We start from the raw sequence: 66,469 nt of genomic DNA, 5'->3' as shown, positions 1-66,469 counted from the left end.
GTGAACTGTCCCTTAAAGAGCAGTGGACCTCCTCAGTAACTGAAATAAGAACTTTTTATCTCTCTCTCTTTTCTCTCGGTCCCTCACTCGCAGCCCTCTTATAAACACTATTATGGACATAAAAACTCTACTGCTGTTGGTATTCATCACCTACTTCCACTATTACTTAGTCTACTATTTACACTGACCTTCCCCTTGCCTGTAAAGGTATAATAACATTTGGTCTAGCTTTATACTGATTTTATACCCCTTACTCAAATATCGAACAAATATCCTGACATTTCCATTCAACTTGTTTTCTCTTTACCATTGTGATGTTCTCAGTTGTGAATTCTAACATTTCCACTTTTTATCCCTTTACAAACTTGCATCCATCCATTATCTGAACCACTTATCCTGCTCTCAGGGTCGCGGGGATGCTGGAACCTATCCCAGCAGTCATTGGGCGGCAGGCGGGGAGACACCCTGGACAGGCCGCCAGGCCATCACACAGGGCCCACACACACACACACACACACACACACATATTCACATTTAGGGACAATTTAGTACGGCCGATTCACCTGACCTACATGTCTTTGGACTGTGGTAGAAAACCGGAGCGCCTGGAGGAAACCCACGCAGACACGGGGAGAACATGCAAACTCCATACAGAGGACGACCCGGGACGACCCCCAAGGTTGGACTACCCCGGGGCTCAAACCCAGGACCTTCTTGCTGTGAGGTGACCACGCTAACCCCTGCACCACCGTGCTGCCCTTTTAATGTCATTTGACATGTTCATGTGGAAAAGTAGGAAACCCAACACGTCCATCTCGTGGTGTCATGTATAAATGTCTCGGCTAATAGAACAGAGCGCTACCACATTTCTGATGCTTTGAATGAACCGGTCGACCGCCGCTGAAAAATCACGCACTCTAGCTGTTATGTTGATTTTTCAGCACAAATCACCCACTTCCATACTGAGATGATTTACATGACTCGTGCACTTTAAGAAGAATTTTGAGGCTTAAGTCAAGTCAATTTTATTTGTGTAGCCCAATATCACAAATTACAAATGTGCCTCAAGGGGCTTTACAGCAACACAACGTCCATCAGTATGCTATTTTATGTTAGAGATTCTTTGAAAGGTGGAAATAAAGTCTAAAATAAGGCAACTTGTCAGTTTACCATTAACAGCAGCAGCTGACTGGGTTACTGCATTAGCACAACAGCAGCTCCTCAGCTGTCATTAAGACTCTGTGCACTTCTGCTGACCTTTCGCTTAAAGGTCGGCGTCTCCAGATAGACTGTCCCGGAGCTTGAATGTACACCATGTGCCCCGATACTCTAAATCATGCTTATATTGTTCATACTCATAATGCATTGTATGTTATCTTGCCCCAAGTGTGGAGAAGACATAAACGCGAACCTAAAGTCATGCAAGCTGAGCTAGTTGAAAGTATTGTATGTTATTTTCTTACATTACACAGCATAGCCACTCTCACTGTTACCTTGTAATCAGACATCAACACATTTTAGACTTGTATGCATTTAACTACTGACAGTTTTCACCTCGACTGTATTCTGTTGATCAGAAAACCAATTCAGTAGGTAATATTTTTGTAACACTTTATAATTACTACACAAAAGAAGCATTAGTTAAGTATTAGTAACTACTGAATGCATCATTTGTAAAGCAAGACATGCACCAATGGTTAGTGAGTGTGTTAATAGATGTTTTATAAATACTTATTAATGCCACAATTTAAGATTAATTCATGCACAAATGTACATGTAAACAGTTTGTTAATCATGTACTTCACTTTCTAAAGGATCTTATGTTCTTTTAGGCTTTTGTGAGTCTCAAGGTGCTGCTGGCCTTTCAGTCTCGTGTGTAAATGCTTTGTAGGGCACAGATAGTCCTCACTTTAGATGAGCTCATACAAAATACTTACCCAACAACTAGTAACTACCTGACTTAATTATGAATTGCAGTATTAGTAAGTATTTATAAAACATTATTAACACACTTACAAACCATTGGTGCCTGTCTTGCTTTACAAATAATGAATTCAGTAGTTAACTAATGCTTCATTTGTGTAGTTATTATAAAGTGTTACCATTTTTGCCATATCAAGGTTCTTCGAAAAAACAATTGGTGCTACAAAAACATTTTCTGTAATTCAGGAAATCATTAACAATGGTATGAGTTCATTTTCAAAATGTTTCAAATTTTTTCGAAATACATGTTACATAAAATGTATCCATTTTTATAATACGTTACCCCCAGTTTAAATTTGATTATTTAGCTGACGTGAAACAAATTGTTATATTCTACCAAGGATTTAAAGTTGCACTTTGTCCTTCAGGAAGCTACTTGACATGGTTTTACTTTAGTGTTATGAGTTGTAATGTTGAGTAGGTGTCGCTTTTCTCCCAAACGGCATCTCAAACTGGAGGCGGCAGATGTTTCATGCATAGTGTCCCAGATGAGGAGCGGGCTGAAGGATCTCATTGTTCCAACAAGCGTTATAACATTAACGGATTCCTGCTAATACTTTGCAGGTGTTACAGAAATTTACATCAAGATGTGTGTGGAAGTGTGTCTTCCGGTGTGGAATCTTCCATTTCACACATCTTCCGGCGTGGGAAGATGGCGGCACGAACTTACCTTTGCGGCAGCCTCACCCAGCACCGTCCATGCAGTGTCTTTGTCCACGTCTGCGTCTAAGTGTGTCTTCGTTTGATGGCTGGGAGAGCTGGCGCTGGATTGGCTGGGAGAGCTTGGTCTGCTGCGTCTTGTGGGCCCAGGGACCACGGCCCTGCCCGGAGCTGCGCCCGAAGAGGAAACACCGAGGACGGTCTGACAGGATGTGAAAGCGGGGCAGCCTAAGCTAGCTGCTAGACCATGCAGACCGGCGGTTCTGATAACACCAAGGGAAGTCTGGCGGCGGACCTGCCTAGCGTTGACTGTGTTTTTGTTGTCGTTGTGTGGAGTGCAGCGAGGTGTGTCGAAGGTGTCTGGCTGGGAGAGCTGGCGTTGGATCAGCTGGGGGAACTTGGTCTGCTGCATCCCGGGGGCCCAGGGACTACGGCTGTGCCCAAGGAGCTGCGCCCAAGGAGAGAACACCGAGGGCGGTCTGACAGGACACGGAAGTGGGGCAGGCTAAGCTAACTGCTAGCCCATGGAGACTGGCAGTTCCCACAGTCATCCTGGCTGGTGTTCGTTCTCTTGGCCAGTAAAAAGTGAAACATTATTTTTGGATATTTTGGATATATGTGTTTTTGTAGTTTTTTTGTAGTTTGGATATGTGTGTTCTTGTAGTGTGGATATGTGTGTTGTAGTTTGGATATGTGTGTTGTAGTTTGGATATGTGTGTTCTTGTAGTTTGGATGTGTGTGTTTTTGTAGTTTGGATATGTGTGTTGTAGTTTGGATATGTGTGATCTTGTAGTTTGGATGTGTGTGTTTTTGTAGTTTGGATATGTGTGCTGTAGTTTGGATATGTGTGATCTTGTAGTTTGGATGTGTGTGATCTTGTAGTTTGGATGTGTGTGTTCCTGTAGTTTTGATATGTGTGTTTCTGTAGTTTGGATGTGTGTGATCTTGTAGTTTGGATGTGTGTGTTCCTGTAGTTTGGATATGTGTGTTCCTGTAGTTTGGATGTGTGTGATCTTGTAGTTTTGATGTGTGTGATCTTGTAGTTTGGATGTGTGTGTTGTAGTTTGGATATGTGTGTGTTCCTGTAGTTTTGATGTGTGTGTTCCTGTAGTTTGGATATGGGTGTGATCTTGTAGTTTGGGTATGTGTGTTGTAGTTTGGATGTGTGTGATCTTGTAGTTTGGATGTGTGTGATCTTGTAGTTTGGATGTGTGTGTTGTAGTTTGGATATGTGTGTGTTCCTGTAGTTTTGATGTATGTGTTCCTGTAGTTTGGATATGTGTGTGATCTTGTAGTTTGGATGTGTGTGTTGTAGTTTGGATATGTGTGTGTTCCTGTAGTTTTGATGTGTGTGTTCCTGTAGTTTGGATATGTGTGTGATCTTGTAGTTTGGATATGTGTGTTCCTGTAGTTTGGATATGTGTGTGATCTTGTAGTTTGGATATGTGTGTGATCTTGTAGTTTGGATGTGTGTGTTGTAGTTTGGATGTGTGTGTTCCTGTAGTTTGGATGTGTGTGATCTTGTAGTTTTGGTGTGTGTGATGTAGTTTGGATATGTGTGTTCCTGTAGTTTGGATGTGTGTGATCTTGTAGTTTGGATGTGTGTGTTGTAGTTTGGATATGTGTGTGTTCCTGTAGTTTTGATGTGTGTGTTCCTGTAGTTTTGATGTATGTGTTCCTGTAGTTTGGATATGTGTGTGATCTTGTAGTTTGGATATGTGTGTTCTTGTAGTGTGGATATGTGTGTTGTAGTTTGGATATGTGTGTTGTAGTTTGGATATGTGTGTTCTTGTAGTTTGGATGTGTGTGTTTTTGTAGTTTGGATATGTGTGTTGTAGTTTGGATATGTGTGATCTTGTAGTTTGGATGTGTGTGTTTTTGTAGTTTGGATATGTGTGCTGTAGTTTGGATATGTGTGATCTTGTAGTTTGGATGTGTGTGATCTTGTAGTTTGGATGTGTGTGTTCCTGTAGTTTTGATATGTGTGTTCCTGTAGTTTGGATGTGTGTGATCTTGTAGTTTGGATGTGTGTGTTCCTGTAGTTTGGATATGTGTGTTCCTGTAGTTTGGATGTGTGTGATCTTGTAGTTTTGATGTGTGTGATCTTGTAGTTTGGATGTGTGTGTTGTAGTTTGGATATGTGTGTGTTCCTGTAGTTTTGATGTGTGTGTTCCTGTAGTTTGGATATGGGTGTGATCTTGTAGTTTGGGTATGTGTGTTGTAGTTTGGATGTGTGTGATCTTGTAGTTTGGATGTGTGTGATCTTGTAGTTTGGATGTGTGTGTTGTAGTTTGGATATGTGTGTGTTCCTGTAGTTTTGATGTATGTGTTCCTGTAGTTTGGATATGTGTGTGATCTTGTAGTTTGGATGTGTGTGTTGTAGTTTGGATATGTGTGTGTTCCTGTAGTTTTGATGTGTGTGTTCCTGTAGTTTGGATATGTGTGTGATCTTGTAGTTTGGATATGTGTGTTCCTGTAGTTTGGATATGTGTGTGTTCCTGTAGTTTTGATGTATGTGTTCCTGTAGTTTGGATATGTGTGTGATCTTGTAGTTTGGATATGTGTGTGATCTTGTAGTTTGGATGTGTGTGTTGTAGTTTGGATGTGTGTGTTCCTGTAGTTTGGATGTGTGTGATCTTGTAGTTTTGGTGTGTGTGATGTAGTTTGGATATGTGTGTTCCTGTAGTTTGGATGTGTGTGATCTTGTAGTTTGGATGTGTGTGTTGTAGTTTGGATATGTGTGTGTTCCTGTAGTTTTGATGTGTGTGTTCCTGTAGTTTGGATATGTGTGTGATCTTGTAGTTTGGATATGTGTGTTGTAGTTTGGATGTGTGTGATCTTGTAGTTTGGATGTGTGTGATCTTGTAGTTTGGATGTGTGTGTTGTAGTTTGGATATGTGTGTGTTCCTGTAGTTTTGATGTATGTGTTCCTGTAGTTTGGATATGTGTGTGATCTTGTAGTTTGGATATGTGTGTTCCTGTAGTTTGGATATGTGTGTGATCTTGTAGTTTGGATATGTGTGTTGTAGTTTGGATGTGTGTGATCTTGTAGTTTGGATGTGTGTGATCTTGTAGTTTGGATGTGTGTGTTGTAGTTTGGATATGTGTGTGATCCTGTAGTTTGGATGTGTGTGTTCCTGTAGTTTGGATATGTGTGTTCCTGTAGTTTGGATGTGTGTGATCTTGTAGTCTGGATGTGTGTGATCTTGTAGTTTGGATGTGTGTGATCCTGTAGTTTGGATGTGTGTGATCCTGTAGTTTGGATGTGTGTGATGTTGTAGTTTGGATGTGTGTGATCTTGTAGTTTGGCTGTGTGTGATCCTGTAGTTTGGATATGTGTGTGATCTTGTAGTTTGGATGTGTGTGTTCCTGTAGTTTGGATGTGTGTGTGATCTTGTAGTTTGGATGTGTGTGATCTTGTAGTTTGGATGTGTGTGATCTTGTAGTTTGGATGTGTGTGATCTTGTAGTTTGGATATGTGTGTGATCTTGTAGTTTGGATGTGTGTGATCTTGTAGTTTGGATGTGTGTGTGATCTTGTAGTTTGGATGTGTGTGATCTTGTAGTTTGGATGTGTGTGATCTTGTAGTTTGGATGTGTGTGATCTTGTAGTTTGGATGTGTGTGATCTTGTAGTTTGGATATGTGTGTTCCTGTAGTTTGGATATGTGTGTGTTCCTGTAGTTTTGATGTATGTGTTCCTGTAGTTTGGATATGTGTGTGATCTTGTAGTTTGGATGTGTGTGATCTTGTAGTTTGGATATGTGTGTTCCTGTAGTTTGGATGTGTGTGATCTTGTAGTCTGGATGTGTGTGTTCTTGTAGTTTGGATATGTGTGTGTTCTTGTAGTTTGGATGTGTGTGATCTTGTAGTTTGGATATGTGTGTTCTTGTAGTTTGGATGTGTGTGTGATCTTGTAGTTTGGATGTGTGTGTTCTTGTAGTTTGGATATGTGTGATCCTGTAGTTTGGATGTGTGTGTTCTTGTAGTTTGGATATGTGTGATCTTGTAGTCTGGATGTGTGTGTTCTTGTAGTTTGGATATGTGTGTGTTCTTGTAGTTTGGATATGTGTGATCCTGTAGTTTGGATGTGTGTGTTCTTGTAGTTTGGATGTGTGTGTTCCTGTAGTTTGGCTGTGTGTTGTTGTCTTTGTGTTGCAGTGGGCTGGGGGAAACGATATTCCGTTTCATGTCATGTGTGCAGGTGTGTGGAATGAGCCCTGAAGTTATTGCATCTCTGCCTTAAACAATAACGCCACCATCTCTCAGATGCACATGTTTCTGTCCGTGCCCGGCTGACACGCAGTGTATTTTGCAAACCAAACGCTAAATAAGAAAGCAAAACAAAGACACGGTGTTCTTCGGTTCGTTTGGGTTTATTCGGGATCTTCCCAAACAACATCTGTTCACATATTGAAGGCACAAAGGTGTCGTTGCATAGAGAGGTTGCGTTCTGGTCTCCACACATCTGGAATGGCTAGACGTGTGGGCATAGCAAACTGTCTTGGTGGAATCAAGTGGTCATCTTTGGTCATTGTTTGACATATCTTTGGTCTTAAAGACAATGTGTGTGTGTGTGTGTGTGTGTGTGTGTGTGTGGTTTAGCTTATGGGTCACAGTAGTTTTTCCTCATTGTAACGGACGGTGTAAACTTGTGATTTTACATCATGGAATGTGCGTTATAGACTACACAGGTCAGCGTGGTCTCATTTCTTATTGGCGTGCTTCTTGTAAATGGCGAGGAACTCCTGGACGTCGTCTGGCGAGCCCATCACCACGGGAACCCTCTGGTGGATGCTGACGGGCTGGATGTCCAGGATGTTCTGGGAGCCCGTGGTGGCCATGCCTCCAGCCTGCTCCATGATGAAGGCCATGGGGTTGCTTTCGTACAGCAGACGCAGCTATGGAGGAGGAGGAGGAGGAAGAGGACAAGTTCAGTGAATGATGCCCCCCCCCCATGATTCTACACTAGACTTCCGGTGGCGAGAGGAATGGCGTAGACACATTTGCCGCACTCTCCCAGGACTTTACAACCCATAACTGTTTTATAACCCGAACCTTTGTTTAATCTTTTTAGTAAGGGCAGACACCGTCTACAAACGGCCCTATGGCATCCAAACCAAAAGAAGACGGCAAAAAAGACCAACACTCCACCGACGGGAGAGGGATCATTAGCGTGCAGGCCCTCGCTAACTTGCTGGAAGAACACGGCGAGTCTGTATCGTCAGCCCTTTCTACCGAACGTAGGCCGGCATCTGCAGCTCTTGAAACCAGTTTAGATGATTCTGCACTAAGCAACAGGGTCCGGATGACGGGGGCGCCAAGGGGACCTCGGCTCCCCTGAAAAGGACATGCGCTGCCCTGAAAGTCCACTTTGAGAAATTTAGGAGGAGTTCTGAAACATCGTCCATTTTTGTGTCACAAGTTATGGATTTCTGTTTTTCCGTACATTAAGGTTCCTGAAATGAGTAATAGCAAAAATCTGCCAATGTCGTTTCTTCCCTCATCACATTCCACGTTCCGAACATCGGTCTGTGCTGTGTCTGCTGCTGCTGTGGCCGTCCATGTGTAGTCATCATCATCATCATCATCATCATCATCAGTTCTGTAACCTATGGAGGTCGTAGGAGCACAGCTGATGCCTCGGCAAGTCCCTTCCACCGTTCCCTATCCATCGCAGCTCTCCCCGCTTTCGGCTCCACCCCAAGGAAGGTTGGGGAAGGACGCGGCCGTTGTTAACCTGGGCCTGGACCGATCCGGTATGGTGACTGAGTCTGGTTGGGTCGTCATTGTGTTTCAGAAGGGGGAGCACCTGGCGGTCCCTGTCTCCTCTCCAGGTATGGGTGGCCGTTGGGTCGCAGAGTAACTCCTCCGCCCTTTGACAGGTTTTGTTTTTAGTCCTGCCGGGTGTCCACACCCCTCCTGACTACTTTGTTCTAACCCGATTTACTGTTCATATACCGCAAGTAATCTGATGTGGTACACGAGTCGTTAGAAAACAGTGGTTTCACTCGGTACTTCTGAACGGTCTGTGGATGAGTGGTCAGAATGTCAAAACAAGACCCCGGGCCCCTGTGGTGGTTTCTGGTTTCAGGGGAGAATCAGGGAATTACTTGAGCTGTGTGTTTGTGAGGACTGGCCCTCGTCCTGTTTACTGCTGATGTGTTTCGTTATGTGGTTGTGTTCCCTAACTGCGATGCGACTGGTCTGTTCTGTTTTTCCCTCGGCGTCACCAGCTGCGGCCACGGGCTGTGTCGCAAATTGCGGTTCCTCACTCACTCATGGACGACCTGGGAGGGATGTTCAGAACTCCTCGGAATAATAATATTCATTCATCCATTATCCAAACCGCTTATCCTTACTCAGGCTCACGGGGATGTTGGAGCCTATCCCAGCAGTCATTGGGCGGCAGGTGGGGAGACACCCTGGACAGGCCACCAGGCCATCACAGCCCCCCCCCCCCCACACACACACACACACATTCACACCTAATAATAATACTGGGAATAATACTGGGAATAATAATAATACTGGGATAATAATACAGGCCATCACAGGGCCGACATACACACACACACACACACACTCACACCTAATAATAATAATACTGGGAATAATACTGGGAATAATAATAATACTGGGATAATAATACAGGCCGTCACAGGGCCGACATACACACACACACACACACACACACACACACACACACACACACACACACACACACACATTCACACCTAATAATAATAATACTGGGAATAATACTGGAAATAATAATAATACTGGGATAATAATACAGGCCATCACAGGGCCGACATACACACACACACACACAAACACACATTCACACCTAATAATAATAATACTGGGAATAATACTGGGAATAATAATAATACTGGGATAATAATACAGGCCGTCACAGGGCCGACATACACACACACACACACACACACACACACACACACACACACATTCACACCTAATAATAATAATACTGGGAATAATACTGGAAATAATAATAATACTGGGACAATAATAATACTGGGAATAATACTGGAAATAATAATAATACTGGGAATAATACTGGATACTGGAAATAATAATAATACTGGGAATAATACTGGGATAATAATACCGGGAATAATAATCATACTGGGAATAATACTGGAAATAATAATAATACTGGGATAATAATCTGGATGGCGTCGTGCTGGTTATCAGATTGTCTTGCATGATGTAGGACAGTCTAGCCTATCATATAAGCAATGTGTGGCATGTGTGCTATGCACCTGCATCCTGTATCTTGTGTAGTATTGATTGTCACTTTATTTAGGCCTGTGGTGTTTCAGTTGTATTTTTGCAAGGTGTTGAACAAGTGTGATGGCTAATGTATTATGGTGTAGTATAATAGTGATGTTGTATTATGGTGTAGTATCATAGTGATGTTGTATTATCATAGTGATGTTGTATTATGGTGTATTATCATAGTGATGTTGTATTATGGTGTAGTATAGTGACATTGTATTATGGTGTAGTATCATAGTGACATTGTATTATGGTGTATTATAGTGATGGTGTATTATCATAGTGATGTTGTATTATGGTGTAGTATCATAGTGATGTTGTATTATGGTGTAGTATCATAGTGATGTTGTATTATGGTGTAGTATAGTGACATTGTATTATGGTGTAGTATCATAGTGACATTGTATTATGGTGTAGTATCATAGTAACGTTGTATTATGGTGTAGTATCATAGTGACGTTGTATTATGGTGTAGTATCATAGTGACGTTGTATTATGGTGTAGTATCATAGTGATGTTGTATTATGGTGTAGTATCATAGTGACGTTGTATTATGGTGTAGTATAGTGACGTTGTATTATGGTGTGGTATCATAGTGATGTTGTATTATGGTGTAGTATCATAGTGACGTTGTATTATGGTGTAGTATCATAGTGATGTTGTATTATGGTGTAGTATCATAGTGACGTTGTATTATGGTGTAGTATCATAGTGACGTGGTATTATGGTGTGGTATCATAGTGACGTATTATGGTGTGGTATCATAGTGACGTTGTATTATGGTGTGGTATCATAGTGATGTTGTATTATGGTGTAGTATCATAGTGACGTTGTATTATGGTGTAGTATCATAGTGATGTTGTATTATGGTGTGGTATCATAGTGACGTTGTATTATGGTGTGGTATCATAGTGACGTTGCCTCCAGGATGTTTTACTGTGCAGTAGGCGTTTGCATGTTGTGAGTGTGGCTGTTGTCTTGCTAGTCTATGTTCTGTGCAAGACCAACAGTCGAGGGTGCTGGCATGTTCCGATGTTGTCATGTCATGTAAGCTAGGTTTTGTTTTTTTCTGGATTCCCCCCCATTTTCTCCCCAATTGTACCTGGCCAATTACCCCACTCTTCCGAGCCTTCCCGGTCGCTGCTCCACCCCCTCCGCTGATCCAGGGAGGGCTGCAGGATTAGCTGGATTAGCTTCTTTTGTTTCTACCTTTTTGAGTTTTGAGCGTTTTGAGTTTTAATATCTCAGGATTTGACCTCATGTAGTTGTAATTTGGAAATTGCGTTTAAGTGAAATACCCCTTTAGTGCTGCAGGTCAACCTCATGTTTCTGTTAACGTGTTTTTAAAAAAAAAAAATGTATCCCTTTTTCTCCCCAATTGTGTCCGGCCAATTACCCCACTCTTCCAAGCCGTCCCGGTCTCTGCTCCCCCCCCTCTGCTGATCCGGGGAGGGCTGCAGACTACCACATGCCTCCTCCCATACATGTGGAGTCACCAGCCGCTTCTTTTCACCTGACAGTGAGGAGTTTCACCAGGCGGATGTAGCGCGTGGGAGGATCACGCTATTCCCCCCAGTTCCCCTCCCCCCTGAACAGGTGCCCTGACCAACCAGAGGAGGCGCTAGTGCAGCGACCCGGACACATACCCACACTTGGCTTCCCACCCACAGACATGGCCAATTATGTCTGTAGGGATGCCAGACCCAGCCGGAGGTAACATGGGGATTCAAACCGCTGATCCCCGTGTTGGTGGGCAACGGAATAGACCACTACCCCAACCGGACGCCCTACTTACACACTCCTGTCATGAAGATGAGAAAGTTCTGGTGACGTTAGATGTTTAACTCATTTCAATATAATTCCTCTGCCACGGTCAAGTGCTGACTGCTGTGATGCAAGACAACCACAGATGACTAGTCCACACATTTGTTAACACGGAGAAAAAACCCAGACAAACCAAAAAAACATCTGATCTCATGCTGACCCTCACCTGGTACTTCTGCATTCTTAAATTGTGACATTCACACTATTTGCTCAGTTTTGCAAATATTTAAGTAATGAAGGATGTGGACAGTTAAGTAACAGAATTGTGACACTGCCTGCAGTCTGTTCTGGTGTAAACCGGGTTCAAACAGAAGAGTCAGGTCTTCCAATATGTTCCTAAGCTACATCGTGTTAAGAAAATGCAAATATAAACACTACGTACAACTGTATGAGAAAACGCAAACCACAGCGATCCATCCTGCAGCTTTATGTAGCATTGTTGTGCTGTTTCAGTACACAATGCAGCCTATCATCAAACCAAGAAGTCGTTCATAACCTTCACAGATTCCCCATCAGTGGACACAATTTTGGCGGCATTTCGGAGACACGCAGAACATGACACCAAGCAGTCATTCCTCTGTGTCATGGCTGCTGATGGAGTGTTATCCCTACAACACAGTCGGTGTAGAACTCATGATCACTTTCCTTTCCTTTCAAAACAGAAACGAGAGCAAGGCCTGATGTGAATCCTTACCTTTCCTTTGGGGCTTTTAGTGTTGGCTGGATATAAGAAGATACCTCCATATACTAGGGTTCTGTGGACATCTGACACCATGGAACCGACGTACCGGGCATTGTAGGGGGCGCTGCCATCCTAAAAAAACGGTTTAAGGGGCAGTATTAGAGGGGTGCATCATTTCCAAACAGTTTGTCTGCCAAGAACTTGGTAGCACAGAGGGGGGCTGAACTACCGTGTTTGACTTAGAATAATAGAAATTAAAAAATGAATGAAATAAACTGACACTGTTTCAGTTTCGCTACAAAAAGGGAATTGGTAGCATGCTCCTCCATTCATAACTAATTTTTCAAAGTGCATATAAAAGATGTGTATTGGTACAAATGTGAAGCACCACTTTGCTGAGTGGTGCCGTCATTAACAACATTCAATATACTAGGGTTGTGTATTGGCAGGAATCTGGCGATACGATGCGTATCACGATATGGGTTACGATTCAATATATTGTGATACTGTAAGAAAGGTGATATATTGTGATTTCATAGGCCTGTGTTCTTTGTGCTTATGCTACTTCCTGTCTCAGTGTACGTTGTTGGGTTGGAGTGGAAGATAGATTACAACATTGTTGTCTAGCGGTCATGGGGTTACACAACACAACATGTTTGTCACGAACCTTTCCATGTAAACAATTAAAAACTGATACAGTGGTTTTGAGAATCGATACAGTATCACAAAAGATAATGTCGCCATACTCCAGTGTATCGATACTTTCTTACACCCCTACAATATACTGTATGTACCTGAGGGAACTTCTTCTTCTGCAGGTACTCTGTGACCGCTGGGTCAAAGTACATGGAATAGCCCTCATTCACACTGTAGATATTTCCTCGCTTCTTGATCCTCACGTCTCGATCCACCAGGATGAACTCGCCAATCGCCTGATGGTCAGGAAAAAAACCCAATCCAAAATAATAAACGGTGAACACCGTCAATATGTTTGCAACCTGGGAGTCACATGCAGCAGGTTATCTTTGTATTGGTCACACGATGGGTAAGGGCCAGAGATGATGTCAGGTTAGTTTATGGTTTAAAGAGTAAGTAAGCACTCGTTTTTAGCCTCAATTATAGAAAGAATAAAAAAGGGGTGTAGATGTAGAGGACAGTGATGGTGATGTCCATGTGTAAAAGTGCATCTTAGACCCGTTATCATGGGGGCAATCAGTTCTACCATCCTAGATCCACACCAACACGTTTTTACCTCAAAATATACATTAAAAAAAATGTTTACAACCCCTTCAAGTTAGATCTTCCTCCTATTGGTGGAAAAGGATACTACAGCTGCAGAGTGCATTTACACCGAGAAGCTATGTGTAGCAGTAAAACTTAATCTAAAAAAATAAAAAATAAATACTACAGCTTTGTCAATGTGCACTCATCTCAAACCTAGTCATCCTTAAAAACAATTTTAGGTCAAAGTGCATTCTGTCTGATGTGGAATATAAAGGCAGGACTCACCGGGTCGAGCATGAAGCAGTTGACTCCCTGGCCAGTGGAGAGAACCATCATGGTGGCGCTGCCATAAAGAGAATAACCAGCTGCTACCAGGTCTCTACCAGGCTGCAGGGCATCTTTCTCAGTAGGCTCACCCTCTGAGGTCTGAGAGGAACAAAAAAGGGTGAAGTGATATTTATTTTAGGACAGGTAATCATATCTACATTGTGTTTGTGACATCCTTGCCGTTTCTCATTTGAGCAATTCAGAGAAATGTGAAGTAATTCAAAGTCTCACTTATGTGGAACTACAGTACATGGAGTTCCTTGTTAATCTATCACAGCTTTAGGACTCTGATCACTGTCTGGCTCATCTTCTCCCAACCTACAGGCAGAAACTAAACTCTGCAAAGCCTGTGGTTAAAACTGTGAGGAGATGGACCAATGAGTCAAAACTGGAGCTCCACGCCTGCCTTGACCGCACTGATTGCAAAGTTTTTGAGGCTGCATCTACAGACCTGGACAAACTTACTGACACTGTGACATCTTACATTAGTTTTGTGAGGACGTGTGTGCCCACCAAAACTTTCTGCACCTTCAACAGCAAGCCCTGGTTCACAGCAAAAGTCAGGCAGCTTCATCAGGCAAAGGAGGAGGCCTACAGGAGTGGAGATAGGATCCTGTACAACCAAGTCAGAAACACACTGACAAAAGAGATCGGAGTAGCCAAAAGGGGGGACACCGAAAATCTGAAAAACCGGTTTTCAGTTAACGATCCTGCGTCTGTGTGGAGAGGCCTGCAGGACATCACCAACTACAGGAAACCCTCCCCCCACTTTAGAGAACCTTCAACTAGCTGATGACTTGAATGCGTTTACTGCTGCTTTGATCAGCCCACTTTTCACACCCCTCACCTGCTCCAACTCAGACATCACACAACCAATTGCAACCCCTGCCATCACCCCTCCTCTCCCCCCTGACTCCCCACCGGCACTGATGGTCTGTGAAGAGGATGTGTGTCAGCTCTTCCAGCGACAGATGATCAGGAAGGCAACAGGCCCAGATGGCATGTCACCCTCCTGTCTCAAAGTCTACACAGACCAGCTGGCCCCCATCTTCACACAGATCTTAAATAGATCAATGGAGCTTTGCAAAGTCCCCTCCTGCTTCAAATGCTCCACTATAATCTCGGTCCCCAAGAAACCCTCCATCACTGGGCTGAACGACTATAGGCCCATCGCCCTGATGTCTGTGGTCATGAGGTCATTCAAGAGACTGGCATTGAATCACCTGAACAACATCACAGGTGCCGTGCTGGGCCCACTGCAGTTTGCCTACCAGGCAAACAGGTCAGTCAGTGCATGATGCAGTTAACATGGGACTGTACTACATCCTGCAACACCTCAACTCCCAAGGATGTATGCAAGGATCCTGTTCGTGGACTTCAGCTTGGTGTTCAACACCATCATCCCAGAAGTACCACTCACCAAACTCACCCAGCTCACTGTGCCCACCCCCACCTGTCAGTGGATAACAAATTTCCTGACAGACAGGAGGCAGGAGGTGAGGCCGGGCAAAATCCCATCCAGCACCCGGACAAACAGCACTGGTGCTCCCAGGGATGTATGCTCTCCCCTCTGCTCTCCTCCCTCTACACAAATGACTGCACCTAAGGTGACCCATCCTGAAGTTTGCAGATGACACAACGATCATCGGCCTCATCCAGGACAGTGACGAGTCTCTGTAAAGACGGGAGGTGGAACAGCTGGCCCTCTGGTGCAGCCATAACAACCTGGAGCTTAACATGCTCAGAACTGTGGAGATGACAGTGGACTTCAGAAGGAGCCCCCCAACACTGCTCCCCCTCACTATACTAACAGCACAGTGTCTGCTGTGGAAACCTTCTGGTTTCTGGGCTCCACAATCTCCCAGGGCCTAAAGTGGGCATACAACACATTCACAATCACCAAAAGGCCCAGCAGAGGATGTACTTTCTTCGCCAGCTCAGGAAGTTCAACCTGCCTCAGGAACTGCTGATTCAGTTCTACTCTGCAATAATCCAGTTTGTCCTCTGCACATCCATCACTGTCTGGTTTGGATCAGCCACCAAACAGGACAGGGACCGACTACAACGGACAGTCAGGACTGCAGAGAAGATCACTGGTGCCAACCTGCCCTCCATTAAGGACTTATACACCTCCAGAGTCAGGAAACGGGCAGGCAACATCACTGCAGACCCATCACACCCTGATCACAACCTGTTCCATCTCATCCCCTCTGGTAGGCGCTACAGAGCACTGTACCCCAGAACAAAGAGACACAAGAACAGTTTCTTTCCACAGGCCATCACTCTGATAAACACTTAAGAGTTATACAGTGTCAGAAACAATCCCTGTACAATATACCTGTAGCCTGAACATCCACTATACCTACAAATACTAAATTATATATCCTGTAGTTTAAACACCCTTTTAACTTATCATCGTTGTCAAACACAAATCTAAGCATACTGTATATACTGTGTATTGTATACATGCATATTCTGTCATGTCCACCTACCTCATGTATGTATATAAAGTAACCTGAAAATATTTATTCCAGCATCTTTGCACTCTGCACCATTGTCTTCCTGTAATAATGTATTTTTATGATATACTTTTTATTATATGCATCTATATATGTGTACATAGTAGTTAGATGTTAACGTTTACCTTGTTGTCTTTGTTTTAGCTGTATGTCTATTCTGTGTAAGTACATGGACAGCAATGGAGGAACCAGAGTCAAATTCCTTCTTTGTGTAGGCCTACACATACTTGTCCAAATAAACTGACTTTATTCTGATACTGACAAACTGATTTAAAACAAGTCCGGAAACCTGGGAAGAAATTCACATGTGCAAAGATTCACCCTTTTAAAACCAAGATTTCAAAACTATTATTTTAAGTGACACACAGTGATTTTAATTGAGAACACATTTTATAATATTTGGAACTGTCTAGGGCGGCACGGCGGCGCAGTGGTTAGCGCGGTCGCCTCACAGCAAGAAGATCCTGGGTTCGAGCCCCAGGGTAGGCCAACCTTGGGGGTCATCCTCTGTGTGGGGTTTGCATGTTCGCCCCGTGTCTGTGTGGGTTTCCTCCGGGTGCTCCGGTTTCCTCCCACAGTCCAAAGACATGTAGGTCAGGTGAATCAGCCATACTAACTTGTCCCTGTGGATGTGTGTGTGTGTGTGTGTGTCTGTGTGTGTATGTCAGTCCTGTGGCGTGTCCAGGGTGTCTCCCCGCCTGCCACCCAATGACTGCTGGGATAGGCTCCAGCATCCCCACAGTTCGGATAATGGATGGATGGATGGAACTGTCTACATCCTGACAGCTATCAAGTAAGTAGATGCACTGAGAAATAAATCCGGTCTCTGTGGCCCTAGACGCCGTAATTAAACAGAGAGAACACTTTCTCTGTACCCGCCCCTTATCAGGAGAGCCATCAGGAGAGTTCTCTGCAAGCTGGTGTCTCCCATTGCTCCCTACTTGCTGTCAATCAGTTTGTGTAGTCACAAGGCTGTTAAGCAGAAGAGGGGGCGGATTCTTTTGCAGTAGGTTTTCAAAATATAGCTAGCCCCTTACTAACTTCCCCCCAGGATCACTTCACCCCTACTTGAACTTCAGTCCATCTTTTTTTTCAGACAGTCATTCACAAGCGTTCAAAACTGGAGATCAGACTTAGCAAGTGAAAGTTGCAGTGAAAGTTCTGTAACTGTGCGAATGTATTGGATAATCCCTGTCAAATGGCTGTTGTAGAATTGCATACTTTTATTTCGCGGAGGGCAACACTTTTGTATGAATGGGGAATTTAAAATACACGCACGAATTCATGCTTGCAAAGATTCAAAACCAAGTTCTTCCCTTCTAAAATGTGTATTTTTTGTCCCAACACATGCATATTGTGGCGTAAGAGCTCCATACTTTTAAATCTTAAAAGTGATCCATGATAACTGACCCCCCCCCCCCCCCAATTGTGTCCGGCCAATTACCCCACTCTTCCGAGCCGTCCCGGTCTCTGCTCCACCCCCTCTGCTGATCCGGGGAGGGCTGCAGACTACCACATGCCTCCTCCCATACATGTGGAGTCACCAGCCGCTTCTTTTCACCTGACAGTGAGGAGTTTCACCAGGGAGATGTAAATAAAGACTTGGAGGGAGGTTTCTCATTCAGGGCCTGACCACACGAGCCTCATCAACTCAATGTAGTGTCATCTGGACACACCTCATCCTCATTACGGCTCGTTTTTATTATCTAGTACTGCACTTGGTCACTACATAAGGTGATACTGAGATACAAAGGTTATTCTGTTATACTGGGGGACAAACAGACATGTCGCTCTCCCTTTACTAAAAAAACAGTTCATAACAGAAATGGCATGAAAACAAAAATACTGGCGTTACCTTTTTGTAGATGGCGAAGATGGAGCCGATGGAAACGAGGCAGTCGATGTTGGATGACCCGTCCAGAGGATCGAAGCACACAATGTATTTACCCTGGAAAAGAAAATAACACACGTTTGGCAAGTCAAAACAGATCCCAGAAAACTGGATTACGTTGTCTCTGTGGTTGATGATAGCCATTTAACAGAGGCGATGCAAAATGCATTCAGTATTTACATGACTAGAGGGCAACCCTTCAGCCATAATGGAATAAAGATCTGGATTCTTGAAGAAAAGGTCAAAGTTCACCACGGACGTCACAGGACCTTGTTGGAGAGCAGCGATCCATTCCCCATCAAAGAGGTCCAGCGAGACCTGGGGATCCTCGGTACTTATCAACTACTACTACTACTACTTTCGGCTGCTCCCGTTAGGGGGCGCCACAGCAGATCATCCATTTCCATCTCTTCCTGTCCTCTGCATCTTCCTCTGCCACACCAGCCACCTGCATGTCCTCCCTCACCACATCCATAAACCTCCTCTTTGGCCTTCCTCTTCTCCTCTTCCCTGGCAGCTCCATATTCAGCATCCTTCTCCCAATATACTCAGCATCTCTCCTCCACACATGTCCAAACCATCTCCATCTTGTCTCTCTTGCTTTGTCTCCAAACCGTCCAACCTGAACTGTCCCTGTAATATACTCGTTCCCAATCCTGTCCGTCTTCATCACTCCCAATCCTCGGTACTTATATAAACCGGAAATTAAATAAATGGCGTTCCACCCCACTTACCCTTGTGTCCGGCTCTATAATGATGGCATCTTCATCTTCTTCAGATACCAAGATACAGGAGGTGAAGGACGACTTGATCATGTTGATGACCAAGTCATTGGACAGGATGTCCAGCTTCTTCACCTGGTCACCCGTCACATTGGTGCTGCCAGCGATGCCATAACTGAGAAGACAAAAGGGAAACCACAGTTATCGGTGGAGAACGCTGAGGCGACAGATGGTTTTCTTGTTGGGCAGTTGTAACCGAGACACGGACGTCCAATACTCGGCAAGTTTTCCTAATCTGTTTTGGACAGAGTTCAAGCACTTTATCATCTGTGACTTTTAATGGCTTTTCCATGACTCCTCCATAACTTTTAGATTGATTTCCATGAGCGAAACAAACTTTTATTAGAGATGCCACAGAAAAGGTGCCTTTTAACACTTGGTGGTGGAACTTCAGTTTGAACTTCAAATACTGCAAACACATTTTTAAACTTACTGACTTTTCCAGATTTTTCGTGGCTGTATAAACCTGTTTGGGTCTTTTAAATCTGTCTGAAGAGAAACCTCCGTCTGTTGTGCTGTAACAGTAATAAGTTTGTGATGTGTGTGTGTGTGTGGGGGGGGGGTCATGGCACCGGAAGATCTCGCTTGTCAGGAGGAAACTTTGGGGCGTGCGGCCTCAGACCTGTCCTCCTCCCGTTCGCATAGGAGACAGCTGTTGTGTTCGGTCAGATGTCTAGTTGTCGTGGTTTAGCGCCACCTTGCTTGCTGGTTAACATACCGACAGACACATGCACATACAGAACAGGTAGAATGTGTCTTTCTGCTTGTTCTGGTTTTTTGGGGTCCCCTCCAACATTTTTTCACCCCTCAGAGTTCATCAAGGATTAAGTGGGCTCAGTAGAAATCATATTTACAGCCGACCGTTAGTCCTTCGACTACCTTAATCAAACTGCGTAAGGGTGCAGTGGGACGACGGGACGGTGCAGACACAGAGAGAAGGAGTCAGACTTCAGCCTGATGTGTCGTCTTTACTCCTTGTTCTACGTATTTATTGTAACAGTAAGTCAAGTGTGTAGTAGGCCTGCTGTCTGTGTTTTAATGTACCGCAGCCTGTTTGTAGTGCGTGTGTTTTTCGTACTTGCCCAGGGACTACGGATAAGATTTGCCATGCTGGCCAAACTGCCACATTTACATGAATGTTCATCAGTTGCACACGGTCCCTGTGCAGCCGACCTGGACAACGTGGAGCTACCGGAGTCAGAGGGAGGTTTTCCACCACATGTCCACCTGCAGCACAGCCGAGGGACAGCTAAACCCGAGCAGGACACTCTTCCCTGGACAACGTGGAGTTACCGGAGTCAGAGGGGGGTTTTCCACCACATGTCCACCTGCAGGACAGCCGAGGGAGAACTAAACCCGAGCGGGACACTCTTCCCTGGACAACATGGAGTTACCAGAGTCAGAGGGGGGTTTTCCACCACATGTCCACCTGCAGGACAGCCGAGGGACAGCTAAACCCGAGCAGGACACTCTTCCCTGGACAACGTGGAGTTACCGGAGTCAGAGGGGGGTTTTCCACCACATGTCCACCTGCAGGACAGCCGAGGGGGAGCTAAACCCGAGCAGGACACTCTTCCCTGGACAACGTGGAGTTACCGGAGTCAGAGGGGGGTTTTCCACCGCATGTCCACCTGCAGGACAGCCGAGGGAGAGCTAAACCCGAGCAGGACACTCTTCCCTGGACAACGTGGAGTTACCGGAGTCAGAGGGGGGTTTTCCACCACATGTCCACCTGCAGGACAGCCGAGGGAGAGCTAAACCCGAGCAGGACACTCTTCCCTGGACAAAGTGGAGTTACCGGAGTCAGAGGGGGGTTTTCCACCACATGTCCACCTGCAGGACAGCCGAGGCAGAGCTAAACCTGGGCAGGACACTCTTCCCGGGACAATGTGGAGTTACCGGAGTCAGAGGGGGGTTTTCCACTACATGTCCATCTGCAGGACAGCCGAGGCAGAGCTAAACCCGAGCAGGACACTCTTCCCTGGACAACGTGGAGTTACCGGAGTCAGAGGAGGGTTTTCCACCACATGTCCACCTGCAGGACAGCCGAGGCAGAGCTAAACCCGAGCAGGACACTCTTCCCTGGACAACGTGGAGTTACCGGAGTCAGAGGTGGGTTTTCCACCACATGTCCACCTGCAGGACAGCCGAGGGAGAGCTAAACCCGAGCAGGACACTCTTCCCTGGACAACGTGGAGTTACCGGAGTCAGAGGAGGGTTTTCCACCACATGCCCACCTGCAGGACAGCCGAGGCAGAGCTAAACCCGAGCAGGACACTCTTCCCTGGACAACATCGAGTTACCGGAGTCAGAGGGGGGTTTTCCACCACATGTCCACCTGCAGGACAGCCGAGGGAGAGCTAAACCCGAGCAGGACGCTCTTCCCTGAACAAAGTGGAGTTACCAGAGTCAGAGGGGGGTTTTCCACTACATGTCCACCTGCAGGACAGCCGAGGGACAGCTAAACCCGAGCAGGACACTCTTCCCTGGACAACGTGGAGTTACCGGAGTCAGAGGGGGGTTTTCCACCACATGTCCACCTGCAGGACAGCCGAGGGAGAGCTAAACCCGAGCAGGACACTCTTCCCTGGACAAAGTGGAGTTACCGGAGTCAGAGGGGGGTTTTCCACCACATGTCCACCTGCAGGACAGCCGAGGCAGAGCTAAACCTGGGCAGGACACTCTTCCCTGGACAATGTGGAGTTACCGGAGTCAGAGGGGGGTTTTCCGCCACATGTCCATCTGCAGGACAGCCGAGGCAGAGCTAAACCCGAGCAGGACACTCTTCCCTGGACAACGTGGAGTTACCGGAGTCAGAGGAGGGTTTTCCACCACATGTCCACCTGCAGGACAGCCGAGGCAGAGCTAAACCCGAGCAGGACACTCTTCCCTGGACAACGTGGAGTTACCGGAGTCAGAGGTGGGTTTTCCACCACATGTCCACCTGCAGGACAGCCGAGGGAGAGCTAAACCCGAGCAGGACACTCTTCCCTGGACAACGTGGAGTTACCGGAGTCAGAGGAGGGTTTTCCACCACATGTCCACCTGCAGGACAGCCGAGGGACAGCTAAACCCGAGCAGGACACTCTTCCCTGGACAACGTGGAGTTACCGGAGTCAGAGGGGGGTTTTCCACCACATGTCCACCTGCAGGACAGCCGAGGCAGAGCTAAACCCGAGCAGGACACTCTTCCCTGGACAACATCGAGTTACCGGAGTCAGAGGGGGGTTTTCCACCACATGTCCACCTGCAGGACAGCCGAGGCAGAGCTAAACCCGAGCAGGACACTCTTCCCTGGACAACATCGAGTTACCGGAGTCAGAGGGGGGTTTTCCACCACATGTCCACCTGCAGGACAGCCGAGGCAGAGCTAAACCTGGGCAGGACACTCTTCCCTGGACAATGTGGAGTTACCGGAGTCAGAGGGGGGTTTTCCACTACATGTCCATCTGCAGGACAGCCGAGGCAGAGCTAAACCCGAGCAGGACACTCTTCCCTGGACAACGTGGAGTTACCGGAGTCAGAGGAGGGTTTTCCACCACATGTCCACCTGCAGGACAGCCGAGGCAGAGCTAAACCCGAGCAGGACACTCTTCCCTGGACAACGTGGAGTTACCGGAGTCAGAGGTGGGTTTTCCACCACATGTCCACCTGCAGGACAGCCGAGGGAGAGCTAAACCCGAGCAGGACACTCTTCCCTGGACAACGTGGAGTTACCGGAGTCAGAGGAGGGTTTTCCACCACATGCCCACCTGCAGGACAGCCGAGGCAGAGCTAAACCCGAGCAGGACACTCTTCCCTGGACAACATCGAGTTACCGGAGTCAGAGGGGGGTTTTCCACCACATGTCCACCTGCAGGACAGCCGAGGGAGAGCTAAACCCGAGCAGGACGCTCTTCCCTGAACAAAGTGGAGTTACCAGAGTCAGAGGGGGGTTTTCCACTACATGTCCACCTGCAGGACAGCCGAGGGACAGCTAAACCCGAGCAGGACACTCTTCCCTGGACAACGTGGAGTTACCGGAGTCAGAGGGGGGTTTTCCACCACATGTCCACCTGCAGGACAGCCGAGGGAGAGCTAAACCCGAGCAGGACACTCTTCCCTGGACAAAGTGGAGTTACCGGAGTCAGAGGGGGGTTTTCCACCACATGTCCACCTGCAGGACAGCCGAGGCAGAGCTAAACCTGGGCAGGACACTCTTCCCTGGACAATGTGGAGTTACCGGAGTCAGAGGGGGGTTTTCCGCTACATGTCCATCTGCAGGACAGCCGAGGCAGAGCTAAACCCGAGCAGGACACTCTTCCCTGGACAAAGTGGAGTTACCGGAGTCAGAGGGGGGTTTTCCACCACATGTCCACCTGCAGGACAGCCGAGGCAGAGCTAAACCTGGGCAGGACACTCTTCCCTGGACAATGTGGAGTTACCGGAGTCAGAGGGGGGTTTTCCGCCACATGTCCATCTGCAGGACAGCCGAGGCAGAGCTAAACCCGAGCAGGACACTCTTCCCTGGACAACGTGGAGTTACCGGAGTCAGAGGAGGGTTTTCCACCACATGTCCACCTGCAGGACAGCCGAGGCAGAGCTAAACCCGAGCAGGACACTCTTCCCTGGACAACGTGGAGTTACCGGAGTCAGAGGTGGGTTTTCCACCACATGTCCACCTGCAGGACAGCCGAGGGAGAGCTAAACCCGAGCAGGACACTCTTCCCTGGACAACGTGGAGTTACCGGAGTCAGAGGAGGGTTTTCCACCACATGTCCACCTGCAGGACAGCCGAGGGACAGCTAAACCCGAGCAGGACACTCTTCCCTGGACAACGTGGAGTTACCGGAGTCAGAGGGGGGTTTTCCACCACATGTCCACCTGCAGGACAGCCGAGGCAGAGCTAAACCCGAGCAGGACACTCTTCCCTGGACAACATCGAGTTACCGGAGTCAGAGGGGGGTTTTCCACCACATGTCCACCTGCAGGACAGCCGAGGCAGAGCTAAACCTGGGCAGGACACTCTTCCCTGGACAATGTGGAGTTACCGGAGTCAGAGGGGGGTTTTCCGCTACATGTCCATCTGCAGGACAGCCGAGGCAGAGCTAAACCCGAGCAGGACACTCTTCCCTGGACAACGTGGAGTTACCGGAGTCAGAGGTGGGTTTTCCACCACATGTCCACCTGCAGGACAGCCGAGGGAGAGCTAAACCCGAGCAGGACACTCTTCCCTGGACAACGTGGAGTTACCGGAGTCAGAGGAGGGTTTTCCACCACATGTCCACCTGCAGGACAGCCGAGGGACAGCTAAACCCGAGCAGGACACTCTTCCCTGGACAACGTGGAGTTACCGGAGTCAGAGGGGGGTTTTCCACCACATGTCCACCTGCAGGACAGCCGAGGCAGAGCTAAACCCGAGCAGGACACTCTTCCCTGGACAAAGTGGAGTTACCGGAGTCAGAGGGGGGTTTTCCACCACATGTCCACCTGCAGGACAGCCGAGGCAGAGCTAAACCTGGGCAGGACACTCTTCCCTGGACAATGTGGAGTTACCGGAGTCAGAGGGGGGTTTTCCGCTACATGTCCATCTGCAGGACAGCCGAGGCAGAGCTAAACCCGAGCAGGACACTCTTCCCTGGACAACGTGGAGTTACCGGAGTCAGAGGAGGGTTTTCCACCACATGTCCACCTGCAGGACAGCCGAGGCAGAGCTAAACCCGAGCAGGACACTCGTCCCTGGACAACATGGAGCTTCCCTGGACAACGTGGAGTTACCGGAGTCAGAGGTGGGTTTTCCACCACATGTCCACCTGCAGGACAGCCGAGGGAGAGCTAAACCCGAGCAGGACACTCTTCCCTGGACAACGTGGAGTTACCGGAGTCAGAGGAGGGTTTTCCACCACATGTCCACCTGCAGGACAGCCGAGGGACAGCTAAACCCGAGCAGGACACTCTTCCCTGGACAACGTGGAGTTACCGGAGTCAGAGGGGGGTTTTCCACCACATGTCCACCTGCAGGACAGCCGAGGCAGAGCTAAACCCGAGCAGGACACTCTTCCCTGGACAACATCGAGTTACCGGAGTCAGAGGGGGGTTTTCCACCACATGTCCACCTGCAGGACAGCCGAGGGAGAGCTAAACCCGAGCAGGACGCTCTTCCCTGAACAAAGTGGAGTTACCAGAGTCAGAGGGGGGTTTTCCACTACATGTCCACCTGCAGGACAGCCGAGGCAGAACTAAACCCGAGCAGGACACTCTTCCCTGGACAACGTGGAGTTACCGGAGTCAGAGGGGGGTTTTCCACCACATGTCCACCTGCAGGACAGCCGAGGGGGAGCTAAACCCGAGCGGGACACTCTTCCCTGGACAACGTGGAGTTACCGGAGTCAGAGGGAGGTTTTCCACCACATGTCCACCTGCAGGACAGCCGAGGGGGAGCTAAACCCGAGCGGGACACTCTTCCCTGGACAACGTGGAGTTACCGGAGTCAGAGGGGGGTTTTCCACCACATGTCCACCTGCAGGACAGCCGAGGCAGAGCTAAACCCGAGCAGGACACTCTTCCCTGGACAACGTGGAGTTACCGGAGTCAGAGGTGGGTTTTCCACCACATGTCCACCTGCAGGACAGCCGAGGGAGAGCTAAACCCGAGCAGGACACTCTTCCCTGGACAACGTGGAGTTACCGGAGTCAGAGGAGGGTTTTCCACCACATGTCCACCTGCAGGACAGCCGAGGGACAGCTAAACCCGAGCAGGACACTCTTCCCTGGACAACGTGGAGTTACCGGAGTCAGAGGGGGGTTTTCCACCACATGTCCACCTGCAGGACAGCCGAGGCAGAGCTAAACCCGAGCAGGACACTCTTCCCTGGACAACATCGAGTTACCGGAGTCAGAGGGGGGTTTTCCACCACATGTCCACCTGCAGGACAGCCGAGGCAGAGCTAAACCTGGGCAGGACACTCTTCCCTGGACAATGTGGAGTTACCGGAGTCAGAGGGGGGTTTTCCGCTACATGTCCATCTGCAGGACAGCCGAGGCAGAGCTAAACCCGAGCAGGACACTCTTCCCTGGACAACGTGGAGTTACCGGAGTCAGAGGTGGGTTTTCCACCACATGTCCACCTGCAGGACAGCCGAGGGAGAGCTAAACCCGAGCAGGACACTCTTCCCTGGACAACGTGGAGTTACCGGAGTCAGAGGAGGGTTTTCCACCACATGTCCACCTGCAGGACAGCCGAGGGACAGCTAAACCCGAGCAGGACACTCTTCCCTGGACAACGTGGAGTTACCGGAGTCAGAGGGGGGTTTTCCACCACATGTCCACCTGCAGGACAGCCGAGGCAGAGCTAAACCCGAGCAGGACACTCTTCCCTGGACAAAGTGGAGTTACCGGAGTCAGAGGGGGGTTTTCCACCACATGTCCACCTGCAGGACAGCCGAGGCAGAGCTAAACCTGGGCAGGACACTCTTCCCTGGACAATGTGGAGTTACCGGAGTCAGAGGGGGGTTTTCCGCTACATGTCCATCTGCAGGACAGCCGAGGCAGAGCTAAACCCGAGCAGGACACTCTTCCCTGGACAACGTGGAGTTACCGGAGTCAGAGGAGGGTTTTCCACCACATGTCCACCTGCAGGACAGCCGAGGCAGAGCTAAACCCGAGCAGGACACTCGTCCCTGGACAACATGGAGCTTCCCTGGACAACGTGGAGTTACCGGAGTCAGAGGTGGGTTTTCCACCACATGTCCACCTGCAGGACAGCCGAGGGAGAGCTAAACCCGAGCAGGACACTCTTCCCTGGACAACGTGGAGTTACCGGAGTCAGAGGAGGGTTTTCCACCACATGTCCACCTGCAGGACAGCCGAGGGACAGCTAAACCCGAGCAGGACACTCTTCCCTGGACAACGTGGAGTTACCGGAGTCAGAGGGGGGTTTTCCACCACATGTCCACCTGCAGGACAGCCGAGGCAGAGCTAAACCCGAGCAGGACACTCTTCCCTGGACAACATCGAGTTACCGGAGTCAGAGGGGGGTTTTCCACCACATGTCCACCTGCAGGACAGCCGAGGGAGAGCTAAACCCGAGCAGGACGCTCTTCCCTGAACAAAGTGGAGTTACCAGAGTCAGAGGGGGGTTTTCCACTACATGTCCACCTGCAGGACAGCCGAGGCAGAACTAAACCCGAGCAGGACACTCTTCCCTGGACAACGTGGAGTTACCGGAGTCAGAGGGGGGTTTTCCACCACATGTCCACCTGCAGGACAGCCGAGGGGGAGCTAAACCCGAGCGGGACACTCTTCCCTGGACAACGTGGAGTTACCGGAGTCAGAGGGAGGTTTTCCACCACATGTCCACCTGCAGGACAGCCGAGGGGGAGCTAAACCCGAGCGGGACACTCTTCCCTGGACAACGTGGAGTTACCGGAGTCAGAGGGGGGTTTTCCACCACATGTCCACCTGCAGGACAGCCGAGGCAGAGCTAAACCCGAGCAGGACACTCGTCCCTGGACAACATGGAGTTACCAGAGTCAGAGGGGGGTTTTCCACCACATGTCCACCTGCAGGACAGCCGAGGCAGAACTAAACCCGAGCAGGACACTCTTCCCTGGACAACGTGGAGTTACCGGAGTCAGAGGGGGGTTTTCCACCACATGTCCACCTGCAGGACAGCCGAGGCAGCGCTAAACCCGAGCAGGACACTCTTCCCTGGACGACGTGGAGTTACCGGAGTCAGAGGGGGGTTTTCCACCACATGTCCACCTGCAGGACAGCCGAGGGAGAGCTAAACCCGAGCAGGACACTCTTCCCTGGATTGATATAGGACATGTAGACCCTTAAGCCTGTCTGGCTGGTGGGGGGGGGGGGTGTGTGGAATCAAACAGAACGCCAGGTCAGAATGATAAAGTCATTCCTCACCTTGCACATGAGGGAGGGCAGTCTATGCTGCGTCCAAGTCGCCTTGGAAGTTGGAACTTCCAACGTTACGCTCTCGTTTCTACCCGGGAAAAAGCCAAACGTGCTGGCAGGAAACCAGCATGTGGAGGAACATAGTGAATATACGGCAGCAAACACATCGTGCTAAAATATTAAAAGACAAGTGGACGGCGGGGGGGGGGGCGTCCGGGTAGTGTAGCGGTCTATGCCATTGCCTACCAACATGGGGATCGCTGGTTCAAATCCCCGTGTTACCTCCGGCTTGGTCGGGCGTCCCCACAGACACAATTGGCCGTGTCTGCGGGTGGGAAGCCGGATGTGGGTATGTGTCCTGGTCGCTGCACTAGCGCCTCCTCTGGTCGGTCGGGGCGCCTGTTCGGGGGGAATAGCGTGATCCTCCCACGCGCTACGTCCCCCTGGTGAAACTCCTCACTGTCAGGTGAAAAGAAGCGGCTGGTGACTCCACATGTATGGGAGGAGGCATGTGGTAGTCTGCAGCTCTCCCCGGATCAGCAGAGGGGGTGGAGCAGAGACCGGGACGGCTCGGAAGAGCGGGGTAATTGGCCGGATACAGTTGGGGGAGAAAAAAGGGGGGGGGTCATCCATCCATTATCCAAGCCGCCTATCCTGCTCTCAGGGGGAGATGGGGGGGAGATGGGAGGGGGGGGGCAAGCGACACATATTATATGGAGCATAATTAAAAACCACACGTACGACGCAGACAGTCTCCAGAAGTAGGACGTTAACACACATTCATGTCGCAAACCCACACTGCTGCTATAACCCCTCTGTCTTGCCGTGACGTCACCGGCGCGCAGGCGGCGCTGCAGCCACACCTGAACGTCCCGGCTGTGATGCGCCACAGGAAACCCGTCCGACCGCTTCCCTGTTGTACAAGTCGGAGCTATTGTTGTATTCACGCTTCCGCGTTGTGAGACGTCACGTCCGCCTCAGCCTCACGCGTCACTGCTGTTACGGAAGTCAGCAGGTCACCGCCTGTTGGTGTGCAACGTTAAGTGCATCTGATTTGAACCCTGGAGACTTAAAACGGGCGGCTTTGGAAGGACCCTTGTCCCTACACATTTCTTTTGTGTTGTTTTGTGTTGTCTTGTGTTGTTTTGTGTTGTTTTGCGTTGTCTTGTGTTGTCTTGTGTTGTTTTGTGTTGTTTTGCGTTGTCTTGTGTTGTCTTGTGTTGTCTTGTGTTGTCTTGTGTTGTTTTGCGTTGTTTTGCGTTGTCTTGCGTTGTTTTGCGTTGTCTTGCGTTGTCTTGCGTTGTTTTGTGTTGTCTTGTGTTGTTTTGTGTTGTCTTGTGTTGTTTTGTGTTGTCTTGTGTTGTCTTGTGTTGTCTTGTGTTGTTTTGTGTTGTCTTGTCTTGTGTTGTTTTGTGTTGTCTTGTCTTGTGTTGTTTTGTGTTGTTTTGTGTTGTTTTGTGTTGTCTTGTGTTGTTTTGTGTTGTCTTGTGTTGTTTTGTGTTGTCTTGTCTTGTGTTGTCTTGTGTTGTCTTGTGTTGTCTTGTGTTGTTTTGTGTTGTCTTGTGTTGTCTTGTGTTGTCTTGTGTGTCCCCCTCTGCTCTGTGTGACAGCTGCTCGTTGTAAATCAAAGTTTTTGGGGAAAACTCTTAGAAAACGTTGTGGGGGTGGGAAGAGTAGTCCGGAGTCCGGTGGGAAGAGTAGTCCGGAGTCCGGTGGGAAGAGTAGTCCGGAGTCCGGGGCTACAGTGAGAGACTAGAACCCTGACGCGCGAGCCTCCGGAGACCTGATCAATACTCGCTGCAGCGGCCGGCGGGCGCGAGCTGATCCGGAGGCAACTGACGCAAGTTCGAGATTTACACGCCCGAGACCTCATGTGCACGCTGCGCCACCGCAGACGGATGGGAGCGTTCGTTACCGACGCGCACGCACGCACACACGCACGCACACACACACGCACACACAGAGAGAGAGAGAGAACAAATAAACGTGCGGAGCTGGCGGGACTTACAGATGGGCGATGCCCGCCTTGCGCACGGCGGTGGAGATAGCCTTGACGGCCGTGCACAGGGAGTTGATCAGGGTCGTCAGCTCCCCGGTCCCCTTGGCTCTCCTGCCCTCCTCCAAAACGAACCGGGTCAGAGTCACCACGTTGGTGTCGAACGATCCTCGGTCCGACATGCTGACGAGATAGGTGGCTTCAGATCCAGCAGCGTGTGCGGAGGAAGGAGGGAGGAGGACGGGCTCTTAAATATCCTCCCAACACGGAACTGCTGTGTGGGAGTTGGCGTGTGTGTGTGGGGGGGTGGGGGTGTGTGTGTGTGTGGGGGGGTGTGTGTGTTAAGAGCGAAGGCCAATCCAAAGAGCGCAGAGAGGGGAGAGGGGAGAGGGGAGGGGGAGGGGGGTCCTACCTACAATGTTGTCTGTAACTGGTGGTGGACTGATAAGGTGGCCAATGGAGGGGTGTGAGCGGGATAATAGAAGCCGAGACGCCCGCAGTCAAGCCCTGCGACACGCCAGCCGCCGTTGCGAAAGCTGCTGGCGTGTCACAGGGCTTCTTGCAGATATTCAGCGGTTTGCGGAAACTGCGAGGCCTTTCAGTTCAGATGCAACGTGCCTTTATTCATTCCTCACATGCTTTAGTGAGTTTGACGTTGGAGACGGAGATAAGCATTTCCAGGACTGGCTTGACCCGCTCATTCCTTGCTCCCCTTATTAGATTATCCTTATTGCGTTTCCTTTTAACCTTTCACCTTCCTATATTCAACCCGTTCCCCAGAGGGGAAACGTTAACAGGCATTCTATCTATCTATCTATCTATCTATCTATCTATCTATCTATCTATCTATCTATCTATCTATCTATCTATCTATCTATCTATCTATCTATCTATCTATCTATCTATCTATCTATCTATCTATCTATCTATCTATCTATCTATCCAGCCAGCCAGCCAGCCAGCCAGCCAGCCAGCCAGCCTGCCTGCCTGCCTGCCTGCCTGCCTGCCAGCCAGCTATCTATCATGCAATGCTGTTGTGTAATTTTCTTACCTGCATGGATTACTAAGCACGCATCAAGACATGCGTCAAGGCATGCATCAAGACATGCGTCAAGGCATGCATCAAGTCATGCGTCAAGTAATGCATCAAGACATGCGTGAAGTCATGCATCAAGACATGCGTCAAGTCATGCATCAAGTCATGTGTCAAGTCATGCATCAAGACATGCGTCAAGTCATGCATCAAGACGTGCGTCAAGTCATGCATCAAGACATGCGTCAAGTCATGTGTCAAGTCATGCATCAAGACATGCGTCAAGTCATGCATCAAGACATGCGTCAAGTCATGCATCAAGTCATGCATCAAGTCATGTGTCAAGTCATGCATCAAGACATGCGTCAAGTCATGCATCAAGTCATGCGTCAAGTCATGCATCAAGTCATGCGTCAAGTCATGCATCAAAGTCATGTGTCAAGACATGCATCAAGTCATGCGTCAAGACATGCGTCAAGTCATGCATAAAGACATGCGTCAAGTCATGCGTCAAGTAATGCATCAAGTCATGCGTCAAGTCGTGTGTCAAGACATGCATCAAGACATGCGTCAAGTCATTCGTCAAGACATGCGTCAAGTCATGCGTCAAGACATGCGTCAAGTCATGCATCAAGTCATGCGTCAAGTCATGCGTCAAGACATGCGTCAAGTCATGCATCAAGACATGCATCAAGACATGCGTCAAGTCATGCATCAAGTCATGTGCCAAGACATGTGTCAAGACATGCGTCAAGTCATGCATCAAGACATACATCAAGACATGCATCAAGACATGCGTCAAGTCATGCATCAAGTCATGCGTCAAGTCATGTGTCAAGACATGCGTCAAGTCATGCATCAAGACATGCGTCAAGACGTGCATCAAGTCATGTGCCAAGTCATGCATCAAGACATGCGTCAAGACATGCATCAAGACATGCGTCAAGTCATGCATCAAGACATGCATCAAGTCATGCAGTACTGTTATTTTATTCTCATTTTCGCTGGATTGTCGAAAAAATTTGTCGTCATTCCCTCTTTGTCATCACCGATTTCAGAATCAGGAACACTTTCTCATTTCACTTCATGCACTTTTGTACATGAAATGACACGAAATGCTGTTTCCCCCTGCCCACAACAGCACAACACAAAGACAACAACACGCCCACAACTACAAGAAGACACATACCCACACTAACACACATATCCACACTAACACACATATCCACACGAACACATAGCAAAACTAAACAAAACAAAAAATCACTGTCCAAGGGAACGAACGCCAGCCAGGATGCAGTTAACTTAGCCCGCTAGCAGTTAGCTTAGCCCGCTAGCAGTTAGCTTAGCCCGCTAGCAGTTAGCTTAGCCCGCCCCACTTCCGCGTCCTGTCAGACCGCCCTCGGCGTTTACTCCTCGGGCACAGCAGACCAAGTTCCAGTGGCGGCTGGAGCTAAAAATATTTGGGGGGGGGGGCAATTTTTGGTGCAGCACACCTGACAGCTGCTTTAATGTCCACACAGTCACAGAGTTATTAAGAAGGACCGTGTAGCCTATAGATTTTATCAGGGTTCGCAGACGGTGGATGATTGACAGTCGAGACGAGGCGTGGTGGTGGATGTGAACTTGATTGACAGCCACGAGAATTGTCCAATCACATTAGATCAAAAAACATTAAAACAATACCAGTTCACTGCCAATAAAAGTGGGAGTGTCTGGGGCAGCACAGAACTGCGCCCCCTGGAAAACCTGAAGAAACCAATCAGACAGCAGCCTCAGGTCACCTGCTCGCCACAAGTTTGAGGGCTTACATAAGGTATGGTTTGGCCGTCGCCCCTCACCCAGGAAGTATATGTATTCAGACAGGAAGTATATGTATTCAGACGGAAGTACATGTATTCAGACAGGAAGTATATGTATTCAGACAGGAAGTATATGTATTCAGACAGGAAGTATATGTGTTCAGACAGGAAGTATATGTATTCAGACAGGAAGTACATGTATTCAGACAGGAATCAACCAAACACCATTTGAACCAATATGTAATGCTGCTGACAGACACTCACAGACTGACAACACTTTTATTTCATCATTATTTGCATTATACACCTACATTATATTCAACGTGTTCAAGTAGATTTTCATCTCTTGGTGTTTGAAGGGGGTGGTTCCCCAGCGCCCTCTACTGGCCAGCCGCCACTGCCAAGCTCTCCCAGCTGATCCAGCGCCAGCTCTCCCAGCCACCAAACGAAGACAACACTGAAGCCCGGCTCAAACTACACGAATTCGGGTAGATTCTGACCCCATCGCGCCCCTGCCGGCCACCGTTCAGTGTCGGGCCCGAATATGAGCGTCGGGAAAGACAAATGCTCTTGTAGTGTCACATAATCCAAGACCAGCGCCGACTCCACCAGTCTAGCATGTCAGATTTTGTTTTGGTTTTTTTTGCATTTTCCGTCTAGTTTTTTTAAATTTCAAATATAACTTTATTCAACAAGACAATGTACATAATACATCAGGTACAAAAAAAAACACACAACCCCCCCCCCAGAACAGTAGAGGAGAGCTGATAACAACACAACCCCCCCCCGCCCCATCTATATGAGAGGAATGAGCTTCTAAATAGTTGAAAACTAAGCAATTATAGTAACAATACAAAAATACATACAAATCTTAAACTAAATACAACCAAAAAAAGAAAAACTCATTTGCCATGGGGGGGGGGGGGTTTCATCAGGTATGTTTGTGTAATGTCCTACGAGCCTGTTACTTTTCTGCGGTGTGAGAGAGCAAGAGAGTCCAGCACTGAGTTCAAGGCCATCAAAACAAAAAGAGGCACGTATGGTCGTGAACCCCAAAACCTCTTGTTTATGAAGAGACAACTTTCCCAGTAGAATTACAAAAATAACAACACATTTCAGAGTTGTGTTGCTCATGTTGTCATAGTAACAGATCATCTCTTTAAGAGTAACACGATGGGTAACATCAGGGATATTGGAAACATGAGAATTTAAATCAGACCGAAGTGTCCTTGTTATTTTACACTGACAGAAGGAATGGACCGACGTTTCCTCAGCATGTCCACTACAACAACAAGAGGGACCAGCAGCCACATATCTGCAGAGTATAGATTTCACTGGATAGAGTTTGTGTAAGACTTTAAAACGGACTACTTTGACTTGGTTAGGAATACAAGACTCATAAGGTAAAGCCAAGTTCTTGGCCAGCTAATTTCCTCCAAATGTGAGTTCCAGTAACATTTTCCTCTTGGAGTGATTTTGTTTTTACTTTGAAAACATTTGACGGATATGTCTATTATTACATTTCTTCTCATTTGTGTTGCTACCATTCAAAAGCAGTGCAGGTGGAGCACCTGGGGTATTTCCTCCACCACAACATACGTGACTCCTAATAAGATGGGTTAGACCAGAAGGAATGGCGTTGACAGCGGAGTTGTGTTCTCTAAGAGGAACTGGAAAGTTGTGTCTAGTTCTAGAAAGCTCATAGGACGGTATACAGCCGTGTTCACCCACAATGGATAAAACATTGACAACGTTTATTTGGAACCACTTGGGGTAAAAAGGAGACTTATTCCTAATAGTTATATAATCATTATTACATGAGAAAGTTTTATGAGGAGAAAAATTGTGGATGAAGCACAACTTCCCGGCAAGAAGGGATTGCTGATGGGAAGCTTGTTAGGTGATTAATGACATGTTGATATAAAACAGGGACCACCAATTTTATTAAAAATAGGATTTGGGATGAAGAACCACAGAGAATCTGGGTTTGCCAGACATTTTTTAGCCAGTTAACTTTAAAAGTGTTGACAGTATCAATGACATTTACAACTTCAGGACCTCCCTCCGCTCCACTGTTAGAACGTACTGCCTTTTGAAGTTGGTGAGACTTACTTTTCCAGATCAAGTCAAGGAATAACTTGCTGACTTCATTAACAGTGGGGTCATTTACAAAAAGAGAAAGGGGAGGATCAAGGAAGCGAGGAAGGCCCTCAGCCTTGGATGAAAGAACTCTGCCGTATAACGTCAAGTCTCTCTGAAGCCAGAGGTTAAAGACATTCTTGCTTTTCTTAATCCTTCCCTTAAAGTTCAGTTGCTGTCTGGCTGCACGGTTTTTAGCTTTATAAATGCAGTGGCGCCCCCAAGGGGTGGCCAGGGGTGTGATACTATCCCTGGCCCCCCCGCTGCCCCCCCCAGCCACGAGTTGCATATGCAGAATATGCTTCTGATTATGCACAATATGCTTCTATCTGATATTTTACATTAGGGGCTGTTCATTTAAATCAATAATGTATATTTTTCTTAACTCTCATATTGACAGTTTTCCACTAGCCTATACAGTACACTACAACAGCATCACGGAATTCCCCAAATCCAGTCATGGCTTTTGGTTTTGGTGTGCCACCCCAAGATTTTCAGTGGCCCCATTTGCCCCCCCCCCTATGAAACATGTCTGGGGGCGCCACTGTATAAATGCCCCAATATTTAACTGTGTTCTTTACAGGAACATTTTCAATGAATGCATCTTCACATCCATGTGTGGGCAATAACTCACATTTAGAAACATGGGAGTTTCAAACCTGAAGCTGGGGAAAACTGTCCAGCGAGGTTTACAGCTTTCGGCAGCTGATCTTTATCTCTCAAGAAAAGAGTGGCGTCGTCAGCTAGTTGTGAAATTCTTATTTCCCTATTAAATATAGACATGCATTGAAACTCTGGATCATGTACAGTATTTAGGGATAATAATTCAACAACTAAAATAAAAAGAAAAAAGGGGGAAATTAGGCAATCTTTACGGACACCACGTTTTATATCAGATCTATGGGAGGAGGTGTGGAAGTTGATAACCACAGAGCTTTTAACAGTGTAACCGGTTATTTTGGTGCCCGGTGCGGGATTCGATACGAGGTGTACTGCACCACAAGGCGGCGTCACTAACCACTCGGCTAAAGAGTCAGACCCGCTAGCTAGGAGCTAACGTGTCTTATTAGTAGTTTACAGTCGTCACCCTCCCCGGAAGCGCGCCCTCGCGCTTTGTTCTTCCCGCGCTCCGAAGAGACTTCTGAGGATCTGCACACTTCCGGATCCCGCCGCTGCCACAATGTAACCGATTATTTTCTTGCCCGGTGCGGGATTCGATACGGGGTGTACTGCACCACAAGGCGGCGTCACTAACCGCTCGGCTAAAGGGTCAGACCAGTTAGCTAGGGGCTAACGTGTCTTATTAGTAGTTTACAATATCTTTATAAAACACGTCAGTGGCGTCTATAAAAGTTATTTCCCGTCTAGTTTGACACCCCTGACCGACGCTCGAGGACGTGTTCCTGACGCCGACCAATAGGGTGACAGAGTACACTGGCGCGCATAGCTGAACAAAGATGGCGACGACAAAGGCTGTGGCTGTGAGGTCAGAGGTGGAACGGCGAAGCTGAAGAAAACTTTGTTGAGCTGCGGAGACAAAAGCCGCCCTCCTTTATGGCCTTTCTTCGAGGGGCGACCACGACAAACCCAAAAGGGAGAGATGTCGGCGAGACGTAGCGGAGGCAGTTCAGCAACCCGGTGAGTAACGTTAGCTGGAAGCTAACTAGCTAACGGCATGCTAGGTTATCGTCCCCCGGTAGCAGCGCTAACGTTAGCCGCGTATAGAGCGCTGCTTCCATGATGGAGACTTCCTGATGACGACGGCAGCGTGCGATGATGGGTCGGGATCTGACTTGTAGTGTGGGGGCATCCGGGTAGCGTGGTGGTCTATTCTGTTACCTGCCAAAACGGGGGTCGCCGGTTCGAATCCCCGTGTTGCGTCCAGCTTGGTCGGGCGTCCCTACTGACACAACTGGCCATGTCTGCGGGTGGGAAGCCGGATGTGGGTATGTGTCTTGGTCGCTGCACTAGCGCCTCCTCTGGTCGGTCGGGACGCCTGTTCGGGGGGGGGGATAGCGTGATCCTCCCACGCGCTACGTCCCCCTGGTGAAACTTCTCACTGTCAGGTGAAAAGAAGCGGCTGGTGACTCCACATGTATGGGAGGAGGCATGTGGTAGTCTGCAGCCCTCCCCGGATCAGCAGAGGGGGTGGAGCAGCGACCGGGACGGCTCGGAAGAGTGGGGTAATTGGACAGGTACAATTGGGGAGAACAAGGGGGGGGGGATTTTCAGTCAACCTCTTAAGGATTTTTATGACAGTTATAATATGAGATAATTATGAATGGTATACCTTAATTTGAACTGAATTTCCCTTTAATCCTCTCACACAATATACAGTAAAATAACTCCAAATTTCACATGGGTGGACGTCCGCGGTGGCGTAGCGGTCTAAGCATCGGCTTGGTGTCGATGCAGTTGCCCACTGGGGACTGGGGTTCGCGCCCCGGTCTCGTCAGATCCGACTATGGCCGGACTCGATGAAGCAGCGATCATTGGCAACGCTGTCTTCGGGAGGGGGGCGGAGTCGGCTTGTGTTCGTCATATGAATGCGTCTCTGTGTGTGTTGGAAAAACAGTGGTTCGGCTTGGATTCGCCTTGTCACGAAAGTGGGGAGGCGTCTCCTTCGAGACTGCCGGCCGGAGAGATGCAGTTGGCGAACGCATGCAATACGAGGGTGGGTGTTTGAATTAAAATAGGGATCAATTGGCCACTAAATTGGGAGAAAAAAGGGGAAAAAATCAGAAATAAATTAAAAAAAATTTTTTTTTCACATGGGTGTAGTCAGGGTCGTCCTCAACTGGATTCCATTGAACATTTCAGCAAACCTCTTAAGGACTTTTAATGGCAGTTGAAATATAAGAAAAGTATGATTTTTATAACATAATTCCTGCTGACTTTCCCTTTAATTTTCTAAAAAAAATGTACAGTAAAATAACTCCAAATTGTCAATGTGTTACTCTGTCCTTGGAGTCAAAGAGGCCATCTATGTTAGGGGGGGGGGCTGCCATCCTACAATGCTTTGATTGCAACTATTCCCCAATCCTTTGAATAGTAAACATGGCCATTGTAACTCTAGTTAATGGTCACACCATATGTGCATATGACACCGATCGCTGGTTTGGGTCGTTATGCCACTGTATTGTGTATCAGGGTGGGGTACCTGTGGTTAGTTGAAACTGAAGAGGTCACTTTGATGATGATGAAACGTTTCTCTCAATAAACATTGTGTCCAGATGAACTGATTCACCTTTCTGTAATGTCCTTTGAAGTGACTTTCCCTGTACAGTAATCTCATAAGAGATGAGGACGTTGGAGATGGAACATCAGAGATGAGATGGAACATAAGAGATGAGAACTTTGGAGAAAGAACATAAGAGATGATGACACTGGAGACAGAACATGAGATGAGATAGAACATCAGAGATGAGATAGAACATCAGAGATGAGTTAGAACATCAGAGATGAGATAGAACATCAGAGATGAGACAGAACATCAGAGATGAGATAGAACATCAGAGATGAGACAGAACATCAGAGATGAGACAGAACATCAGAGATGAGATAGAACATCAGAGATGAGACAGAACATCAGAGATGAGACAGAACATCAGAGATGAGATAGAACATTAGAGATGAGACAGAACTTTAGAGATGAGATAGAACATCAGAGATTAGATAGAACATCAGAGATGAGATAGAACATTAGAGATGAGATAGAACATTAGAGATGAGATAAAACATTAGAGATGCGATAGAACATAAGAGATGAGGACATTGGTGACAGAACACGAGATGAGACAGAATATTAGAGATGAGATAGAACATCAGAGATGAGATAAAACATTAGAGATGAGACAGAACATTAGAGATGAGATAAAACATAAGAGATGAGATAGAACATCAGAGATGAGATAGAACATCAGAGATGAGATAGAACATAAGAGATGAGATAGAACATAAGAGATGAGACAGAACATCAGAGATGAGATAAAACATTAGAGATGAGATAGAATATCAGAGATGAGATAGAACATTAGAGATGAGACAGAACATCAGAGATGAGACAGAACATCAGAGACGAGATAGAACATCAGAGATGAGACAGAACATTAGAGATGAGATAGAACATTAGAGATGAGATAGAACATCAGAGATGAGACAGAACATTAGAGATGAGATAAAACATTAGAGATGAGATAGAACATAAGAGATGAGACAGAACATTAGAGATGAGACAGAACATCAGAGATGAGGACAGAACATCAGAGACGAGATAGAACATCAGAGATGAGACAGAACATTAGAGATGAGATAAAACATTAGAGATGAGATAGAACATAAGAGATGAGACAGAACATTAGAGATGAGATAAAACATTAGAGATGAGATAGAACATCAGAGATGAGACAGAACATCAGAGATGAGACAGAACATCAGAGACGAGATAGAACATCAGAGATGAGACAGAACATTAGAGATGAGATAAAACATTAGAGATGAGATAGAACATCAGAGATGAGACAGAACATTAGAGATGAGATAAAACATTAGAGATGAGATAGAACATAAGAGATGAGACAGAACATCAGAGATGAGACAGAACATCAGAGATGAGGACAGACAGAGACTGTTGGTGGTGTGATAGAGATGTTTAGTAGATTTACTGAGGGGACGCTTTGTGCTGTTTGTGGTAATATTACAGATGGCTCTTTTAAATGACTCCCTCTCTCTTTTAAATGACTCCCTCTGTCTTTTAAATGACTCCTCTGTCTTTTAAATGACTCCTCTGTCCATCCCGCTGAGACCTCATCGCGTCTCCTCACACGTGAAGAGGTTTTTCTCATCTGCACATCACCATCACATGCCAGTGAAGCTACTTACAGTGTTATACGGTAGGAACATTTGAGCGCTTCCATTGCGCTTCTTAGCAAACCTATTATGGAAACAGTTTTATCTAATTAGGGCGTGCGAGTTATGGGAGTTATAACTAGCACGTGAGCTCACGTGTTATGAAAGCCACGCGCGCTTTATATATATAAAAAAAACAAACGTCGATGTCACCTCCCGGGCTCAGATCAGTACCCAACCCGGAGTATTTCACATTAAGAGAACTTGTAGGCCCTCTGTACATTCTGTAGACTGTGAGAGTGTGCTATCTGAAGGGAGTGGTCTAGTCTCATTAATATTCATGAGTTGAACCGATTGACAAGTACAAGCAAGGGTGGGGCGGGGTTTCATATTTTGAGGATTTGATCTGATTGGCTGTATGTAAATAAGCGTGATGACGTCAAGAGGATCAGAAAAACTAGATGGGCTGATAGAAGCTGAACTAGGGGACTCTTACGTAGAGGACAAAAAGAAAAACTGAATTGTACCTTTAATACTTGAGCACCTTGCACAGGTAACATGCCATCGGGGTGTGTGTGTGTGTGTGTGTGTGTGTGTGTGAGTGAATTAATTGTAAAGCGCTTCGAGTGGCTGTTGCAGCGAGAAAAGTGCTATATAAAATGCAAGTTGATTGATTGATTGATTGATTGATTGACTGATTGCTTTTTTTCCCCGTCATAAAATGATGCAGTGAAATTTTAAACCACACGGTGTCGCTCTTTATCCGCCAGACTCCAACGTGCAGCCCCATCAAAACAAGTTTGGACAGCATAATATGCCAACGTGACTTTTTGTGCAAAGATTCACAACAACCGCAAAAGCTGCAACAAAACAACGAAGTTAGTTCACAACAGAACAAATGACCCAACTACACACACGCACACGCACGGACACGCGAGCGTTATTGTCACAAAATCATGATGGTGTTGCTGATCTCTATGTAGACGTTATGCCAGCGCATAGCAGGCATGCTGCAGGACGTGTGTGTTTACCACACACCTTTTCCGCCGAGCTAAACGAGACCCTCCTCGCGCCGCAGGTAGACGCAGCACACCTGCGGGCGCGCGGGCCTTCATTAATGGGCGGAGCGGCGCGCGTTTGTGTCTCCAGTGCGCATGAGCGCGGCTGAAGAAGTCGCCGACGCGGACAACTACGAGGAGACCGACGCGGACGCGGTGCGTGCTGAAGTCCGGTTGTTCCGCCGTTGCTGGTTGAGATATCGGCTTGTCCTCGCACGACCCCGACCGGGAAGCTCGCTGCCAGGCAGCGGGACTCGGGTTTCTGGGCGGGAGTTCTGTTCGCGGAGCCCGACTGACTGGGGAACGCTTGGCGTCGGTAAGTCAGGCAGCGAGCGAGCAGCACGCTTTCTTACCCAGACTCTGCAAAGTGGGGTGAGGTGGGGTGGGGTGGGGTGCTGCTGTAAGGGTCAACGTTTACCAAGGCCCTCTGCGTAATCCTGCACGATACCTCCGCACTGTTGCACGATGTTTCTCTGCACTGTTGCACCGTCTGTCTTGTCAAAGTTGTGCGTCACCGATGCGTTTTCCAGGGGGTTAGTTTGCCCTCGTGCAGCCGTCACACATGATGACTGACGGTCTGCTTAGTCGGACTCGACGTAGTCTCGCACCACTTTTGCAGGTCTATGCAACACGTATCGACGACCCAACGCAGGGTCGTTGCACAGAACAGGTGTTGTGCTGGTAGTCGATGCTTGCCTTGAGAACTAGGCCAAAGTCCCGGTTTAGGTTTTACTTTTCATACTAACTGAATATCTACACGCATTCTCACTATGTTGTTGTGTAATGTTTTACTGAATGTGATGTTTTTTTCCACAGACGAGGCGTTCAGCTAAGTGGTTTGGGCTAAACTGCTTCAGGTGCAGTGCAAAAGAGAAAAGTTCTCAGTATCTCGCAGAAAGGTGAATCAGTTCACCTGGGCACGTTTACTGACAAACGTTTCATCACTCATTGTGTTGCTCAAAGCGCAAAAAACAAAACAACATTCTGGGGAAAACTCAACAGCGACGTGCAACGCCTCTTTGCAGAAATCATAACCCGGTGCCTAAAGATAATCCACGCACCTTGTTGTGAGCATCACAAGGCTGAATCATCATCATCATCATCTAAGTGACCTGTTCAGTCTCACCTGACCGCAGGTATCCCACCCACCCTTATAAACAATACAGTGGCATTGGTTTCATATGCAAATATGGGGTGACCATTAGCTAGAGTTACAATGGCCATGTGTACTATTCACAGAGGACTGGGGAATGTTTGCATTCACAGCATTGTAAGATGGTGACAGATGTACTCTTAGCCCCCCCCCCCCCTGTTCAGGGATGGTCGTTCCCTCTTCACACAGATGGCCTCTTTGACTCCATGTTCAAACCAGGGTTCTTGCCTTTCAAGGATGGTCACATCCTCATCCTTGAAAGAGTGGCCACTGGTCTGTAGAAGGTGTAGACTGTGGAGTCCTGGTCTGTAGAAGGTGTAGACTGTGGAGTCCTGGTCTGTAGAAGGTGTAGACTGTGGAGTCCTGGTCTGTAGAAGGTGTAGACTGTGGAGTCCTGGTCTGTAGAAGGTGTAGACTGTGGAGTCCTGGCCTGACTGACGTGTTAGCTCTCCGGTGTTGTGCCATCCTCTTGGCCAGCGTCTGTTTGGTTCCCCAATGTACAAGTCACAGCAATCCTCCTGGAGGATGAGGATGTGCACATCCTTGATAGGGAGGAACACTGATTTGAACGGGGAGTCAAAGAGGCCATCTGTGTGAAGAGGGAACGTCCCTCCCTGAACCGAGGGGGGGGGGGCTAAGAGTACATCTGTCACCATCTTACAATGCTGTGATTGCAAACATTCTCAAATCCTCTGTGAATAGTACACATTACCATTGAAACTAGTTAATGGTCAGGGTAATTTGCATATGAAACCAGTCGTTGGTTGGGGTCATTATGCCACTGTATTGTTTATAAGGTGGGATACCTGCAGTCAGGTGAGACTGGAGAGGTCACTTAGATGATGATGATGATTCATTTCTGTCTATGCATGTTGTGTCCAGCTGAACTGATTCACCTTTCTGTGATTTCCTCAGCTGGATTACTGAGCATGCATCAGTGTAGTGTATTTAAACCACCCCCACTGACGTTTTTCTAGACACTCACCATCTTTATTTTTCTCTGGTAGATACCCCAATAAAGATTTATTCATCGGCTTATCTTTAGTCCGGCATTAAGAACTTAATTTGGGTCCTATCAGAGGTTTGTAAAACATCCCAGCCTCAGGCCCACCATTAGGGGCTGTCGTTTTTTTAAGTCTTCGCCGCTTCTCATTGTTTTCCCCTTAGACTGAAATGCAGTGGTTTGAGACTTAACAAAAGCGTCTTTATGGGGTGTTGAAAGCAGGCTGTCATCAGCTATGAAATGTTACAGACGGTGTAAATGAAACCGCTGTTTGTCATATTGGAAAGGCTGGAGCGAGGTCCTTTGAACAAAGCAGTCCTTAGAGGTGCCCGCCTAATGTTTCAACAAGGAATCGTTCTCAGAGCTGTATAACATCTTTCTTTTTTTGTCCTTCATGAACTGGCATGCCGCTTTAGTTTCTTGCAGTCTCAGCCGGGCAGATGACGACTCTAGTATAGGACTTTTGACAGAGAGAACCTTTGGGGTCTTTGGGATTAGAATAGTTGGGACTAAACGCCACCTAGATTAGATGGTGGTCTCTATTGTAATGGTTGGACTGTTTATTTTCAAAAAAATTCCAAGCCTTTCCAGTGGGTCACAGATGGGGGCTGTTCACCCCCTCACGGCTTAGAAGGTTTTCTGCTACGAAGACCCAAATCCTCGGCTTCCTTTTTTGTGATGCTCCCGTCCCCCAAATTCACTTCTCTACCTCCTGAAGCATCCTCAGACTTAAAAACGCTTAAATCCAGGATGCGTTTGGTAAAGCTGGCTGTCATTTTCACAACAACTGTAACGAATCAAAGAAGGTTGAATCAGTTCATCTGGACACAGCGTTAATTGACAGATATGTGTCATCATCATCTAGGTGACATCTTCAGTCTAAACTGACTGTAGGTACCCCCACCCTTATAAACAATACAGCGCCTAACCGAAACCAATGACCAGTTTCATATGCAGATATACCTGCAGTTGAGACTGATGATGTCACTTAGATCACTTAGATGATAATATCGCATCTGTCAACAAACGTGTCCAGATGAACTGATTCAACCTTCTTTGTTTTTCTTGCCTGGATTATTGACCATGCATCAGCACACTGTAATGAGTGACAGCTTTCAATCTGCAAAATTCTTTAGCAATAATCTTCTGCTGGCGTCTACTTATCTTGCCGCTTGTCATTACTTGAGGGACAAGAAACTTGGCTGAAATAAGCTTGAAAACTATAATCAAGCATAGAGAAGACTTGTATTGCAGTGGAAAGCAGAAGTAACCAACTGTAATGTGCTTTTATTTTCTTCTACTGTGTTTGAAACAAACTGGACTGCCGGTTGCTGATGTGTTCATCACCACAAGGTGTTCTTTTCATGAATTTCTAACAAATAACTGAAGTGTTTTTAGATGTTTGTTCAGACCTGACACCAGCCCACTGCGGAGTCTCACTGATTTCAAACCAAATGTTTTTCGAGCCCAGGTCTGGTTTGTGATCAAATACGCTTATGTTTTAAGTCTGTATGTTATGTGTGGCCTTTAATGTGTGGCATTCCAGGGCTTTCCTTGCTTTCCTTGCTAATGCATAGGTTTTCTTAAGCAGAGCCGGTGCGAGGGCAGCCTAGTGTCGGCTGGTACATCAGGCTTATTGATGCTCCGGCTGCACAGTTAGTCCAGCAAGCCCATGTGGACATATGGCAGAGGACTCTTAATTAACACCTCTCTGACAGAAACCCCCTCAGTCCACTGAGATAAAAGCCGACACTCCACTGTAGAGACGTGTCGCCCCCACCCCCCAACACCCATGCACAAACACACACAACACAACGCCTCTCTGCACAACGACACCATCACCTTCGATGTTTGTTTGTCTGGGGAAAACCACTTCCACTCCGTTGCCCTGTGCGAGCCAGTTGCACATCTACGCTGGCTTCAGCTGTCCGGTTTTGTGGGTTCCTACCTGTGTTGCTGTAGTCTGAGTTCTGAGTGTGGTGCTGCTTTGTGAGTAATTTTTCCAAGTTTTGACTCCATTTATGTTGCTGTTTTGGTCCCAGTTACACTCATGTGGTAATGAGTATACTGTTATATTCATTCCTCTTCTTCTCCGTAGGTGTTTGTAGCTTTTGGGCTGTATTAGATTTAAAATGCTGTATGACTACAGAAGCAACACTTTTGACTGGGAACTATGGCGTAGTCCTATTACTATCACTGGTCGTACATCATTCCTCCACCGCTGCTTTTCACTTAACAAGATGTGCCCTGTGCTGAGAGGATGCAATTCCATGTTTCGTTGTACATTAATTCTGAGCAATAACGGTAAAATTGAATCGAACTGAACGGAGTTGGCACAGCTGGTCAGGGGTTAAAGTGTGGGATGTGGGTCTATAGTAACCTCCATGTTATGTGGGATGCAGGTCCACATTAACCTCAGTGTCGCAAGCCCTCTTATTACAAGACCGTGTCTGATGAATCCTGGATCTGCCTAAAGCTACCCAGCAAATTTGTCTTTTTGAATTACTTAATTGTTCATTTGAAACCCCCCCCCCCCGAAAACATTGTGTGGATATCATCATGGAATAAGTACTATTGAAGCATTTCTTCTGTAAATGTCAAATCGTAAGACGAGCAAGCTAGCTTTGAACTGACAGAAGTCAGATTGGTACAGAAGCTCAGCATCAAAAGTTTCTGGTCCGGAAAACCTTTTTGAAAACAGCAGGTCTGGAAGTCCTCATTAAAAAGTCTTGGTGGGCTCGAGCCACTACCGGTCCTTCACCGCATTGTTTGCAAATTTACCAGGAAGTGATTAAGACCGAATGATCAAAGCTCTCCCGGAACTTTTCGAAATCTTTTCAAATCTGTGCCTGCAGGATATGCAGGCCTCAGACAGTCGACCTGTGGTCGGGGGTGGATTGGGAGACCTAGTTTGTGCTGGCTAGTTTTGATCATTTGATACTCTGATGGAGTGCAAATGTTTCACAGAATAGAAACAAAGATGATCTAAATCCGAAGTTGGAAGTTAAAATGTGACAACAGGAGTTAGGAAGTGAAGGAGGAATGATTTGTCCTTGATCTCGTGTATCAGATCCACATTGTGATGAACATTTACTTGCTGAGCAGTGGCTATTTTAACTTCATGGAAATGGATAATTTTTCAGCATTACACATTCCTCAAAGCCAGTCAAAGAAGTTCATGTCTTGGGCGGGCAAGCAAGCTGTTCTAGGTAGACTGTTATTGACTTTTGTGGCATGCTGGTAGAAATACTTGATGGAAAGTTACTATTGCTAATAATAATTACTATCCCCACTTGCTCTCGTGTGGGATTGTGGCTTCCGTTTCGGTCAAGCTACTGACAGCAGTCACCTCGTGCATAAATTGATCATGTCAAGATGACATTCTCAGCATCTGCGAAGATCCTGCAAGGTGTTGCATTGTCATGATGCTATTTACAGGTGCCCCCCCACCTTTTTTTTTTCTCCCCAATTGCATTCGGCCAATTACCTCAATCTTCCGACCCGTCCCCGTCGCTGCTCCACCCCTCTGCTGGAGTCGCCAGCTGCTTCTTTTCACCTAACAGTGAGGAGTTTCACCAGGGAGACGTAGCGCGTGGGAGGATCACGCTATTCCCCTCAGTACCCCCTCCGTTCCCGAACAGGTGCCCCGACCGACCACAGGAGGCGCTAGTGCAGCGACCAGGACACATACCCACATCTGGCTTCCCACCCGCAGACACAGCCATTTGTCTCTGTAGCCCGCCCAACCAAGCCGGAGGTAACACGGGGATTCGATCCGGCGATCTCTGTATTGGTAGGCAATGGAATAGGCCAATAGACTGCCATGCCACCTGGCTGCCCCAGGTGTCCATTCTAAATGCTAATACCTGCTTTTACTTTCTGAAGTGGGCTGTGGCACTTGAGGCTGTGGATGTGAGGAAGCTCTTGTCTAACTGATGATGACCTCGCTGTCATCTGCTGAGGCAGTGATGGAAGCAAACAGTTTCCTTCCTGTACAAACACTGAAGCCAGTGTGTGGCTTTTTTTTTTTTTTTACATTTTTTAAATAGCTGCCAAAACAAGATGGGGCACATTCGATTTTGGATGCTCTGTTGGTGATGATGGCCATCAGCAAACACAAGTGCAAAATTGTTTGCTCAAAAGCACATCAAATGAACTGTCAATCAACATCACACAGGTGTTCTCGATGGACAGCGGACATTTTTCTGTTTCCTTGCCGCAAGGTTGGTCTGTTGTTTGGTTGGTGACCTAGTTTATCACAACCTTCTGGAGAATTGTTGGAACATCATAGTTGTGCATGTTGGAACGCGTGTGTGTGTTTTGTTTTGGGTTTTGTTGAAGGACTGGAGGTTTTTCTCTCGGCGGGGACTGTCGGCTCAGACTAAAAGTGCCTCAAAGCAATTGGGTTTCCTGGTTTTTCTACCGTGTGAAGTCTGTGTTTCAGATCGAGCTGTGTTCAGTCATGTCAATCAGAAGGTAACCCTGACATTGCCAGATACAGTCAGAAGGTAACCCTGACATTGCCAGATACAGTCAGTAGGTAACCCTGACATTGCCAGATAGTCAGTAGGTAACCCTGACATTGCCAGATACAGTCAGTAGGTAACCCTGACATTGCCAGATACAGTCAGAAGGTAACCCTGACATTGCCAGATACAGTCAGAAGGTAACCCTGACATTGCCAGATACAGTCAGTAGGTAACCTTGACATTGCCAGATACAGTCAGAAGGTAACCCTGACATTGCCAGATACAGTCAGTAGGTAACCCTGACATTGCAAGATACAGTCAGAAGGTAATCCTGACATTGCCAGATACAGTCAGTAGGTAACCCTGACATTGCCAGATACAGTCAGAAGGTAATCCTGACATTGCCAGATACAGTCAGAAGGTAACCCTGACATTGCCAGATACAGTCAGTAGGTAACCTTGACATTGCCAGATACAACCAGAAGGTAACCCTGACATTGCCAGATACAGTCAGAAGGTAATCCTGACATTGCCAGATAAAAGTACTCTTGTAATATGTGTTTTAAGCATGGATGAGTGAGAGTATACAGTGTCCCCATACTTTCAGAAGATCTGCTGTTCACACACCTATTGGGGAGTTACTGCTGCATTGTGTCCCATCACATCCCAAACTAATATGGAAGCTATGAGGCGCGTTCATACACCATTTTCATATCCGAGCCAGTGAAACGAGAAAAACGACAGGGAATGTCTGCTGTTTATTTATTTGACCGCCTCCGTCATAGTTTTGGTTTAACCACGATGTTGAAAGGAACTGGGCTGGAATTCAGTTTTGCAATTTATTGTCTTTCAGTGGTTTGTGTGGGGATGAAATATGGGTATTATCATATGGTGCACAATTTTGTTGCCTGAATTCGAGATGCTCATTTTGAATTTTTTTCCTGACCGATAACCGACGCTCATTAACCGATCGTTAACTGACGAGATTAAAATTTACTATTACTATCTGAATTAAAAAAACAAACAAAAACAATACAATTTTTTTTCATACAAAGGGGTTTATTTTACTTGTGCAACTAGCAGCATAAACAACAACAGTAGAATATGAGAACATCATCGCACACCTGCAGCGCTGCTGTGAACGAAATGAAACGGACTGCATAAAATGGACCAACAGGTCTACATGAAAAGTACTTCCCCAGGGTTCGAACCCAGGACCTTCTTGCTGTGAGGTGACCGCGCCAACCACTGCGCCACCATGCCGCCCTGAAAAATATTTAACTTGAATAAATATTTAAGTAAGTTCCAAATAGCAGCCAAACTTTCTAAAGAACAGAAATGGATTAACAAAATAAAAACACACAGAATCCTCTGGTGCAGAGTGCTCTGTATCGTCAGCATAACAGCCTCGAGCTCCCATGTAGAACAACTTATTAGAATAGAGAGCTAGTAGCCAGACTTTATGTTTAACAGATTAACAATACGAAAACACACGTCGACTCCTCTGGCTTATGAATTGTAAACGCCAGCCAGCAGATTAACCAAACGAAAACTTGTAGTCGCATTTTTCAGACCTCAAAATAAAATAATCAGGCCAGGCCTACCTCGGTCCTCAGCACAGCGGACAGCTTTTCCAATGGTTTTTATTCAGAAATTGCAACGAGCCAACATGCCGTGGGGTTGTTGTGGAGCGCGGGCTGTTGACTGGGAGCCCCGTGGCAGAGAACACCCGCTCAGATGGTGCAGATGTCCCAGGAATGCCGAGATAACGCCTCGCTAGAGCAGCCAGCCTCGGGAGGTGCGTCTGATTATCTTTCCACCAGTCGAGAGGATTCGTGTCCACTGAAGGGGCTTGTCCCTCATAGAGGCGTCCGCCTCTGTCTCTGGGTCACTAGCTTGTTGACTGGCGCTGTAGTCGTCTCCCAGGAGCAACATCATGGCATTGCCCCGGCGGTGTCGTACCACTCCAGCCTGGGCAGCAGGCACCGCTGTCTCGTCTTCTCCCCCATAGCGCCAGCGCCAGGCTCATCATCATCATCATCTTCAGCAGCCACTTCCACAGTAGCACACATTTCTACAAGCTTTGCTTTTGCTGCTTCTCTCTCCCCTTGTGCAAAAAAGGGAGATGTTTATGGCGAGGGTCAAAGTTTGTTGTTTCGCAAGTGGTATTGCATTGTGCTTGCCGTGCTGGTATGGTTCAGTATTGCATTGCTTATTTTACAAATAACCTCGTCGTCCTTGTGGTTGAAATGGGTCCCGCGCAGTACTTACTTTTGCGCGCTTCGTTTTGCTCGGGCACAGCGAAACACAATGATGCCCCATGAGTTGATTGACACTGTGTATAACCTATTTTTCTTTTACTATGCAACAAACTTTTCTCAATTACTTTTTAAATATACATATATTTTTGACCATTTAACTGATATTAATTGGTCAAAATTCGTATTATTGGTTAACGGTTAAACATTTAATTATGACCATCCCAAGTCTAAATGAACAACTAATACTTCTCACAAAAGGAGGTGTGAAATATTTGAGGAACTATTATTTGAAAAGTAGTTTTGGTGTAATATTGTACTTGACATGACCAGACGGTTCAGTGTGATGAACCTCACTCGGATTCCCAAACATGGTATTTTTGCACATGTGAGCAGAACTCCTCATGTGACGTTCTCCATGATGGTCGCATGTTCTATGTCGTCCAGCACCGCGTTCGCATGGAAAGAAATGTGCTTGTAATGAAGGACGAATAGTCCAGTCCCCGTCCCTGTCGAGGAAGGCCTCTATTGGCAGTCATGGCTGCTGCCGTACACTCATCAAGCGACCCAGGGCAGCAAATCAATTACACACCACAAAAAGAGCCTGAAGGGAACTCTTGAATCAGTCGGTCTTGAAGAGGCTTTGGTTTAATAACTGTTTTTACAGCTTGTGAATTGGAGTGACGAAGAAAGATTAGTGACTAAATTATTTTTCAGACACACCCTTATCCTATCCACGCTTGGAAAACTGCAGATGTAGTGCTTTTTTTTCCTTTTTTTTTATGGCAAGGGACCACTAAAGCAGGAAACGAAGTGAAAGCCTGTGTTTGCTCACCGTTGTGTGTCTGAGGATAAACCATGATTCGGAAGCCGCAGCACACTCTTACCTTGTCATTGCACCTTCAGATTGAGAGCGTGAATGAAGGGAGAGCCCTGGGTGGAAAAGGAGGAGTGTCTCTGGGAGGGAGCATGCCCTCCCATCTCTTGTACATTGAGCAGGACGAGGCAGCTGCGAGGGAATTCTTCAAGGCTCCGTTGACATTGTGATAATCCCTCGCAGCTCTGCAGACACGCAGGAACGCCGCTTGACAAGTTGTTGCGCTCTGCAAGAAGGCAGCGTGGCAGATTTTGACCTGCACCAGGACTTGACCTTTTTTTTTCTTGTAACGAGGCTGCATACTTCAGGTTATCATCATGCAATTGAAGTAATTATCATCCATTACCAATTGGCCTCAACCACATTCAACAAGTGTATCCTGAAGCCCACATGTTTGTATTTACAAATCCTGTTCAAGCTGCATCAGGCAGTTTGTGATAAAGGTGGTGTGATTTTTAAAGCACAGTACATGAATTGTGGTTGCTATGCATTTTGGGATTTCATTTTCCAGGACTTTTGCTCGGATATACGTACGTACAGAATAGCTGTTCTTCAGAGAAGGTGATCTTATGCAGTAACAACTACCAGCACAGCCCAGAACCAAACTGGATGCGATTTTTACATTTTATTTATTTATATTTTGTGATACTTGCTGATCTCCGTAGGGAAATTACACTCTGCATTTAACCCATCCTAGCTGTGTAGCTAGGAGCAGTGGTCAGCCACCCTGCAGCACCCAGGGACCAACTCCAGTTGGTCTTGCCATGCCTCGGTCAGGGGCACGGACAGGAGTATTAACCCTAACGTGCATGTCTTTTTGATGGTGGGGGAAACCGGAGCACCTGGAGAAAACCCACCGCAGACACGGGGAGAACATGCAACCTCCACACAGAGGACGACCCCCAAGGTTGGACAACCCCGGGGTTCGAACCCAGGACCTTCTTGCTGTGAGGCGACAGCGCTAACTGCTGCGCCACCGTGCCGCTCAAAAGATACTACCAACTACCAAAACGGCCCGATGTCATGATGTTAGGCTGCTAAATGTTTCTGACCTATGACCTTTTCACATCACAATGTACAGAGGAAGTGAGACTGTGACAAAAGTTTGGACCAAACATTTCTATTTTTAAATGTACGACACATGTTGTTTGCATGTACACTGCAGTTCAGTAATTGCTGCCATGGCGTATTTGAGTTTAATGAACCAAACTAACCAACCAACTAACAGTGCATGACTGAGCCGCTGAAAATATGCAAGTCCGGGTGGCATGGTGGTCTATTCCGTTGCCTACCAACATGGGGATCGCTGGTTCGAATCTCTGTGTTACCTTCGGCTTGGTCAGTTGTCCCTACAGACACAATTGGTCGTGTCTGTGGGTGGCAAGCCAGATGTGGGTATGTGTCCTGGTCGCTGCACTAGCGCCTCTTCTGGTCAGTTGGGGCACTTGTTTGGGGGGGAGGGGGAACTGGGGGGACTAGTGTGATCCTCCCACGTGCTACGTCCCCCTGGTGAAACTCCCCACTGTCAGGTGAAAAGAAGCAACTGGTGACTCCACATGTATGGGAGGAGGCATGTGGTAGTCTGCAGCCCCCCCCCCCCCCCGGATCAGCAGAGGGGGTGGAGCAGCGACCGGGACGGCTCGGAAGAGTGGGGCAATTGACCAAGTACAATTGGGGAAGAAAGGGGTGAAAAAATCCAGGAATAAAGCAAAACAAATAAGTGCAATTCCTTCTAGAAGTTTTGCAGAAATGTGTAATCTCGGGTAAAAATATGATTTATAACCAAACAAATTTCCATGACCTAAATATTTCCAAAACATTGGATGAATTTGATCATTTTTAAGGAGTTTTCCAGGGCTGCAAGACTAGTCCTATAAATTTCCAGGACGTGTGGGGAAACCTGTGTCCACAGCAGAGGCTCACATTTAGACAAGTGGTTGTTCATCACTTTTAAAACTACATTCAGGTGTTGCCAGCGGACGGTGACCTCGGCAGGCGCGTCCTGCCATACGGGGCCGCGCCAAGCGCCGCCTGCCTGCTGCCGGGGATGTTGAGCGTTTACGGCCGAGAGAGAAACCACGAAGACCCGCGGCCACCAAACGGCTCGTATTACAGTCGCCCTCACTGGCTGGTTAGCATTGGCAAGTTGCTGTGATGTGTGTGTGCGTGTGTGTGTGTGTGTGTGTGTGTGTGTGTGTGTGTGTGTGTGTGTGTGTGGAGCCGTGTTGTGATTGGCTGAGCCTCTGTCGTGCGAGACAATGCTGGCTGGCGAAGCCCTCGTTTATCTTGTGGAAGGCTGTCTTATCGGTCCCTCCCGTCTCGCTGCAGGAGCGCTTCATGACTTGTTGCTGCTGGAAAGTGAAATGTGAACCAAACCGTTTGGATGAAGAGCATTTGGGACCTAAAGTGAAGTGAGTCCCGAACCCGTCTTCTATACGCCTGTCTTTCTATTTACTCGCCACATTGCATGTTTGGGTTTTAACACTTGGCTGGTGACGGAATGTCTGTTGGTCTTTGGAGGTTTTTGCCGTTGTTATGTTGAATACAGCAGGAACGTTGCTCACATCTTGCAGATAACACAACTCAGACTGAAGTGCATACCGCGTCCTTCCCTCCAGAGGCTCTTCTGTTATCTGGTGGACTGACAACATGGAAGTTTTGTTATCCGGAGGTGGACGTTGCTGCATCACATTCATTTCTGCAGCTGTGAGACGTTGCTGTTAAGCGGTTCTGACCTTGGAGGGTTGTGTTACCGTCAGCTGTTATCGGCCCACTCGGGTGTCGTGTGATAACGCTGCTACTGTGTGTATAGGAAATTAACAGGGGTCCAGAGTAGCACAGGTGATGTCTGGGATGGTGTGAACTGTTTAACTGCTCTGCTCAACGCGTGTGTGTGTGTGTGTGTGTGTGTGTGTGTGTGTGTACAGCTGTTGTTGGACTAACTCTTCTCTAGTGAATACCAGACCGCTGGTCAGACTTCCCCGTTGGTCGGAGCGCCAACCTCCATGTTGGCAAGTTTCTCTGTGTTGGCATAAATGACCACAGAAAAAGCCGCATTGTGTCTTCGGAGTGTGGAATTTCGGGTCAGTTTGTCCTCACAGGTGTGACTGTACCCGCAAATATGACGCTTGCCGACATGTGAATGACTAGGGCTGGGTGATACTGACAATCAGAATATCACCATTTTTATCTTGACTAGCTGAACATCAGTAATGTGAGGGTGTTTTGGGGATAACGGTGCTTTCATGAGATGTTTACACAGCAGAAAGTGTTGTGATAGATGACTTGTTATAGATTTGTTATATGATTTGTTGTGTTGTGGTAAATGACTTGTTATAAACTTGTTATATGATTTGTTGTGTTGTGGTAGATGTTTTGATCGATGACAAAAAATTGTGATAGATGAGAAATTTACACAGCAGGAAATGTTGTAATAGATGACTTGTTATATGAATTATGTTGTGATAGATGACTTGTTATATGAATTATGTTGTGATAGATGACTTGTTATATGAATTATGTTGTGATAGATGATGTGATAGATGACTTGTTATATGAATTATGTTGTGATAGATGATGTGATAGGTGACTTGTTATATGAATTATGTTGTGATAGATGATGTGATAGGTGACAGAAAATGTTGTGATAGGTGACTTGTTATATGAATTATGTTGTGATAGATGATGTGATAGATGACTTGTTATATGAATTATGTTGTGATAGATGATGTGATAGGTGACTTGTTATATGAATTATGTTGTGATAGATGATGTGATAGATGACTTGTTATATGAATTATGTTGTGATAGATGATGTGATAGGTGACTTGTTATATGAATTATGTTGTGATAGATGATGTGATAGGTGACAGAAAATGTTGTGATAGGTGACTTGTTATATGAATTATGTTGTGATAGATGATGTGATAGATGACTTGTTATATGAATTATGTTGTGATAGATGTTGTGATAGGTGACTTGTTATATGAATTATGTTGTGATAGATGATGTGATAGGTGACTTGTTATATGAATTATGTTGTGATAGATGTTGTGATAGGTGACTTGTTATAAGAATTATGTTGTGATAGATGATGTGATAGGTGACTTTTATATGAATTGTTGTGATAGATGATGTGATAGGTGACTTGTTATATGAATTATATTGTGATAGATGACTTGTTATATGAATTATGTTGTGATAGATGACTTGTTATATGAATTATGTTGTGATAGATGATGTGATAGATGACTTGTTATATGAATTATGTTGTGATAGATGTTGTGGTAGGTGACTTGTTATATGAATTATGTTGTGATAGATGATGTGATAGGTGACTTGTTATATGAATTATGTTGTGGTAGATGATGTGATAGATGACTTGTTATATGAATTATGTTGTGATAGATGATGTGATAGGTGACTTGTTATATGAATTATGTTGCGATAGATGTTGTGATAGGTTACTTGTTATATGAATTATGTTGTGATAGATGATGTGATAGGTGACAGAAAATGTTGTGATAGATGACTTGTTATAGACTTGTTATGTTGTGATAGATGACTTGTTATAGACTTGTTATGTTGTGATAGATGACCAATAGAGGACTATTGGTGCTTTCATACGATACACAGCAGAAAGTGTTGGTAAATGTGGACACGATGACCCACAGGTAGAGACGTTCATAGTTCTTGCCTGAAACGGTGGAATAAGTTGAGAAAATGGCCTCTCCTTACTCTGATGCAGCCTTCAAGGCCAGGGAATGACAACATCACCAGATTACCACACTCCCACAACACACCTAGTCCCGTACCACCACATCTGTTATCGATGATGATGATGATTGATTACTATCATTATATATTTCCCACTTCTATGAGCGACTTGGTAGTGTTTGGAGTTGCTCCGTGTACTGTTGTGGTTGTGGTCCTTCCTGTTTGGGAAGGTAGTTGCACTTTTTCTCCTCGTCATCGCAGCAGAGATTGAAGCTCAGTGAACCGGGACTCGGGGTGATCGGATCCTCTCGCTGCTGGGTATGCTTGATGGCTTTAGCATCTTGTGAATTGCCAAACAAAACTCGTTTGCTGAGTCTAGCCTAGTTGGTGTGTGGGTGAAAGCTCCTTTTTAAGCGCTTTGCTTTCGCAGGGTTCAAAGGTCTCTCGGAAGAAGGGTGGGGTGTTTCTTGGCAAGCTGTTAAAAACCGGGGCAGTAAATTGTTTCCTCTTGCGGCCGGCGGGGCTTTTGTTTACAGCGGAGATTGGCTGCCGGCTATCGCCATTTACTTTTTTATCTGCTCTGGTTAAAGCCTATCTCCACATGCCCGGCCCGCTGTCTGCACACCACATGAGGAGCCGCCGCCACAGCTCACCGCCCTGCAGTCTGTAGACTGAAACCCACATAGACTGTAAGGGAACGTGTGCTGTGGAGTGCTTCCTACTGTCGGTAGTGTATATTTATTCTACACCGACAATGTGTGTACGTCGAGTATGCTTGTTTTTTTTTGTTTTTTTTATGCCCGTCTGCTGGGAGGAGGAAATGCTTACAGGAAGCTCATGATGTCATATGACGTACCAAATGTAGATCTAATCTACACAGTTTGAGTATCATGCAGTTCCTCATAGACAACAGCAGCCGATGAAAACCAAACAAAACCGGTGTGAAAACGTAAGCTTAACTTTGACATCGTTGACATGGGAAGACGGGGGTTGTTTCTTGGTTGAGTCATTTCCAGCGGGTAATGAACCATGTCCGCAGTGTTTGCCTATGTGACTCCGGTCCCCAGCACCGAGCCTGCGTGAAGTCGGCCTGATAATGGTCCTCGGGCCTCTCGGGTTTCAGTTTCCACAGCAGATCACCAAGGCAACGTGGCTCACAGGTGGCTTCGCCTGCCCGCCATCACCCCCGCCCTCAGACCAGTCCGCTGTATATGCAGGAGTGCTGAAATAATGGAACAACAGGAAATTAATTGACCTCCAACTTCGATCATGTGTCTTAGTGCCACCAGTGTAGTTTGCTTGGTGTAGGTACAGACGTCTATAAAACTGCTTTATTACCACCTGAGCCGACTTATTACTAAATATATTACTACCAAACGTTGCACCTGAGCCGACTTATTACTAAATATATTACTACTAAACACTGCACCTGAGCCGACTTATTACTAAATATATTACTACTAAACGCTGCACCTGAGCCGACTTATTACTAAATATATTGCTACTAAACATTGCACCTGAGCCGACTTATTACTAAATATATTACTACTAAACACTGCACCTGAGCTGACTTATTACTAAATATATTACTACTAAACACTGCACCTGAGCCGACTTATTACTAAATATATCGCTACTAAACACTGCACCTGAGCTGACTTATTACTAAATATATCACTACTAAACACTGCACCTGAGCCGACTTATTACTAAATATATCGCTACTAAACACTGCACCTGAGCCGACTTATTACTAAATATATTACTACTAAACACTGCACCTGAGCCGACTTATTACTAAATATATCGCTACTAAACACTGCACCTGAGCTGACTTATTACTAAATAATTACTACTAAACACTGCACCTGAGCTGACTTATTACTAAATATATTACTACTAAACACTGCACCTGAGCTGACTTATTACTAAATATATTACTACTAAACACTGCACCTGAGCCGACTTATTACTAAATATATTACTACTAAACACTGCACCTGAGCCGACTTATTACTAAATATATCACTACTAAACACTGCACCTGAGCCGACTTATTACTAAATATATTACTACTAAACACTGCACCTGAGCCGACTTATTACTAAATATATCGCTACTAAACACTGCACCTGAGCTGACTTATTACTAAATATATCACTACTAAACACTGCACCTGAGCCGACTTATTACTAAATATATTGCTACTAAACACTGCACCTGAGCCGACTTATTACTAAATATATTACTACTAAACACTGCACCTGAGCTGACTTATTACTAAATATATTACTACTAAACACTGCACCTGAGCCGACTTATTACTAAATATATCGCTACTAAACACTGCACCTGAGCTGACTTATTACTAAATAATTACTACTAAACACTGCACCTGAGCTGACTTATTACTAAATATATTACTACTAAACACTGCACCTGAGCTGACTTATTACTAAATATATTACTACTAAACACTGCACCTGAGCCGACTTATTACTAAATATATTACTACTAAACACTGCACCTGAGCCGACTTATTACTAAATATATTACTACTAAACACTGCACCTGAGCCGACTTATTACTAAATATATTACTACTAAACCCTGCACCTGAGCCGACTTATTACTAAATATATTACTACTAAACACTGCACCTGAGCCGACTTATTACTAAATATATTGCTACTAAACACTGCACCTGAGCCGACTTATTACTAAATATATTGCTACTAAACACTGCACCTGAGCCGACTTATTACTAAATATATTGCTACTAAACACTGCACCTGAGCCGACTTATTACTAAATATATTACTACTAAACACTTCACTGTTTCCAAATGACCTAACCTGGAATGGAGGAAAGAAGTCGTATTTACTTTGACGTAACATTTTCACACGCGTGTGTTCTGCAGCAGCTCTATCCTTAGAGCTTCTCACACCGCCGCCTCAAGTAAACACTTCTGGAAACATCCAAAGGACCCACGTTTCCTTGCACGCTGTACCGCCACCTGTCTTTGCATGAACTCAGTTGCTGATATCAGCAGATAATTGGTGTCATATTGTTGCAACATATGAGGCATCATTTTGGTATATGTCCCAATGCTGATAACACAGTTTTAAGCAATTATTGGCGGTTGCCGATAAGCTGGCAATTCATTGTGCACCCCTAAATAATATATATATATATATATATATAAACACTTGCTGCTTGCTAAGACTTGCTTGTCTTTGATTTTATTCATTATAAAATTGATCATAACGGCTCTGTGGGCTCTTGGAAGGTGTGCTGGCTGTCTGTCATGACATTTTACACACTAAATGATTCATTAATCTGGAAAAAAACATGTTCATCGATAATAACAGTTGGTTGCAGCTGTAACATGCAGCATCTCTGAGCGGGTGTGTTGCAACGTCAGGCTGGTTTGCTTATTCAAACTAGATGGCTGCCGGCTCTTTGAAAATGCATCATCAGCCGAGTCGGCAGCAGGACTTCAGTTAAACCTCATAGGGGGTGTGGGAGAAGGTGGTTCTTGGATTAGATGCTTTTGTTTCTACCTTTTTGGGTTTTAATATCTCAGGATTTGACCTCATGCAGTTGTAATCTGGAAATTGTGTTTAGGTGAAATACCCCTTTAGTGCTGCAGGTCAACCTCATGTTTCTATTAACATGTTTTTTTTGGGGTTTTTTTCTCCCCAATGGTATCCGGCCAATTACCCCACTCTTCCGAGCCATCCCAGTCACCGCTCCACCCGCTCTGCTGATCCGGGGGGTGGGCTGCAGACTACCACATGTCTCCTGTGATACATGTGGTGTCACCAGCCGCTTCTTTTCACCTGACAGTGAGGAGTTTCACCAGGGGGATGTTGTGCATGGGAGGATCACGTTATCCCCCCCCCCCCCAAACAGGTGCCCTGACCAACCAGAGGAGGCGCTAGTGCAGCGACCAGGACACATACCCACATCCAGCTTCCCACTCGCAGACATGGCCAATTGTGTCTGTAGGGACGCCCGACCAAGCTGGCGGTAACACGGGGATTCAAACCGGCGATCCCCGTGTTGGTAGGCAACGGAATAGACCGCCATGCCACCTGGACACCCCTTTAACTGGTGTTTTATTTGAGGCGTTAAACATTCCCAGATCTCTGGTGCTTAGAGTGGATATGATGAATACGATGTCTTTTTGGTTTCCTTCTTCACGTGTTCAGGGACATCTGCTCCTGAACCGCCGCATAAAGGCAAGCGCAGAGCGCTCGTCCCAGATGGCGTTTCTGGAACAAGAGAATGAGGTCAGTGTTGGTTCACAGACGAGGGCTCTCATACACAACCTGCTCTGAACCATCCGAAACAGACGCGGTTATGTCTGAGTTCCCAGTGAAGTTTGCTGAGAGTCCACCTGTAATTACCATCAACCCCAACGGCGACGTTGTAAAGTAAAAAGAAGAAGTTGGACGTCTCATATTGGTGCCCAGCGAGGTTGACCAGGTCCGAGTCACAAATGCCGAAAACATAAAACATTCAAACCAGGAAGAGGGAATCCACCAATAAATCAACTCTTTTGGCAAATAGCTGTGAAAGGCATGTTGGGTGTTTCCGTTTTGAGGCCGTGCGTGAGACATTAATCATTGACAGACTTTAGTCATCCTGTGTGGAAGCTAGGACAACCCATCCATGCGTTTACCCAGCAAACACTTTGTTTGTTTGTACGTGCAAAGGGACATCTGTGGGAGGAAAAAGAAAAGGCCACGTTGCATGCCCTTTTCTGAGGAAGTCATGAAATACCACACAGTTGCTGTTTTGCCCTTTTGCAGAGCCAGCTCCACTTGTCTTTTCTGGTGGCGGGCCCGTGCTCGCATCTTGTGGTCGGATCCTCGGAATGGGTTGTTTTGAAAATGGGCACGCCTAGATTGTTGGAAGATATCTGCCATTTTATCAGACATTACAACGTGCGTTGCAAATGCAAAGACAGCAGAATGGCAAAAATCCATCTTTTCCATTTTACCGGAGAGGAATGTCAGTAAAACAACAACCCAGCTGGACGGGCCTGTGTGTTTCTGCAGGGGATGTGTTGGGCTCTTTATTTGCAGGGGACGGGGAACAAGTCCCCCTTTTATTACAACACAACAACCTAAATGTCCCAACTAATGTGATCACACTTCAAAGCTAGATGAAATTGATTTCATGGCGTTTATGTCCACCCTGTCGTGCCGGAATATCGGGTCTGTCATCAGGAACAGATGAGTGCCTTTATTTCTAGTTTCATTTATGTAATTTTGGACTTAAATATGAAGTTTGAAAACAAACCCCAGTTTTTGAGAACTGTAAAGTTTGCATTTTAAAAAGATTTGGACAAGTGTGGAGAGGGAGATGAGTATATTTTTTTCCGCTTTCTTTCCAAACATTCCCAAAGTAAGCTTCAGAATTCCGCGAATGTTCCTGGACGTTAATCCCTTTGTTTTGGTGGTAGTGTGGACCCTCCCGCTGAACCGAGGTCCGTCATAATGCCACAGTGTTTCCAGTGGAATGCCGCGGCTATTGTCAGACAAATGACTCCCACTGGGAGACACCTCCCCTCTCCCCTCCCCTCCTCTCCCCCCCTCTTCCTCTCCTCTCCCAGCACAATACAATGTGTGGCATTATACCTATGATGGCATGCTACTGTTTTCGTAGCCTCTGACCCGCTGGCTGCTAGCTGAGGCCAGCGTCATGAAAAGGATGACACGGAAGTCATTAGTTAGTCCCAAAGTTATCACAGCTTCCTCCGGTCAACAAGAGTCGGGGAATTCCCGCTTCGAATTTTTTTTTTTAAGTGAAAAGGGTTGCCTTAATCTATTCCCTCCATGTGGGTCAGGTTCCATAACAGTACCAGTCGTCTTTACCATGGTTGGAGACACGCTCCAGTCTCTGTACACCGTCGCTGAAATGTTTTGACCGGGTAGGACAAACACTGGTGCAGCGGTAAACATGTTCCTACTGAAACAGGAAATAGATTGATGCGTGATGTCGATGTGTCCATGACAATCAGTATGACTGTACAACAGTGTTCCCATGTAGTGTGTACTACATCACACTGTCTGTGTTAGCTTTGGTCCCAGGATCCATTTTTTACAAGGATGGGAAATGTTTACTGCTGAGCTGACAGCACACCAGCCACAATGGCTGCTACACCTTGTTAGTAGTCCCAGAAAATCCGTGTCAACAGGTCTCTTTCTCTCTGCCTCCTATATCCAACTATATCACAACCAGTGGTGGCTGGTGCTAAAAATGTTTGGGAGGGGGCAATTTAGCTTGGTGCAGCACACCTGACAGCTGCTTTAATGTCCAAACAGTCAGAGTTATTAAGGACCATGTAGCCTATAGATTTTATCAGGGTTTGTAGACGGTGGATGATTGACAGTCGAGATGAGGCGTGGTGGTGGGTGTGAACATGATTGACAGCCACGAGAATTGTCCAATCACATTAGACCAAAAAACATTAAAACGGTACCAATTCACTGCCAATAAAAGTGGGGGTGTCTGGGGTGCACAGAACTGCGCCCCCTGGAAAACCTGCAGAAACCAATCAGACAGCAGCCTCAGGTCACCTGCTCACCACAAGTTGGAGGGCTTACATAAGGTGTGGTTTGGCCGGCGCCCCTCACCCAGGAAGTATATGCATTCAGACGGGAATCAACCAAATACCATTTGAACCAATATTTAATGGCTGCTGACAGACACTCACAGACTGAAAACACTTTTATTTTGAAATTATTTGCATTATACAACTAAACTATATTTAACATGTTTAAGTAGATTTTCATTTCTTGGTGTTTGACGGGGGCAGTGCCCCAGCGGCCTCTACTGACCAGCCACCACTGATCACAACACTGTTCTACTGGAAGACTGTCTGTCCAACACAACCACCACATCACCATGTTCCAAATGGATAAAGCAACAACTTATTACTGGAGAAAAGTCAGATTGCCTGTCCCATCTGCTGTAGATTTATGTGTGCTGCTTTGCAATCTGATTTAGATTCTTGGCATTTTTTTATTTGGTGTTTTACTTTGTCATTTTAACACATATTGATTTCTTTGGCTCAAATTCAAGAGAATTGGGATCGCCCCAGTTACTCTGACCCGACTTTAGTTGAGCATTAATTTCGTTTCAGTTAATCTGCTCTTGCCCTGTCAGGGTAAAGTGGGTTTGAATAAAGAGGCACGCGTGAGTCGGTTTAGAAATGCCTGATCTGTTGATGAGTAGTAGTGTACGATGGTACAGAGTGAAGCTAGTCGCTATAAACTCATCCAACAGTCATACTAGCTAGCCCATGCAGACCGGTAGTTCCAATAACACTGAGGGTGGTCTGACAGGATGCAGAAGCGGGGCAAGCTAAGCTAACTGCTAGCCCATGCAAACCGGCAGTTCAGATATCACTGTGGGTGGTCTGACAGGATGCGGAAGCGGGGCAAGCTAAGCTAACTTGTAGCCCATGCAGACCAGCAGTTCCGGTAACACCGAGGGTGGTCTGACAGGATGCGGAAGCGGGGCAAGCTAAGCTAACTAGTAGCCCATGCAGACCAGCAGTTCCGATAACACCGAGGGTGGTCTGACAGGATGCGGAAGCGGGGCAAGCTAAGCTAACTAGTAGCCCATGCAGACCAGCAGTTCCGGTAACACCGAGGGTGGTCTGACAGGATGCGGAAGCGGGGCAAGCTAAGCTAACTAGTAGCCCATGCAGACTGGCAGTTCCGATAACACTGAGGGTGGTCTAACAGGATGCAGAAGCGGGGCAAGCTAAGCTAACTAGTAGCCCATGCAGACCAGCAGTTCCGATAACACCGAGGGTGGTCTGACAGGATGCGGAAGTGGGGCAAGCTAAGCTAACTAGTAGCCCATGCAGACCGGCAGTTCTGATAACACCGAGGGTGGTCTGACAGGATGCGGAAGCGGGGCAAGCTAATCTAACTGCTAGCCCATGCAGACCGGCAGTTCTGACAGTCATCCTGGCGTTTGCTCTCTTTGGTAGCGATTTTATTTTGTTGTATAGATTTATTTTTTTGTAGTTTGGGTATGTGTCTTCTTGTAGTTTTTAGATATGTGTTTTTGTCTTTGTGTTGCACTGCTGCGGGCTGGGGGAAACGGCACATAGTGTTCCTGATTCCTAATACGCTGGCGTGTTCTGGCATTGGATGCCTCCGCTGGTTTCAGTCTCCATTAGACGGCGATGAAAACCAAAAATAAATGAAAATCGGACAGATAAAGTAAATAAGCATCTTTTTATAATGGGTGTTCATCACGTCCCCTGGTCTGTTGGTATTGTTGACTCTTGGTGTGTTGTACTAAATGGGGATCATGTCGACCTGTCACACTGCCACCAGTGCGTCACCCCAGTTCATTCATACTGCCGCACCGCTGCCGCGTGTTGAAGGAGGGGTACAGTAGTATGAATTATCTTTCAGAGTTTGTGGGTCTGGTGTACTGGACAGCTCACCTCTTTCACTCGGCTTTATTTCAGAACCATCATCCATCCATTATTCAAACCACGTATCCTGCTGTCAGGGTCGCAGGGATGCTGCAGCCTCTCCCAGCAGCCATGAACCAGGGGTCCATTCTGCTGTTTTGATAACTTCCTGAAGCTTTTGTTGGCATGCAGTCTTCTGTATTACAACTATCCATGTGGCTGTCAGCTTTGAAGGACACACACACACACACACACACACACACACACACACACACACACACACACACACACACACACACACACACACACACATCTCCATGAGGGATTGTTTTGGCTCTGCGGTCTGTGTTTTCAATGTACACATGGAAAAATCTTGTCTGGTACCCGACCGGCACATTAAACTGACATGTGTCCTCCCAGCTGGGGGTCCCAAAGCTCATCACTCAACATATCAGCAGTTTCATTAACACGCCCAAGTAATCCTTTTAATCCCGTCTTTTTAATCTGGATGGTTGTTCTTTTCTTATTTTCCCCCAGAGCGTCTTCCTCATAACTGGTCTCAGTGATTTATTTACATTTCTGTTGTTGTTGTGTTGAGATGGTGTGGGGGCTGAGCTCCGTAGTAAACCCAGCATGCCAAACTCTTTCCACTTTCTCCACACTTCCCTTTTGTTCTGACACCCCCCCCCGCCGGCGTGGAGAGCAGTTACAATGTAACATTTTCAGGAATTCTTTCATGTTGGAAGTAAAGTGGCGTGTGGGGACAGTCAGAGATGTTGGTGAGGTTACTGAGAGAAACCACGCAGTTTGGACCTAGAGGGACCTCATGCTCTCTCTCTCTCCTGTTTCTGTCTCTCCTCTGTCTCTGTCTCTCTCTCTCTCTCTCTTCTGTTTCTGTCTCTCTCTCCTCTGTCTCTGTCTCTCCTCTGTCTCTGTCTCTCTCTCTCTCTCTCTCTCTTCTGTTTCTGTCTCTCCTCTGTCTCTCTCTCTCTCTCCTGTTTCTGTCTCTCCTCTGTCTCTGTCTCTCTCTCTCTCTCTCTCTCTCTTCTGTTTCTGTCTCTCTCTCCTCTGTCTCTGTCTCTCCTGTTTCTGTCTCTCTCTCTCCTCTGTTTCTGTGTCTCTCTCTTTGTCTGTCTTTCTCACTCTCTCTCTGTCTATCGCTCCCTGTCTCTCTCTGTCTTTCTCCGTCTCTCTCCTCTGTGTCTCTGTGTGTGTCTCTGTCTCTCTCTCTGTTGAAAGTCAAAAAAAGTCTCTCTGTCTGTCTCTCTCTCTCTCTCTCTCTCTCTCTCTCTCTCTCTCTCTGGAACAAATCCTTTAGCTGCTGTGCTAATAGGATTAGTCCACACTCTACCTCCCTTCCTCTTTTGTCTTCTTCTGTCTTTCACATGCTTGACTCTGTCCATCTTTCGGTTGTTTCTCTGGAAAAAAACAAGCGTGCTCGTGAACCGCTGATCTGGAAATTAAACCCAGGATGGAGCTGATGAGGACTAGCTGACCAGTTAGGTGTCTGTTGTTATACTTCCACCGTCGGTTGCGTTTGTCCAAGTCTCTTCAGGGGACCTGATCACAGAAGAGACTGACTTGATATGAAACCCCGACGAGCTGGACTAACATGCCGTTGTCCAAAATAAGGCTTGTAGGTAGTGGGCCGGGCGATTATGGAAAATATTATCTAGATCAGAGGTTCCCAAATGGTGTGCCATGAGGCAAGTCCAGCTGTGCCATGGGGCAAGTCCAGCTGTGCTGTGGGATTTTGTGAAACCATTTTGTGAAACCATTATTATTGCAATATACAACTAAAAAGTTATTAATAAGTTTTTAATTTTCTGTCAGTATTTTGTACACACTCCTTTCCCTACACAGAGACAAATCATCCGCCTAAAAAATCATTTCTTTAAAAACCTTCTGTCAAAGGGAACCCCAGATCAAGACCAGAGCTAGAGGGTCACCAGGGATCTTAAACTACATGGATTGGTATATAGCATGCTTACATTTGAAAAGAAGCGTCAGGATTCCAGCTGAGCGCATCACAGTCGAGTGTTTGGTGATGTGAAGTATAAAATCACTAGTTTCAAATAAACCCCCTCAGATGTTTCACACCTCATTTTGTGAGAGTTTTCAGTAACAGATTCTCACTACCGTTCATTTAGACGACACACTTGTGTGTCATGATGTGCCAATATCCAGATGTCATCCATGAAAGACGATGGATGATGTGTTGAGTTGTAGTCTGAGGCGTCACTGTTGCGTTCCCCAGAGGACGTTCCAGTGATGGAGACGGGGCGGTAAGAGCTCGGCCCTCAGATTAGCATGCCTGATACCCCCTGATGACAAATGACATTGAAGCCATTTAATCAGGCCTAACCCGCTGATCTCACCCCCCCCCCCGCACACACACACACACATCCCGCCCTCCCGGATAAACAATGGAGACCGGCTGAGCGCGCCCGCCGCCGCCTCGTCCACAGCAGTGGCGGGTCAGAGCCAGCTGGGGAAGAGGAGACAGATGGACATGAATACGTTTTACATGACATTTTAAATTTTGGGGCTTTTTTTTTGGGTGTGGGGGCTGATCGTCTTATCCAG

The 66,469-nt window shown here is 46.6% G+C and overlaps 1 protein-coding gene across 1 annotated transcript; it reads right to left on the bottom strand.

Annotated features, from left to right (window-relative positions):
* Window positions 1–7,004: 7,004 nt before the first annotated feature.
* Window positions 7,005–30,352, bottom strand: fbp1a (fructose-1,6-bisphosphatase 1a). The gene is made up of 7 exons (XM_056282060.1): window positions 30,092–30,352; window positions 19,148–19,310; window positions 18,378–18,470; window positions 13,962–14,102; window positions 13,247–13,384; window positions 12,465–12,584; window positions 7,005–7,542 (listed from the first exon to the last, which is right to left on the bottom strand). Exons 1-7 carry the CDS (start codon window positions 30,259–30,261, stop codon window positions 7,348–7,350), a joined length of 1,020 nt encoding a protein of 339 aa, XP_056138035.1. The 5' UTR covers window positions 30,262–30,352; the 3' UTR covers window positions 7,005–7,347.
* Window positions 30,353–66,469: the final 36,117 nt, after the last annotated feature.

This window comes from Lampris incognitus, chromosome 1 (assembly GCF_029633865.1).
Source record: "Lampris incognitus isolate fLamInc1 chromosome 1, fLamInc1.hap2, whole genome shotgun sequence".
In the NCBI taxonomy this organism is placed as follows: Eukaryota; Metazoa; Chordata; class Actinopteri; order Lampriformes; family Lampridae; genus Lampris; species Lampris incognitus.
The sequence above is the reverse complement of the archived record's forward strand: the minus strand, read 5'-3'. Positions and strand labels throughout refer to the sequence as shown.

Excerpts from the sequence above, each read along its gene's own strand:
- fbp1a (XM_056282060.1), bottom strand. The coding sequence starts at position 30,261 with ATGTCGGACCGAGGATCGTTCGACACCAACGTGGTGACTCTGACCCGG. Across the intron at positions 13,385-13,961 it reads ACTGCTTCATGCTCGACCCG|GCGATTGGCGAGTTCATCCT; the intron begins GTGAGTCCTGCC and ends CCTGACCATCAG. Across the intron at positions 7,543-12,464 it reads CTAAAAGCCCCAAAGGAAAG|CTGCGTCTGCTGTACGAAAG; the intron begins GTAAGGATTCAC and ends CCTCCTCCATAG.